General features: G+C 36.4%; 3 protein-coding genes, 2 long non-coding RNA genes and 2 pseudogenes across 7 annotated transcripts in view; 3 read left to right on the top strand and 4 right to left on the bottom strand.

Moving 5' to 3' along the window:
- Positions 1–6461, top strand: part of LOC103927390 (double-strand break repair protein MRE11) — an 8444-nt gene extending 1983 nt beyond the window's left edge. For both annotated transcript variants that reach the window (XM_048564164.1, XM_048564165.1), the window contains exons 6-23: positions 439–558; positions 673–741; positions 827–918; positions 1050–1152; positions 1311–1418; positions 1521–1583; positions 1652–1723; positions 1844–1918; positions 2127–2189; positions 2282–2342; positions 2817–2899; positions 3296–3409; positions 3504–3581; positions 4017–4088; positions 4217–4458; positions 5179–5302; positions 5578–5769; positions 5900–6461. In XM_048564164.1, coding sequence (XP_048420121.1) covers positions 439–558; positions 673–741; positions 827–918; positions 1050–1152; positions 1311–1418; positions 1521–1583; positions 1652–1723; positions 1844–1918; positions 2127–2189; positions 2282–2342; positions 2817–2899; positions 3296–3409; positions 3504–3581; positions 4017–4088; positions 4217–4458; positions 5179–5302; positions 5578–5769; positions 5900–5932 — 1764 coding nt within the window. In that variant the 3' untranslated portion in view covers positions 5933–6461. The remainder of the gene's footprint in view (positions 1–438; positions 559–672; positions 742–826; positions 919–1049; positions 1153–1310; positions 1419–1520; positions 1584–1651; positions 1724–1843; positions 1919–2126; positions 2190–2281; positions 2343–2816; positions 2900–3295; positions 3410–3503; positions 3582–4016; positions 4089–4216; positions 4459–5178; positions 5303–5577; positions 5770–5899) is intronic.
- Positions 6400–9855, bottom strand: LOC103934434. Of its 2 annotated transcripts, none has more exons than XM_009344181.3 (6): positions 9589–9854; positions 9110–9174; positions 8960–8989; positions 7973–8852; positions 7418–7687; positions 6400–6903 (listed from the first exon to the last, which is right to left on the bottom strand). In XM_009344181.3, the coding sequence occupies exons 1-5, from the start codon at positions 9703–9705 to the stop codon at positions 7430–7432; spliced, it is 1350 nt and encodes a 449-aa protein (XP_009342456.1). In that variant the 5' UTR covers positions 9706–9854; the 3' UTR covers positions 6400–6903; positions 7418–7429. The 2 variants fall into 2 exon arrangements, with proteins under 2 accessions (XP_009342456.1, XP_048420123.1); XM_048564166.1 differs by lacking the exon at positions 6400–6903 and adding an exon at positions 6924–7201 and having other exon boundaries at positions 9589–9855.
- Positions 9856–23470: 13615 nt separating this feature from the next.
- Positions 23471–26069, bottom strand: LOC103934435 ((-)-alpha-pinene synthase). Its single transcript, XM_009344185.3, is given in 8 exon segments — positions 23471–23907; positions 23993–24241; positions 24329–24467; positions 24563–24670; positions 24672–24779; positions 24874–25246; positions 25344–25620; positions 25912–26069. Coding segments are annotated over 8 exon segments (1689 nt in total). The 5' UTR covers positions 26053–26069; the 3' UTR covers positions 23471–23613.
- A 5763-nt stretch (positions 26070–31832) lies between these two features.
- On the top strand, positions 31833–37322 carry LOC103934437 (annotated as a pseudogene).
- A 1495-nt stretch (positions 37323–38817) lies between these two features.
- On the top strand, positions 38818–40902 carry LOC103934436. The gene is made up of 4 exons (XR_001951966.2): positions 38818–39100; positions 39255–39323; positions 40146–40190; positions 40337–40902. It is a non-coding gene; the product is annotated as an uncharacterized LOC103934436 (long non-coding RNA).
- Positions 40903–41043: 141 nt separating this feature from the next.
- Positions 41044–52548, bottom strand: LOC108866145. The gene is made up of 3 exons (XR_001951967.2): positions 52017–52548; positions 51786–51854; positions 41044–51013 (listed from the first exon to the last, which is right to left on the bottom strand). It is a non-coding gene; the product is annotated as an uncharacterized LOC108866145 (long non-coding RNA).
- Positions 52549–54732: 2184 nt separating this feature from the next.
- Positions 54733–71763, bottom strand: LOC103934440 (annotated as a pseudogene).
- Between the last annotated feature and the right edge of the window lie 326 nt (positions 71764–72089).

Raw genomic sequence — 72089 nt, 5'->3', positions numbered from 1 at the left:
TGTTTTCTAAGTATATAGATTTACAGTTAGTAAAGGATTTGATCATTTGAATGGTCTTGTTAAAATATCAAGAAAAACATGTTTATCTTTTGGAGTAAGCTGCATCTAATGTGACCAGTCCTTGAACCCATGAAAAGATGACCCCCAAAAATGGGCCATAAGCTTACCAGTTCTGTTATTTTATATCCAATTACTGTAAGAGAGGAAAAGAGAGGGGGTATTTAAAAATGGAGAGGGAGGGTACAATAGGCTAATGGCTATCGCTGGGAAGAAAAGGGATATGTTTTAAATAGCAATTATGTTATTGCCAAAAAGAGGAGCAAGGACCCCCTCTTTCGTATGCTCATGCATGGTATTTATCAATATTTTGAAATGTGTTTGCTACAGCTGTTTTAAGTACCATGTATCTGTACTTCTTAACATTGTGGTTATTGGCAGGATAATCTTTCTGCTGTCGATATTCTCTCAGCGTGCAACCTTGTAAACTATTTTGGGAAAATGGGTCTTGGGGGTTCTGGGGTTGGTCAGATCACTGTGTATCCTATTCTCATGAGGAAGGTTAGTTTATGGATTTAATTAATAGTAGGATTGGGAGGATCTAATGTCTTCTTTTGGTGAATAGAGGGTTTTTGTCTTTGTGCTGCATGGCGCATAACTCCTCCTGAATTGCAGGGTGCAACATCAGTGGCTCTTTATGGTCTTGGAAATATTAGAGATGAACGGCTCAATAGAATGTTTCAGGTATTTGATGTTGAGAATTTGCTTTATGCTGTTTATTTGCAGGCTTCTAAACACATATTTGTTGGGCATATTATTCATATGTTAGACACCACATGCTGTACAATGGATGAGACCTGAATCTCAAGAAGGGTTGGAAGTGTCAGACTGGTTCAACATTCTAGTGCTTCATCAGAACAGGTTTGGTGTGTGGGTGGGTGGGTGAAATTGGATTAATCATCATTAAGGAGGAATCCCGATTTATAACATGGTTTCATTTGATTTAAGTTGTCAATCTTCCTAGTTACGAAGTTATATAATTTTGTGTGCAGAGTGAAGACAAACCCAAAAAATGCCATCAATGAGCACTTTTTACCACGCTTCCTAGACTTCGTAGTGTGGGGGCATGAACACGAATGCCTCGTGGACCCTCAGGTGCCAATGAATATTGCTTTATCAATATATGCAACATGGACATGTGCATGCTTGTGCATGCAAGCTTGAGTGTGTACGTGCATCTGTCTCTAGGTGCGTAGTTTTGGTCTTGTTGGGAGGGTGCCTTACACGACTTTACATGATTTTGTTTCTGACAGGAAGTTCCGGGGATGGGATTTCACATTACACAACCTGGTTCTTCTGTTGCAACATCACTGATTGACGGAGAATCAAAGCCAAAGCATGTGCTCCTTTTAGAAATTAAGGTTGCAAAACAATGTTAGATCTTTTTTTTTTTTCCTGCAAGCAGCATCTTTTGATCCTTTCTCCTCCCAAACTGAGTTGGATGCTGTTATACTTTTATGCAGGGGAATCAATACCGTCCAACCAAGATTCCTTTGACGTCAGTGAGGCCTTTTGAGTACACAGAGGTGATTTAATGCTTACGTTTTCTTCTACATTAAAACTTTTGATTAATAATATATTTTTTCTGCTACAGATTGTATTAAAAGATGAACCTGAAATTGATCCCAATGATCCTAATTCAATTCTTGAACACTTGGACAAAGTGGTAAGTCTAATTGCAAGTAATATCGGACTGTTGTACTTTCCCATGCCTTTCTTTTTTCCCTGTATTATGCCCTCTGATGCATGTGCTGTATATTAATAGTATAGATTTGAATTTCCATAGGTCAACGCTCAGATAGAGAAATCTAGGAAAAATGTTAGCGGATCACAGCCCCAACTTCCACTAGTTCGAATAAAGGTAATATCCCCAATTTAACTTAAGATGTTGGTATTATGATGGTGATCCTCATATATGCATCCTCACATCTCTAGGCCTTTTTCCTATCCCATGCCTTGGCTTCCGATCTACAAGTATTTGTGTACATATGGATGTTCTCTTTTTTACCCAATGTAACCTCAACCTCCCCTTCCATGTGATCGTATAACTTCAATGGAACAATTGGCAGGTGGACTATTCTGGATTTATGACAATAAATCCTCAAAGATTTGGACAGAAGTATGTGGGGAAGGTACATTCACTAATCCTAGATCAGTATTCTACTGCTAATTTTTCTCGTATCACATTTTGGAAATAAATCATTGCTATTGTAATGACTTTAAGGTTGCAAACCCACAAGACATTCTTATATTTTCAAAAGCTTCAACAAAGGGCCGGAGCGAAGGTACTTATTATCACAAATTTTCAAAAGCTTCAACAGTAGTGGATTTTGCATTGGTTGAGTGTTTGTTTTTATACCATCTTATAAGTTCCAACACTTCACTTAATTTTTGAATAACAAAAAGCTTGGTGCAGTATGACCTCACCTATGAGATTTCCAATATATTAACCTCATAGGTCCATTAGATTAACAGATTGCCCACAATTTAAATCTTAGTGCTGGCATCAGTCTAAAGACTTTCACATACATTAGCTACAGTTGTGTTATATCTCAAACAAAAGTGATGGTAATAAAACTTGATGAGACTTTAAATAAATTCTCACCATGTAGGGGAAGTTCAGTTCTGACATCACTACGACAGTAGACTCTGTTACTCGGGGATTTCGTTACAGTCAGAGCTATTTCTGAAGTCCATTAAATGTTAGAATTCATATATTCACAGATTTTCAGTTAATTATTTCTTATCTTTTATTGTAGCTAAAATTGATGATTCTGAACGGCTTCGCCCGGAAGAACTAAATCAGCAAAACATAGAGGCTTTGGTTGCGGAAAATAATCTGGTATCAGCTGTCATATTCCTTCTTTCCTGTACTCAGATTATCATGCATATAGTACTTTTCATCCAGTGGAACTCTGGATTTGTTTTATACAGAATAGAGTTTTGTTAGTTTCTCGCGGATAAACAGTTCCACAATTTGCTCAGAAACATACACCTCAACTTACTTATGGAAAACATTATCAGTGGAAAACTTAACGTGATTGAAACTTGGTTCTTTTTGTCCTTCGCCATCATAGTAAGGGTTTATGATTCCAGGATATGATTTATTTTTTGGATTATTGCTAAAATGGAAGTCATGTGGAAAAATATTGTAGACGACATTACAATTACTTACAGGTTTACAGCTTGTAAATTTTATTTTAAGGTTAAACCCTCATGGGGATATCTGATCATGCAGAAAATGGAGATCCTTCCTGTCAATGATTTGGATGTTGCATTGCACAATTTTGTTAGTAAGGATGACAAAATGGCTTTCTATTCTTGCGTGAAGTACAATCTTGAAGAAACTCGAGTGAGTACTTGCTCTGTTTAAATTAAAGTTTCAACTAGCTATTGTATTTTCTTTTGAAGTATGTTACTGACAATTTTCTTTTCTACTTCTACAGAAGAAAATTGCTAAGGATCCAGATACAGTGACATTTGAAGAGGAAGATTTAATAGTTAAAGTCGGGGAGTGCTTGCAGGCAAGAATGATTAAATTTCAAATATTTTTCTTTCATCAGTGATTGTGTTACCCTATTCTAGTCAGTTTCATGGACAATTATTTTGCCCTGATGGGGCCTTCAGGGCTGTCGTTGGGATTTGAAATGAGACATCTAGGCCCAAAATGCATAGCAGTCGACTGAGACCTCTTGTACTAATTTCATAGAGTTTGGTTTTAGTTCTTAGATATGGGAAAAACGTATATACGTGATTCAAAGTTTGCAATTCATTGATCATAATTGTAGGCAGTTTTGACATAAAAGAAAAAACATAGAAGTCTTGAATTTGGGATTTTTAGGTTTTAAGGAGCTACTTTCCCTCATGCATCTCACCCTGTTGTGGCCTTAAGCATTACTATGGAAATTAATGAGGGCTTGCTTCCATACACTGACCAAATATTTATGTTATAAGTGCAGGAACGTGTCAAGGAAAGACCTACGAACTCTAAGAGTAACTCTCCATTCTCATCCACTGCCCCTCCTTGGGAGGTAATTCTGATTTTAATCTGCTTTTTTCGAGAATTTGCATCACTTTTCTGCGTTGCATCCATTTCAGAATTTTTTGGCTGATACATGTGCCTACTATTTTCATTTTTAAGCTATTGTTCTTCGTGTAGGATTTCAGAAGTACAAGTGCTGCTGGAACTGCAAGTGCAGTTTCCTTCAGTGACGATGAAGATGCAACGCAGATGACTGGCTCAACATCCACTGCCAGAGGCCGCAAGGGCAGAACGTCTACCTCAGAAGTTGGTAAGGGTAAAACTACTGCAAGAGGAAGGGGCAGAGGCAGGGGCAGGGGTACCAGTACCTTGAAGCAGACGACTCTCGATGCATCTCTTGGATTTCGGTCTTCTCAGAGGTTTTTCTTTGACCTAAGTTTGAGAAGATATTCAATCAATTAAGCGGCCACTTCATTTTAAAACTTAATTAATAACCAGCAATTTAATTAGTTGCTTTAGAGGTGTAAGAGAGAAATATGTAGGAACAAATATAGCTGCAAAACTTTATCCTCCAACTGCATGATATTTGTCATGATTCTCTCTGGTATTCAACATTAAAGTCTACCACAAAATGCAAATAGTACCCTTAACCTTTATAGGACTTTATCTTTTCCATTACAAGTTAGTTTTTCTGTTTTCTGTATTTACTAATGTTTTCAGTTAAAAATATCTACATGGTATCCTTTTTCTGTGCCCTACGGGTAGCGTTGCTAACTGGGGATTCCTTCCTTGTTTGTCCTTATTGCTGTTCTATGTGACAGTTCAATTTCATTCTGTATATGTCATTGTCGTTGACTCTGATGTGAACTAATAAACACAATTAAAGAAGCAATTAGGATGCCAAAGAACTAATGTAAAATCCCAAGAACACAACTAACGCAGCCTTCTTACTAAGAAACCAACTCCGGTTAGACAAGAAAACAAGTTCTGACATTGCAAAATCATGACTTATTAGGATGTATTCTAAGTAGCTAATTGCAAGCAGTTAGAAGTCTGCTACACGTTTGGTTCATATTGCATTAACTAGTCGAGACATTCATGTTCCCAGTTTTGTATCTTAGCTAATATAATTACTGCAGATCTGCATCAGTTGCTGCAACTGCCGCTGTACGAAGTATTGCTGATGATGGGGATGATGTGGATTCTCCTTCGAGTGAAGAAGAGGCAGGGAAACTTGGAATTGATGAGGTTGATAATAGTTCGGTATGGATTACCTTCTTTTTCAACTGAGTTTTGGCATTAAATCAGTAATAGCTAATGAAAATCCGGGCTGTTCTTAAGTTACTGTCAATTGACTGGCGAAGCTCTTTCATATGATTTTTTTTTTTTTTTTTTTTTTTTTTTTAAGTCCAACACACAACCTCCTTTTGCCTTGTGCCAACCATTAAATAATTTTGCATGTTTACACGTTCCATAAACCGAATCAATGTTGTTTATGCTACTCATTTGATAAGATAATATGGTTTCAATTATTGAAGGAAAATGATGAAATTGTTCCAAGTAGAGGACGGAAAAGGGCTGCACCAAGGGGGAGAGGTAGAGGCTCTACGCAACCATCTAAGCGTGGAAAGAAATCAGATAGCTCTGCAATTAACCGAATGTTTATGAACAAAGATGATGACGACGACGATGAAGATGTGACAAAGAGATTAAATAAGCCTCTGCCTCGGGTTGTTCTTCTTTCTTCTTTTTCCTTTTACCTGTGTTCTTTAAAAATCAGCCTGGAAATATAGAGGACTGCCTGCTTTTGTTCTTGAGAGATTTCTAATAGTACTGAGCTTTTATTCTCCTTTTTTGTAGGTTACGAGAAATTACGGCGCTCTTAGAAGGTAACAATCAGTAAGGTTCTCCCATGCTTTGACAAGGCAGTCCAACTTCATGTCACGGTTCCAACCTTACGTACCTCCATTTCGGCGCAGAAGGACGTAGGAGCTAAAGAGTTCAGAGCTGGGACAAAGACAATCCATTCGTAGAGGCTTCTGATGGAAGTCTACATTCAAGCTGTTTGAATGTTCCTTCCGAAGGGTCGCAAAATGTAATTTGATCGTTACAAGAGTGGATGCCCGCTTCAGTTGATTTTGTTCCAAATCGAGTTAATGTTCTTTTCCGGGTACTGTACATATCTGTATTGAGTGATACATGATGTGAGAGATTGTGAACATGGTGACGGTCATGGTTTCCGGCCACCAGACAAAGCAACCATGGTATCAACGGGCAGGTTGGCTGGAATTTGTGGTCGCAAAATCCATCTGATTTCTTTTAGCCTGGAAACGACGCCGTTGTCTGAGATGGCTTGTAAGTCAAGAAAACATCAACTTGTATTACACCTTCAAAGTAAACGATTTGCGCGTCTAACATTTCATTACAGAAACCTCTAATATTTTCAAAATTGATGTGAATTACAGATCCTACTCCCTCTCTCTTTCAATTTGTCAAATGAAAAGAAATCTAGAAGAGCTTTCTCCACTAGATATGTACATAATACTAAACGACTATTAGAATAGCGCCACTCGAAACTAGCATGAGGTGCGTGAAAATAGCGCCACTCGAAAGATATCACCTCAACTCATGGCAATCAGAAGAAAAACTTCCATAGAAATACAGGACCCTCTGGGCCAGCAAGAATCTCGGATCATTCGAGGGCTAAACTCTGTTTCACTCTACTTTTTCTCCAGTGTCAGAAGTGATATCAGGTTTACCCTATACATACAAATCAGCTAGACTGCACTGGTCTCTCATCTGAAATGGGGTCTCTTTGGAACATCCTTCAGGCTTACCAAATGGCTTGGACCGCCGACTTTCCCCTGCTCAAAAGAAGCTCAACATTATCAGATTATTAAGTGAAAGTGTCTGCAATTCATCACCAATCTCTATACTAAATCGGATATGGATTGGGATTAACACAAAATTTAATTAGAGATTGCGTATGTTCAGATAACAAGTACCCTAGCAATATCAACTAAGATCACTGCCCCAGACATGATGCTTTCTGTCTATATTGCAGCACATACAAAAGCCTAATGAGGTTCAACCTCCCCTAAATTTCTACTCTTTAACAAGATCATCCGTCAGACTAATGTCAGCACCTAAAGGAGCAAACACCTAAAAATTTGAAGTACGACAAGGTTAGCCCTGGTTCTGCTGTGGAAACAATGATGAATATCCAAAAAGCCTCCACTCCCAAACCACACTTAAGGGGAAAACAATTGTTTTTACGCTAAATGGTACATGAGGAGTGAAAGATGAACTTTTTTCTAATCCTGTTTGACAAATACAAACGATTACAAAGGACTAATAATCGACTATTAACTTATGTACCTTTCCAGCCAGTCACGTTTGGTCAGTCCTTTGCAAAATACTCTGTTTTGTCCCCTTCGGACTCCAAACCATGGTTGCAGGAGCAATGCCTTTGTTATTGCATTTCTGACTCCCAGCGATTCTCCCTTTCAAATTCTCTTTTCCTGGGGCTGCCAATCTGTTAGATCCACCAACAACTGGTTTCTTCTTAGATTTCACAGCAGTTACCGGTTTAGTTTCTTTAACTAGAACAGAATCCAAAGGTTTCCTTCTCAGAATCTGATACTGAACCTACACAAACAGTATGATTCATGTCAATATCAATCTTGTGGCCCATCGAGATCAAATTCAGTAGGAATAAATTGCAAGAAAACCATGAACAAATATGGGGCCCTAAAAATGCTTTTTGGGATGTGTTACGAAAAGAGGGAGAGAATAAAATATGCATACATCACAATTAAATAGAGTACAGTCCTAACTGACAAGTCCCTTACTAGTAGGCGATTATTTCAGATATGCATACATCACAATCAAGAAAATTCTTATTATCTGTGTCTCAGATTTGTGACATCTCACCTTTGGTTTTGTAGCTTCCGTGTGGATTGACTTTGAAACATTAGGTCCAATTATGTAGTTTGCAGTTCCTCTCTCACTCTTATGCGTAGACAACTTGGATACTTTAGAAGGTTTTATTCTGTTCTTGGTTGCATAACTCATTCTTGCCACATTCCTGCTATATGGAGATCTTTCTTTGTACCGTATTGATGTAGATGTCGAGGTCCTGCCATTTGAACGAGGATTTGAAGATGATCCCACACTAGACTTGCTGAATGAAGATTTATGGCCTCTTGATTTCCTTCTATCACAATTAATCTCCACTCTGGCTGCTGTCCTCATAATACCGCTTTTCCTGAAACCAGCCTTTATTACTGAAAATATCCCATTTGTTTGACTCAATGCCGGATTTGATTTCTCCATAAACTTCTGTTGTTGCTGCTGACCACTCTCAGATGTAATGGTGCTTGCTGTACTGCTTTCATTTTCCTTGTTTGTCACAGAACTAAAACTACATGTTGGATCCCCACCAGAGGACGTTGGCTTAGAGCAATTGGGTATGTGATTTCCAGTTAGACTGCTTTTACAAACTGAACTTGATTTGGAACGGGATGTTCCTTTCAACTGTATATAGCTTGATTTGCGTTTCATCTTATCACTGGACCCTGAGTTCCCACAGGAAGATGTTCCACTCAGAACTTTGTCTGGGTCCCGCTTATCTGTAAAATCTTGGTTTTCCCCTCTCCATTTCTTGCTTACAAAGTCTTTGCCTCTTGACTTAGAGACAGCAGACGGAAGTTGTGGCGAAGATGGTCCTACTAAGTCAAAGTTTAAGCCCATACTATCCTCACCCAAATTCAAAAATGCAGCCTTCAACTGGCGTGAAGAGCATTGGTGGAACCTAATAATTCCAGTACATTACTAAAACTCAGCATTCTTATTTGACAGCATGAATTACAAAGACAAAATGGAAAATGCCGCATAATCCAAGGACCAAAGGATACTTACAGATGGCTTCTGTAAAACCAGTCATCGTCACTGCAATGTATCCAATCCAAAAAAGAAGAATTAGAAATTGACATCACATATACTTTGTAAATTATAAACCATTTCTGAAAATTAAAGAAAATATTTGTCTCTGAGTATACTAGAACCCACATATATTGGTTTGTTGAGTTGGCTTCAAGAGTGAGATCCACCCACAGAGGCGCATCGATTTCTTGCTGTATCAATCAGCAAAGAGAGATGTAAACAAGTAAATTAAAGGTCCAGAGAAGTTGCATGAAATAAAAGAGATTGCAAGTTAATCCTAATCACAAGAACAAGATGCACCTTCAGATTTGATTAGGATATGTTTGGTTGTCAAGAATATGTAGGCTAAAAAAAAGAAATACAAGGGTAAACACGAACACGAATAACGATTGCAACATCGAAATACGAAAAATTGCCATACTCTTGTCAACCAAACAAGATTCCTACACCCAATAAATCCAATTTCAATTAGAACTCAAAATTGCAAAAGAAGCAAACTAAACCCAAGATTTCAAAGCAAAGAACCCCAAGTTCCCAACCCAAAAAAACCCTTAATTCGAGGGGGAGAGAGAGAGAGAGTAAGTTCAAGAAGATGAATTTTATACCAGAAATGCCCAGTGATCGTTGCCGTAATTGAGAGCCATATTCTTGTCTCCTTCAATTTCTTTACGTCGCAGAAAAGAACCTGCAAAAGCCTCAGGCGAATGGGCTTCTTCTTTCATCCATGACCATCCTCCATTTTTGCTTCTGTTTTGCTATTTTGCAAGGAATAGCCTGTTTGCAGTTTCAGCCTTCACGGCTACGAGCCCCCCTCAGCGACGTCGTTTTATCTTTGGACGGCTGAGATTAATCAGCAGGTCCAGGATGCGGTATGTTGTTTAGTACTGTGAATGAAGAAGGCGAGTTATTTGACCATTGTTGGTGGGAATCAAATTTGATCCAGGAAAAGTAATTTTAACAAACAGTAGTATCTAAAAATATTTAAATTTAAAAAATTTAAGCAAAATATTTTTAAGCCATAATTCAGAAATTGTTTTTCTCCTATATGATTTTAGCCTAATTTTTTTTTGGTAACTTTTTTGAAAATAAAATTTATGTGGATTATCCTAATCTATTTCTATGAGCATTTTAATATAAAAATATTTTAATTCCGATAAGTAATTAAAAATCATACAAATACATAAACATTATATTTAATTTGGGCCATCAATTTTTTTTAACCATTAGATTTGATCTCATTTGATCACAACCGTTAGATGATAAGTTAAAAAAAAAAAGTTAAAAATATGACAGTTTGGTGGGTCCAGAATAATTTAAAACAAGCTTAAATCTTAGGGGGAATTTAGCATTGAGATATATTTTCTTTCCATGACTTATTTTAGCCTAATAGTTGGAGATGGTTTGGGGGGTTGTAAAGCTTATATTTTAAGCTTTATCCCATGGTTGGACATGGCTTCAACCCTTAGAAATAAAGCTTAAAAATTTAAGCCATAATCTAGAAACTGTTTTTCTCCTCCAAACCTTATGGTTTAAAATTTTAGTCTGTGATTATTAAATAATCGTTTAGCCAAATTTTTTTTTTCAGTAACTTTATTGAAAATAAAATTTATGTATTTATTTTTATGAATATTCTAATCTAAAAATATTCAAATTTCAATAAGTAATTAAAAATTATAGGATTTATACTAAACCAAGTTTAAATCATGGTATTCAAATTTCAAGTTAAATTTGATTTAAATAATTTTCTTAAATTATTTAGACGTTAAATTTAATTTTGGGCCGTCAAGTCTTTTTTTTTTTTCCCATTAGATCTGATCTCATTTGATCATGTAAGAATATCAAAGCTAGTGATCTAAGTGAAGAGGAAACAATGGTTAAGATTGTGACACATGTCAATGGATAAGGAGGGTTGTTATATAAAGGTTGTCAGGATTGTAGGTTGTTAGAATGACTTTTTAGCCAAAATGGTATCTGTGATTTGCATAGCTCCTCACTTTGGTCCATGAGATTTGAAATCAATAGAATTGGTCCTTGAGTTTGTCCACTATCAATCATTTTGGTCATCTCTTGAAAAATCTCCATTAAATAAGAATAGAATTAATTTTTATTAAATCATTTTGGCCAATTGTTTATTAAATTGAGGGCACATATGTCAGAAATTTTGCACAAAAGGACCAAAATGATTGATGGTGGACAATCTCAAGGACTATTTCTATTGATTTCAAATCTCAAGGACCAAAATAATGTGGTATGCAAATCTCAGGGACCATTTTGGCTAACAAGCCTGTTAGAATTGTAGTTTGTTGAAGTAAGGAGGTTACACATTGTATTAGCTTAACTAGCAAGCTTTGTAATGGTTTAGTATATAAGCCCTTTGTAAAAACAGTTACTTGGTATTCAAGAAAGATCAATTCACAAAGCGCTCATCTCTCTCTTTCTCTCTCTCTCTCTAAACTTCTTCTGCATTTTTCTCAGTTCTCACATGGTATCCTCACCAAGAAACAATTCGACGCTTCGGCATTCTCCTTGAAATCTCTATTATCTTATCTTCTCAATCCTCTATTTTGTACAACTTCTAAGATAAAATTGAACAAATCTCATATCGAATTCACAAGAAAATTGGAGTTCTTTGTCACGAAGATCAACTATTTGATTAAAAGCATCAGTGAAGAAATTTCTCCCTTTCTACATAGATGGTTACACCAGCGCAACTACAAATTGTTCTGTCACCAATCACCAACCTTATTCCAATAGTATCAACATCCTTTACAGTGAAATTCGATGCCACCAATTACTTAACTTGGAGCTTTCAGATTAAATTGCTTCTTGAAGGCCATGGAATTCTGGAATTCATGGATGGCACCAAGAAATGTCCAACAAGATTTGTCAATGATTCAATTGTCGAAGAAGTGGAGACATATGCCTACCAAGTTTGGAAAATGCACGATCGTGCAATCATGCAACTCATTACTGCAACTTCATCATGAACATCAGTATCTTGTATCATTGCTAGTACAAGTTCTAATGAAATGTGCGTGAATCTCAAGGAAAGGTTTTCACGTATGACTAAAACAAGTATCTTTAAGTTAAAGATTAAGCTTTAGAACATCAAGAAAGGGTCTGGCTCAATTTGTAAGTACCTGCAGAAGATTAAAGATGCAAGAGACCGTCCTACAGCAGCTGGAGTTATCTTTGAAGATGATGATATCATCATTCTTGCTCTCAAGGGACTTATTGCAGAATACAACACATTTAAATGTGTTATTAAAGGAAGGGAAAATGATATCTCCATCAAAGATTTTCTATCTTAGTTGCTTCCTGAAGAAGCAACTATTAATCAGTCACTGGAATCCAATATGTCTTTTGGAACTGCAATGATGACATGCACTCATGCTTCAAAAGGGAAAACATTAGTTCTTGATTCTAGTTCTATCGATTTAAGTAACTGCGGTTCATCTTTTGAGGGTAGATCAAATCAACCTAACAACTCAAACAGTCAAGGCTATTTCTTTGGAAATCAAAATAGCTATAATAGTGGTTCATAAAACTACAATGGTGGCTACAATGGTGGATACAGAAGCAACAATTATAAGGACAAAGGCAGAGGTAAGTTCAATTACAATTCAAGGTCAAGATTCAATACACCAAATTAACATAAAAATGTTAAGACTTAAAAGAGTCTTCAAGATGTTATGAATTTGTTCTATTCTATTGTTAATTTTTTTTTTTAAGGAGTGAATGGGAGAGCTTCCCCAATATAAAGCTGCAAAACACATAAAATTGTTAAAATTAATGGAGCTTTTGACGATTTGTTGAAGAATAAATCAGGAAATTTGAAAAAATAAACAAAATTTAGATAACATATAGAATTATAGTCATTTTAAAAAAATTTATAATAATTGTAATAAAAAATTGACATGAAAGTACACCCTTAAAAAGTTTTCCCAAAAAAATCAAAAAGCAAAATTGTTGTGCTTTCATCTCAGGTAATTACACACCTCCCGAATATCAAATAAATAAATAAATAAATAAAAAACCATCAAGCTTTCTTGCGGATAGCATTCTAGAAAGCTTCATTTCCAATGAAAAGTAAAACCTTGTTGCTTCATATCATGTTTACGCAGAGCAAACTGCCATATCGGCTTAAATTTGCTGGCAATCTCTAGGAATTCAAATGAAACCCAAGGGCCAAAGTCTACAATTCTGTTCCAAATGTTTGCTCGAGGATGTTTACTTGGTAAGGGAAATTAGGTCTGGCATAACTAATTTCGACGTAGGAGCCATTTACTTTTCCATAACTTGTGCGTTAGTAAAACGCGAAATATGCCGGGATGACAATGATTCAAACATGCCAATTGCCATTAGTTTAATGAAGTCTTTCCTACTCCCCTACTTTTTTACTATAATTCAAAAAATCCACCAGCTGATAAGTAACAGTAGATAAATGAGGAAGGCTCTAGGGTTTCTCTGTGCGTTGCATCGTTCGCGCATGTGGGAATCGAAATCTGCTGATTCAAGCAAGGTTTGTGAGAAGATTTGGGTTGATTCAGTTCGAGTTATTGCTTGTTTGCTTATTGAGAGGGTTAGGTTGAATCTTGAAAGGATAATTAGGGTTTCGTTAACTAGGGCTGCGATAATTAAGGTGTTAAATCGTTTAGGGAACAATGTTAATTGGAGTTCGTATGAGTGGCTAGTGCTTCTGGGGAAAGCTCTTAAGTTTCTGCATCCTCTTCACGTAAGTTGTGTAAGATAGTTTCGTATTTTTCACACGTTTTGTGGTTTTCTGAGGAGTTGTTTCGTGGCTAGTATGTTGCTTTTGTGGTTTGCTGATTGGGCGAATTTAGACTTGATTGATTGTGTTTGTATTTGTATGGTTCTCTGTTTCTGGGACGATATGGCTACCCTAGGTTTAAGGCTCGGGTTTGTGACGGTTAGGGTTTTAACGTGCCTCTTTGATTATTACATGACGCCATTGATGATCTGGTTCTAGTGTGGTAATTGTTTTTGTTACTCTGTTTGGAGACGATTAAGCTCTCATTTGGTGTTGGTCATTTTATCTAAGTAGTTTCTGTGCACACAAGATAGTTTTTTATTAGCTTTTAATTTGGGGGATAGATCTAGGGCCATTAACTGTGTGAGTTTTACAATTATTACCTTTGAGCTTCCTCGTTTGAATAGTTTGGTAATGAGATTTTTATTCCGCTAGTGTGTTTTGATGGTTGGATTCCCCCAAACGTTGGGCTATTTATGCAGGTTTTGGTGGTGCCTTTGGCCTTCACCTGTTTCCCTGCCTTTTAATTTCTTCTCATCATCTGTCTTTAACATGTCTAACTCTCACATGGCTGCCTCTAATTCAAGCTTGGCCCTTAGGCCTAGGATTTGTTCTGATTCCTATATGCCTAGTTGGGAGAACCCCTTCCCGGTTCCTCAACCTGGGCAGGAACCTGTGGTTGTTGAAAAGGCTAGGAGTACTTTCACCATAGAGAAAGCTGTGACTAGGGTGAATACTAACTTGTGCTCATCAATCAATGTTCAGCACATGCAATCTAGAATGCTGATAGGGAAGATGTTTGGGTAGCCTTTGGAAGTAAGATTGATTAAGTGGAAGCTTGGCTTATTATGGAGAAATGAAGTAAAAAATACCTTCTACCTTGATCATTTTGGTAGAAGATGGTTCACAGTGGTGTTTACGGATGTGGATGATCTAATGTTTGTCATGAGGAATTGACCATGGTATGTCAGGGGTCAAATCCTTCATCTGGAAAGGTAAACCACAGGTTTTAAGGATTTAGACGCGATTGTCAAGCTTGTTACATAGGCCAGACTACCTAGGGTTCTTTTCCAATATAAGGAGGATAATATAATCAAGGATATCACTTAGCCATTAGGGAGTTTGCTGAGGGTGGACGAAGTGACTTTGGGTTTGAATTGCCTATTTGTCAAGGTTCTGTTAGAGGTGGATCTGAGGTTTCCACTGAAGCGGGTGCTTATTATTAACCAGGATAAGGAATGCCTCATTCTTGTGAGTTACAAAAAACTTTTTTAGGTCTGTTTTTATTGCGACAGAATGAGATATGATGGTTATGTCTGCCCCGAGGTGTAGGCTGATGATGGCTACTTCATGATCAACAAGGTCTATGAAGATGAACCTTCGGTGTTCCCAGAAGATACGGTGGTGGATGTAGATATGAAAGCTAATCTGCAAAAGTATGTGATGTTGTGCTGCTATGGTGGAAGAGGAGACCATTGAGATTGAGCAGATGGGACATTGTGTAGAGGATGATGGTTCTGATGAGGATGGTTGGACTGCTATTACTCCAAAATGGAGAATAGGGCTGAAAAAAGATTGGTTAGTGAGAGTTTAAGATATGATAAGTCTTTTAGGGAGGTGGTTTCTTGCCCTAAGACTAAGTGGGTGGCTAGGGCTAATTTGGTTCAGGATTGGAGAAGGGCAGGGAAAGGTGTGGATCGGGATTAGGGGGTAAGATCTTCACGCTCTAATTTGCCTATTATTCTTAATTATGTGTTTTTGAATGCAAACATGAATTTAGTGGATGCTATTTAGTTGAATTTGCTAGGTATGATGATATGTTTGCGGATGAGACTTACTTTGCTTTGATTTGTGATGACATATGTGTTAACTCCGAGAGTAGATTGCATATTTACTTCTTTGATGCTATACATGAATTTGCTCATAGTCAGGATGTTGGGATGTCAAGAATAAGAAGTGAAGAGGGTGATAATAGGTACAAGTTTGGGAGCCTGGTTGCGGTTTGTCGTACTATTGAGGGTGCCCTGTGAGTGCTAGACTAACTATAGGAACACTGAGTACAAGGAAACGTGTACGTGAAGAGGATACTGCAGAAGTGGGATTGAGTTCCTACCTTAACGAACTGGATTAATGAAGTGCATGGTTTGGAATGTAAGGGAATGGGTAGACCAGAGTTTAGGTGTAATTTCAGTTATTTATGTAGTTTGGAAAAACTAGATTTATTTTGTGTTGTGGAAACTAAGATCTCCATGGCTAAAACCCCTGTTAGGATTTTTGGGACGTATTTTGATCATTTTTTTTTTTTACATAACCCCGATGGAAGGGCTAGGGGCCTTTGTATATTAATGTCATTGATGCTTGCTCTCGTTTTATACATATGGAAATTAAATATATTAAAATGAACGTTGAGTACTTCGCTATGTTTGTGTATGTTTCCCCACAAAAAGCGCTTCAAGTTATTAACATGTGGCATGAGTTGTTGCGCCTTGATCCTAAAGATAAGCCTTGGACGATCTTAGGTGATTTCAATAACATCATTAATGTAGAGGAAAAATGGGATGGTAACCAAAGTACCAATGTGCATATTAACAACTTTATAAACTTTTTAAATGCGGGTAAACTAATATTGTTAGATGCTTATGGTGTTTCTTTTTACGTAGACAAATAAACATTCAGATGATACCATAATTTTTGAAAAGCTTGATAGAATAGTTGCTAACTCGGACGGGCTTCAGTTGCATGGTAACTATAACTTACGTAATTATCCTATTTTTGGGTCGGATCATATCCCTCTTTTGTTAGTAACTAATGGTCCGTAACTAAAGGTGGCAAAAAAATTGTTTAAATTTGAAACCATGGCTGTTGCATCCTGAGTTTAAGCAGTTTGTGCATGATGCTTGGAAGTGTGGTGATAATCTGACCTCTTTGGATTTCTTTAGATGTGGTCTTCGGTCTTTAGATGTGATAATCTGACCTCAAATGTAGAATTTGATAACACTCAGATATTCATAAATCACGTGAAAAATCTGTAAATTATGCAATAATTTGAATGTCAGCGAACGGCAATGCTCCCTTCCATGTTTTATGAGTGGGAGCTTTTTATTCAGGGGTCATATAATTGCTGGGACGTTTAGGAGTTTGTCCTTTTCCACTGTAGGGCATTATTTCGATTAACCCTATCAATTTCTAACCCAATCCCTTAATTCAATATAAGATGATACGAAATTAACAAGTTATCCGGTCAAATTGATAACGAATCGGATCGTTATAGGATAACCCAAGAAACATCCGTTAAGATAACGGATCAGTTCAAGTGTATACGTGGGTAACCCAATACATTATCGGCAAAATATTAATTTAATAATTTTATATCATTATAACAATTATATATATATATATATTCACACATATATATAATTATATAATTACTATATATATAATAATTATATCATGATTATATAATAATCATATATATTGATTTTTTTATAAAAGTAATAAAATAAAAAATAATAAGAATATAAAATGTTGATATAATTTAACTGTGATCACATAATATAAAGAAGGATGAGAAAAATATGAAACGGAGAGCGCAAACAATCCAAGTCCCGTACCGACATCTAATCCCAGTCCAATGCCGTGGGTTCATCTGTTGTGCCTTTGCGCCCTTCCACACCTGATCCTACGGACCCCACTTTGACATCCTTACTGCCGCAGCCACATCAGTCCCGTGGATTCCCTTCTTTCTATGATATAAAACTCATATATTTATATCTACTAAACCTCAGTTGGCCTCATATATTTATATTCATCATGTGAGAGGGGTGACTGTTCATCAGCAGTGAACTTTCCAAGTTGCCCTCTCATTCCTTCCTTGCCGGACCTTTTTTCCCTCTCTGCTGCAGGAAAATGACCTCCTTACCCTTATTATTACCCTTCTTTTCTTCGGGATTCCTTTTTTTTAATTTTTTGCGTCGCCATCCGACTCTCTCATTGATTCCAACGTTTTATCCTTATCTAATTCACGGGCAGCAATGGTACATGCTTTTCCACCAAAAAATAATTAAAAAACCTTACCTCATCAGACCGGGCAGCAATGATGCAAGCATCGCCTTGCCACCAAAAAATAATTAAAAAAACAAAAATCTGGAATATGCACAGAAACGCTGAGCATGGAGACTGAGTGAGATAGGACGCCTATCACCAGAAAAAAAATAATTAAAAAACACAACCTCATACATCTAGAACAGTTCCCCGCAACTGTGCAACTGTACATCACGTCTTTCCTTTCTTCCGGACATTGCCCTTCGCAAATGCCCTCGGTTTCTTCTTTACGTTCTGTACTGTTTACGTTTGCTACAATAAACTGTCCGTTTTGTCCTTGTTGGCCTCGCGTGTATCCACCCGTTCGTCATTTGTCTTTTTCCTTTTTTTTTTTTTTTTTTTTTTTCAACCTACGTATATCATTTGGGGGACAGAGAAATATAAAATAATAATTAAAAAACAGATGGTAGCATAAGTTTTTGAGTGAATTTTTGCTCATTATCATTTATGTGTGATGTATTTATCATCCTATTTATCACTATTATATACGTTTGAATTTTAAGATTTGTGCTTATTTACTACGTGAATCTCGAAATTCAAACTCATCTAATAATAATAAATAGGCTAGCGAAATACACTACACTAAATGATAATGAATAAAAATGTTTCCTAAATTTTTTATTTAAAATGGGAGTTAAACCAGGCCATGCACAGTAAACAAACCATTATAAAAAAAAATTGGATACATGGGTGCCAGTACCAAAAAAATTTTTGAAAAATGGGAATTAAGCAGGCCACATGGTTTGTGGCAGCAAACAGTAACACAATTATAAAGCTTTATAAAGCGAATTGAATGTATGGAAAAACAGTTGTTAAAAATTATGAGAAGCCGGTTTAGTGCTCTTCTACCCCACATGTTTGCCCCTGTTTGAGCTTGCCCGTTGCCTTTCTTCTTAGAGGCAGATTGTCTGCTCATTATCTGTTTAAGTGCATTTTTGCTCATTATAAAAATGAGATTGTCTTATTGTCTCTTTGAATGCATTTTTGCTCACCATCATTTATTGTGGTGTATGCTCATCATTCTTGCATAACCTTTTCATGCATTCTCCACTGTTTTGCCACGCGTCGATTATCGTGGATAAGCTCTCGTCAATTGCATCTCTCCCAAATGAAGGTGAATTGTCTGCCTTCCCATTTCCATACTCTCCATATGCCCTTCTGTGATATGGATGTGGATTCTCATCTTTCTCATTTTTCTCAACCAAATCATTTGTGCAAATTTCTTGCGTTTAAAACCCTTGGAAAAATTAATAGTTGTTGCATCTTGCGTTTAAAATCCCTGGGTCAGTACTGAACTACTGATTATGTTGGTTTTTCGATTTTATTAGGGTGTATTTGTTACCTCCAAGGTCCACCTCTGTTTCGTGGTGAGTTTTTTTAACCTTTATAGTTTTGTTTTAATTTATTTTTTTTTGTAGTTTTTCATGTTCAAATGGGATTTTTGTATGAATTTTTCTTCTTCTAATTCTAGGTGTTTTCTTTATATCGTTAGATCCAATGTTTAGGTGACACACCCTGATCCAAATATCGGGGTGTGTTGGCCGTCACGCGAGGATTACGTAGCCAAGTGTGCATTGCGGAAGTACTAGAGTGGAAATACGAGGAAAATAAAGCCGAACAAGATAATTACAATAAAAGATCAATGAGTGGTAGTGACAAAAATGGAAGGAAAATGCAAAATAGAAGTTCAAATATCCTAGGTGCAATCCAAAATAAACAAGTACTACATAAGCGGTAACTAGAAAATCCTACATGGAGGGTGCTTTGTCAGAACTACCCCGATGCCTCGTTCGCCACCAATGTCACCTCTACCTAAAACCTGGAGGGGCGCAAAACAGAAAATGTGAGTGGGCAAAAACAAAGTTTTTCCAAAACCATTTCAATATCGAGTAATAACCCCTCTTTGTAAAACCCGTATACTTTCCTAGAAATACTATACGTACTCGTATAATAATTCATGCGACAAACAATAAAGCTCAAATATGTCATGCCAAAAAATGCCATGTTAGAATATCTAATCAAACAGTATAAGCATCAAGCAGGTGAGATAAAACAAATCGTAATATGCTGGTAATATCAGTACTTCAGCCGGAGTCACCTAAAGTGACCTGTACGGCTGAATCTATAGCTCCTCAACCATTATCCTGCACACGAGTTGGAATAATTTATAGTGGTTTGTACGACAGGCTACTGTAAATAAATACGCTCAGTGCTACGATCACGTGAAGGTTGTGCTATGTATCGCAAGTCACCTACGAGTCGGAACCACTTATAATGGTCTATACGACAGGCTGGCACCTGCCCTGGATCCAAGGTGAGCGTACAGTGCGGGAGGTGAACGATCACGTGAAGGCTAAGCCCTACTCTAGCGGAGCACAAACACCGAGGTGCAGGAATATAAGCTATAACTCAATCTCGTCGTCACCACAACTATCACTAACAAACATATTCATCTGACTTACCTAAGCATCTGAGGTACTAAAGCATAACCAACGCAATCACAAAAATAATAGTATCAATGATATTCGACATGGCATTTCAATTATAAACCATTTCAATATAAAACCATTAAAACATAAATTCTGGAAAAATACCAATCATAATATATATATATATATACTAAAAACAAAAACCCACTCACTGACACGTAAAAGGGTCGTAGGCCTCGAGCCTCGTGTGGCTGCGCTCGTCCTCATGATAGTCCTTACTAAAAACAAAAACCCACTCACTGACACGTAAAAGGGTCGTAGGCCTCGAGCCTCGTGTGGCTGCGCTCGTCCTCATGATAGTCCTCACCTATACCAACATGCTTTACTCAATCCACGAACACCTCCATATTTTTAGAAAAAATTTCTGAAGCCTCATGCGCCCTCACGCGCTAGCCAAGGCACAGCCACACGCGCATCCCATGCGCAAGCACGTGCCTGGCACACGGACGGAATCCTTGTCATTAACTCAGTTGCAGCTGGAGGTTTTGTGGTTAGGAATGTGCTTAGGAACCCTCTAATTATGGGTGCTTTAAATTTGGGCCATAATACCATTAATGTGGATGAGGCCTTAGCTCTCCAGGAAGCTATCTATTAGGCATAGAGGAAGAATTTCTCCCATTTCATCGTCGAGGGCGACTCAAAGCTGATCATTGATGTTGTTCAAGGGAAGTGCGAGATGCCTTGGAACTTGAGATCCATCCTTGAGGATGTTTAGTGGTGTGCCAGCACTTTTCAGGAAGTTAGGTGGTGTCATATCTTTAGGGAAGCTAACTTTGTCGCCGATGTTTTAGCTTCTATTGGTATCAAGTCCATTTATCCTTATATTTAGGATGCCTGTATTCTGGTCAAAACTTCAAATGCTTTGTTGTTTGATGCTTTCGGAATTGGTTATACTAGAGGTTCTTCTCTTTAATGAATTTCATTTTCTAGCCAAAAAAAAAAAAAAAAAAAGTAACAATACATCATTTTACCAAAAATCTAAAACCATTTATTAAAACTATAAAACCTTTCATTAAAACATCAAACATGATCATAGTAATGCTTACCTAGAAATATAGACATATAAAATCAAGGAAAACAAAGAGAGAATGATGGAAGTACCGGTCGCTTTGGATCACGGAGACGATAGGATAATTTGAAGGCAAAAGAAGCTTGGATGTCAAGGTGTCCCGGGCTTCAAAACTCTCCCTCCCCTGGTTTATTATAATAATTTTGAACCACTCCCACCCCTTATAGACATGTAAATTTTGGTGAAAATAAATGTTCACCAACACATTAAATTTTGACAAGCTGGGCTTATATGGCATGCACCATGTGACTCACAAATCGTACACATGGCATGTGACTCATCAAAACTAGACGAGTCCTCAAGACGGACACGTGTCAACATTTGGTGGAAATCAAATATTAATTGATGAAATTAAATCTCGAACCAAGGCACAAATCAAATCTTAGTTCTTTTGTAGACAAATTTAGAGAGTCTATAAATACAAGGCTCCAGGAAACTCCTTACATTCTTCATCAAACTCGTGAAAAATCATCAAGCACCACTACACATGCCAATTCTTCCATTGCCACAAGGCAAACCCTTACAACAGTCGTTCATCTGAGATCAAGTCATTGTGACCCTTGGACCAACAATTCCCTACACACATTTTATATTCCAGAGACCAAATCAGGGGATTCAAATTTGTAGCAGAGATTGTAAACCCTAAACATTTACATTAATACAAATATAATTTTGTACACGTGTTCTTGTCTCATTTGTCATAGGAAATTCGTGTTTACAAATTTGTCACACTCAGTGGGACAATCTCTACCTCTCATAGCTTTCTCCATTCAAAAAATCCAAACACACTTCGAAATCAATGGCTACCAAGAAGGGTCAAGCTACTCTCGTAACCAAGAGAATGAGCATCAACACTTCTGCTACAAGCAGAGAATCCATTGGTGTCATAACTCAGGGAAAGTCAAAGGCGGTGCCCATGCTTCAACACGCCACTTCCAAGTTGGTGACACTAAAGAAGCAAAGGGAATGCCAGAGGCGCAAACCCGTCATCAACCTAGCCTTGTTAGAGGCACTAAAGCATACTATAGCAACACAAAAGAAGACGTCCTAAAGCAATGAGTGGCATTCTTTGACTTCAAATGATTCAAATGAGCATTCCTTGTCACCAATTTTGGATAAAGCCTCAGGCGCAAGATTGTACCGTAGATCGTCAAGTAGCGACAGTTGCATAAAAACTTTGTTGACACCCTCGATGTATGTAAAGAGTTTCATCATTTGGTTGCACAAGTTATGACCACCAGTGCCACCTCAATCAAAGAACAACTCACACAGATGAACGAGGCGATACCAAAGCTGACCAGGACTGTCAATGAGAATGACATGCAAATCACTATGCTCATGAGCAGGTTGGAGTTGCAGACCCTAACCCAAAGAAGAATAAGCATGACGAGGAATTTGGCGAGGAGGAGGTGCGTTGTGTCGACAACGCTGGGGGAAACAAAACCCAGAGTCAGAAGCCATGTTAATGGGCTCTCTTTTTATCCAACAACTTCAGAACATGATCGCAAACACCATCAGAGCATAGAATGAAGGTGCTTCGCAAGGTACACTGATGTATTCCAAGCCATACACCAAACGAATTGATAGCTTGCGGATTTTGACTAGCTTCTAACGTACTATGTTCATGCAATTTGAAAGGGAAGGCAATCCAAAGTAACACACAACTCATTTCGTCCAAAACTTGCAACAACGCTTTAGACGGAGGGAGACTACCTCATGAAGCAATTTGTTCAAAGCATAGTGAATAATGCTCCTTTAATGAAATTTTCAAATGCCAACTATACTCCTACATGTTTTACAACATTACAATCTTTACCCCTACATTATTCTCTTTAGCGAATCGCATTAAATACCTTATCATTTTTAGTCATTTAACATATTCACAACAGTTTTGTATAAAAAATTACCAAACACTCGAACATTGTTTTTTTTTTTTTTTTTTTTTTGTTAAAAGAACTTTTACAATAAAGGTTTACCAAATACTCAACAACTTTATTTTACAACACTGTTTATTTTCATAGCACAACAGAAGTAGTTTTTTTTTTAAAACACAGCAATACCAAACTAGCCATAAGGCTATACTCTTAGAATCACCTTATTTAAGTCATATCTCTAAAAGGCTCCCAAAGATAAGTACCAAAGTCATCCTATTCAACAAGACATCATAAAACATCGATATTCTAACAACAACGAAACCACATCATAGTGGCACTGGATCGATACAAATTGAAGCAACACTATCTTTCGTCACCTTCCCCACATGTGTGAATCCATCTTCCTGTTTGTAAAGAAGATCAGTTACTCTTGTTAAATTGAGAACGCGCATAAGAATAGGCATTGGCACAGAAGTTGGTCTAAAGAACTCCACGTTTATATCCTTCCACAAATCCGTAATTTGCTTCTGAAAAACATCGACTGTCTCTTGCTCTGACAGCCCATATTGCTTCATGTAGCAATCAACACTAGAAGCAGCATGCCCTCTCTCTTTCTCAAACTGCAAAAGTTAAATCCAAAATTAATGTCTTAGGATCTTGTTGTGTTGAAATAATCACACAAGAAGTTGATAAAATTATACATACGTTTGTCGAAACAATGTCATCCATGAGCCTAAAAATGGTATTTGCAGCTCTAACAATTTTGGGGTCAGTGAACAACCACTCAAATGCTTCCTTTGTCACAACATCTCCCATGCCAAGTAAAGATATGGTTGTAAGAAAGGTGTAACTAATCGAAACTGTTGCAACGCGCATATACTCCTCCATACTTGGAACTCGTCCCTCGTGCAACCATCGGGCCTCATTAAAATAAGATCGAGCTTGATCTTTCATCTGACGAAGCAAGGCTATATACGTTAATTTACCAGTTAGAAAAAAAGTTCAAAAGGAAAGTTCTGCATATGTTTATGTACTACGTACAGCTTGTATTGCATATGGAACTCGGTATGATCTTCCTTCCTTCGCCATCTCTGCCTCAATATCATTGTAGAGATTTAAAAGTGCATGATAAAATGTTTGCATATATTCCGGGAGTTCATCAATGCAATTGACATCCCACCTGAAGCGCTAGCATAATCATCATCGTAATCATTGGAATAAAGTAGCAGTTTTTAATTATTTTTAACAAATAGTTATTATTCAAATATCTCAAACCTGTCAATCGCTTCAGTAAAGACTACGAGCTCTTCAAATGTACCAAATGCGTCGTAGATATCATCCAATATTGTCAGCAAGACACTTACTTTTGTCATAATATTTCTCCCCAGAGTACTGGGGTTCAAAATACACTCCGACGATCCAAAAGTACAACTCTACCATCTTATCTCTTGCAAATGGAAGCTTCCTTTCAAAGTCTAGTGCTCTCCACCACCTAAATATATTACTTACCTATTAAGTACTTCGAATTCGAAAGTTATATATATATTTGGTGCCATCTTGCAAACTAATAAGATCATCTTAATTACCTAGTAATCTCTTGGAGCTCCTTTTTGTGCAAAAGCTGAACAAGATTGAAGTCTAACTTTGCAAGTTTCAGAAGAGAGACATTATGTGAAGCTTCTTCTTGGTAGATTGAAATGTAACGTCGCGCAGATAATCTCTCTAGACTTTTTCGCAGGGGTCTTTCTAGGGCTTGAGTTATTTGTGTAGAGAGTGGATTGCTTACGCAGGTTGCTGCTGACTCAAGGTGAGTGGTGGTGAATACAAGAGCCTCTTCTAATATGTCTTCTCCATGCACCCTCAGATGTGTTGCTTCGTAAAAGCTTAGCATACCAGACACGTCATCAATCAAGTTTTCCTTGAAGCTACTACTTTGATCCTTGAAATTGGTGAATATGGCTGCATGATTTTCAGAAAATAGGGACACAAGAATTAAGAAAGTTTTAATAGTAACTCAAAATCAAATAATTAATTAAGTTAATTTGTTTACACCTACCACATGAAACATTATACCCGTGTTGTCTTAGCAGCCGGAAACCAAGAGCAACAGTGTACAGATCAACATCATCGTTGCCATGGTCACCATTAAATGTAGCATGCGTACGTTCAAGTGCTTTCTCGATTTCTCTTTCAAAATGGTATGCCACGCCAAGGCGCTGGATTGCATCAATCAACTTTAGCTGAAGTGAAAAATCAGTTGCACTGGTTATCAATAGATCCCTCACAATTTTTTCGAGTTCATCAACTTGTTGTTGACTGTGAGCTTGTGTAATCTGCAACAACAAATTATTTACGTGAGTAAAAAATGTCAGAAAACGTTTTGAGAAAATTAAAGTCACGTGCAGGATTAGCTATAAGGCAAATTTGAACCACATTATTGTTAAGCCATTGTAAGACTAAGTCATCTCCTCTCCCTTAATGTAGATACTATCGTTTATTAGAAAAAATAACTAAAGTTTCCACCAAATTTGAAAACTCACAAACGAAGATTTTCAAAAAAGGAAAAGAAAAACCGCTGTGGTGTTGTAGAAAGAAAATGTTCATGCTTGCATAATATGTATTACAATGTCTTGGGAATCATCATAATTTATGAACTGATCTCCCCAAATGCTTGGGTGAAAATTTGCCGTCCGACGAGCAACTTCAGGCTTGGGATTTTGTGATTGAGCTTCTGCTGAGTCTTGGATTAATGCCATGTCTTCCATGCTTTCCTGTTGGAAAATTTTAGTCAATTTGAAGAACAATGCGTGGACGATCACGTCTATATATAGGCAAGCAAATGTAGAATTTGATAACACTCAGATTCGTAAATCATGTGAAAAATCTGTAAAGTGTGCAATGATTTGAATGTCAGCGAACGGCAATGCTCCCTTCCACGTTTTATGAGTGGGAGCCCTTTATTCAGGGGTCACATAATTGCTGGGACGTTTGGTAGTTTGTCCTTTTCCACTTTATGGCATTATTTCAATTTAGCTTTACAATTTCTAGCACGATCCGTTAATTCGATACAAAGCAACACGAAATTAACAAGTTATCCAGTGACCAAATAACGAATCAAGTCGTTATCAGATAACTGGATAAACACTTGTTAAGATAACGGATTGGTCCGACTATACACGTGCGTAATCCTATACACTATAAGCAAAATACTAATTTAATAATAATTTTATATCCTTAAAAATACTATAACAATTATATATATATATATATATATATAATCACACATATATATAATTATATATATTAAATTAAATTTAGAAAATTTGGAAAAAGAGGTAATGCATTTTTATATGCTATAGTTCTATTGTTTTGTTTCTTTTCATAATTATTTTGATAAACTTCACATAATTTGAATGATTTATAATGTTTAGTTTTTCCATACTTAATTTATGCGGAAGAGAGTTCTCATGTGGACAACCTTACTGAAAACATCATCAACATAACTTTTGAAGGTTGATCAAGCCAAAGTTCCAATACAATTTCCCCATAATGATCGATGAAAATTGAAGGATTTTGGAATATGAATAACATGCAAGCTTTGAGTTTCATCGGCAAGATTTTAATTTCTAAGAAAGTCTTCACAACCTTGAAAAGAAAAACTCATTCATTTTGCATATCCTTGCACATTTGATATTTTGTAGTAAACTAGTAGTGTATTGGTGCTTTTTTATTAGTCTTTTATTTTGGAGTGTAGATGTAGTACTTAACGGCAAATATGTTTTTATGTTTTAAAGTAATATTTATGTGACAATGTGGTATGTGCAAATTTAAGAAAAAAAATATTTTTTTAATGGGTTGGGTCATTTTACTTGTTGGGTAAAGTGACCCAACCTGTTAAAGACTCGTTAAGATAATAGGTGTTACACAAAACACAGCAAACATGACCTGTTTGCCAGGCCTAATTTCAATGTCGATGTTTCTGGCATGTGAGGAAGATGTATGAAATATGAGAACACTTTGTATGGAACGAGGTTAATTGTTAAGTGACATTCTTGACAAAAGTTGCGGTTTTATCATCAAATAATGAAATATATGTAGAGTAACACAATTACTTATTAGTACATGTAAAATTTCTTCTTTTATAGATGTGTGATTCATAATCTCAATAGTTTCTGTTCATAATACCATGTAGCAGAAAATTCTATTCCAATCCTTGAAAAATATTATTATTTTTTTTTAATAAAACCTTGTATAATATTAAAAGCTTACTCTAGTCCTTGGCATTTAATTGTAATTTTCAAATATTAATTTAGTTGTAATAATTATTGAATTTTTGTGTGTAGGTTGTACGTTAATTATGTAACGCTCCCTAACCTTTTAGTATCATTCCAAGGTGATCCTAACCTTTTCAAACATTGCAAATATGTATCCAATTTTTTGAAAACTCATTTCCATTAAGTGCTAGTTAAATTGAACGGGAAAAAAAATTAATTGGAACTTAAACAAATATGACACTTTCAATAGGTTGGTGTGTGATAATGGGGGGCGTCAATACTTCAGTGCAGTGCATTATTGCACAATTGATCTTCCAACTACATATTCTCATATGGTAAAGTTGGATAAATACATGCCTACTATCATTGAAGAATGACATATTTCACCTGTTGCGAATATTCATCGTATGAATTCAATTATTGGAAATATTCAATTTCTTAATTTAAAGATCATTTTTACAAAAAATTATTCAATTTAGAGATCGTCTATACATCCAAATATATAGAACAAACTAATAGTTTGAGTATTGAGTACCAACTAATATATTCACGATGAACCATCTGTTAAACCAATGGTAGGAGCAAAATACCTAAAATTTAGCATCGTATTTTCAACTATTCATTTATACATATTTTCAACTATTTTGTTCATTTCATTTATTTAATTTTATTTTGAATCTGAAGATAATATTTAAGGAATGAAGTACCAACTACATATGAGAATGTATTTTAAATTTATCACGTAATACATGTGAGTAAGTTAAAACTCATTACAACACAAAATAGGCTTGAAACACTTGATAACACGTAATAATTTTGTTCCCGCTTGTGATTGATGTTTATCCTAAATAAGCTTAGATGTTCTTCTAATGCATATGCATGCTAATTATTAAGAGACTGAAAAAATCAGTCAAGCTCAAGGCACAAGAAAGGTGGTGGACGGATGGGAGATGGCATAAGGTTTTAGTCAAGGACATTAGTGGCTAAAGAGCACATCCAATGTCTTCTTGTTTTTTAATTATTCAATCAATATATTGTTCGTTTGAGCCTTTACAGTTGGGTCTTTAAAAACAATATTGAGATTTAAAAACTTACTTTTCGCATAACCTAATATTAAATATTTGCGTTTTTATTTTTTGCGTATATGTGTACTAACAAAAAAAAATTGGGGGCCCTCTTTGATATGGGGCTCAGGCAGTTGATCTTCTCGCCGTTAGTCAGAGCATCTTCAGTGGAGTCCCTAAATAGGGACAACCAAAGTTTAAAATGGGTATAAAAAAATATAGGAACAAAATGAGTCTCCAATGGATCGTAATGTGCGTCCTAAAGTATAGGGTATAAAAGCCCAGATCTGAGACAAGCTCAAGAAAACTAGAAATTAAGAACACCAGAAACAAAGAAGAGAAATAAAACATGAAACTGAGGAGAGGGGACTTGAACCATAAAATATGGGAGGGAAGAGAGAGAAAAGGGAAGGGTGGCTAGGCTTTGCTAGAAACGTTTTAAATGTGGAAAAAGAAAAGAAAAAAAAAGCTAGAGCTCCTATTTCCTTTTTCTTTTTCTTTTCCACCGATTTAACGGGTGATGGCATTTTATTATTAGGATACCGGGAGACTTTTGTTTTTTTATCCCCCTCTATCCAGCATATTCTATGGCCATGATGATGACCTTTTATTTTATTTTATTTTTTTTGTCCTTTTCAACATATTCAAGGAAGATGGCGATTGCCTTTGAATTTTTTTTCTTTCCAACAGATTCAAAAAAGATGGGTGGGTTTTTGTTTTTTTCAAGTGATGTCTTTTTAGTCATGACTCATAATCCAATCATGGAGCTCAATAATGAGCCATGATGTTCAATAATGTAATCATTCTAATTACGGTTTTTTTTTTAACACAAAATTTGGTATCAAATTTGATTTTTTTTTTTGTCAAAATATTTTACGACAACGTAATACGAAATTAATTAAAAAAAAGTTAACACAAACAAAAAAAATTCATCTAATCAAATTATTACTTAAAATTATAAAAACCTCAAATTTAGGAATTCTAACTCTTCTATTGGAGATAATATTCTTTTAGAGATAGGAAGATTCCCTTAAAGTCCCTAAATGAGTCCTCAAAGGTGACTGTGGAAATCCATAAATAGAGACTCTCATTGAAAAGGCTCTTAAAATAATCGTGCTTATTCTTTGAGAATTAGTAGAGTACAAAGTTTTAAAATGAGGACTCTTGCCAAAAAAAAATTGTGCATCTTTTTACCCTTCAATTTGTCCTACTTTTGTTAGGTTGGAGTTAATTAATCCGAACGTATCTACATGATTCTCGCATGCATTATAATCTTTTATTATAATTAGTGTATACATCATACCTAAATAGAAATTGTTACAACCTTATACATATTTTACCTAAATAAAAATTGTTATAACCTTATACATATTTTAATATTTATCACATACTAATACAAAGAGTCATTTCTATACGGTATCACCATTGTCTACCTAGCCTACCACAGACCTGCACTTTGCTTCCCTGTGTTTCGTGTAGGCTTGCTGCACCAGTCTTTTGCAGCCCCATATCCCAGTCCAAGGCCGTGCGCTCATCTGTTGTGCCTTTGCGCCCTGCCACACCTGATCCTGCCGACCGCACTTTGACATCCGTACTGCCCCAGCCACATTAGTTCCGTGCATTCCCTTCTTACTATGATATAAAACTCATACATACTTTGTACGTGTCGTGATAAGGACTAATGATCGATACTTTATCTGTTACTATTAGATATTTAAATTGACGAAGGCAGATTGTTTGCCCTTCTATTGGCGTCGTCTTCTCATCCTTTCTTATTTATGCGATTATGGTTAAGTCACGTCAACATTTTATATTAATTTTTTAATAGAAATAATAAGACAAAAAAATCAATAGCAATATAAAATGTTGACGTGACTTAACCGTGACCCTACAAATAAAAGGGGATGGAAAAGGCACTGGTAACAGGAGGGCAGACAATCTGCCTCCTAAATTGACTTAGAGATTTTAATTTAGTAAAACATTTGAAGTTAGTTTGTCATATAAAACGTTTTTAGCTACATTTTATGGAGCAGATGTAAGTCACTTTGAGATGCGGTCCTTTTCAATTATACCATGGATCACAAAAGGAGGGAGTAGAGGGGGGGGATTCAACAATATTTTGTGGAGTAGATGTAACACGTGTTGAGATGCTGTCTCTTTCAACTATAGCACATATCACATAGAGAGAGGGAGACATATATATGATGTAATTCAGTATCACATTTGAAGCTAGTTTTTCATTAAAAACGGTTTTAGCTATGCTTTGTAGAGCAAATGTAACACATGTTGAGATGTTGTCCCTTTCTACTATAGCATGGATCACACAGGGAGGGAGAGGGGAGAGTCAGAGAGATATATAGATTAATTCAGCAAAACGTTTGAAGCTAGTTTTTCATTAAAAACCTTTTCAGCTATGTTTTGTGGAGCAGATGTAACATGCGTTGAGATGCTGTTTCTTTCAACTATAGTATGGATCACATAAAGAGAGGGAGAGAGACATAGACATTTTAATCCTGTAACACGTTTGAAGCTAGTTTTTCATTAAAAACGTTTTTAGCTATGTTTTGTGGAGCAAATGTAACACACGTTGAGATGATGTCCATTTCAACTATAACATGGATCACACAATGATGGAGAAGAGGGGGAGAGAGAGAGAAACATAGAGATCTTAATTCAGTAAAACTTTTGAAGCTAGTTTTTCATCAAAAGCCTTTTCAGCTATGTTTTGTGGAGCAGATGTAACATGCGTTCAGATGCTATCTCTTTTAACCATGGATCACACAACGAGACGAAGAAAGGTATAAAGATTTTAATTCAGTAACATGTTTTAAGCTAGTTTTTCATTAAAAAACTTTTTTAGATATGTTTTGTGGAACAAATTTAACACGCATTATAGATGTTGTCCCTTTCAACTATAGCATGGATCATACAAAGAGGGAGGGAGAAGGGGAGAGAGAGATATGGAGATTTTAATTCAGTGAAATGTTTGAAGCTAGTTATTCATTAAAAACGTTTTTAGCTTTTTTTTTTGTGAAGTAGATGTAACAATCGTTGAGAGGTTATCCCTTTCAAATATGGCATGAATCACACAGAGAGGGGGAAGGGAGGGAGAGAGGGAGATTTCACTATAAATAGCCGAGTATAGCCCTTTTCAATAATAATTAAAAGAACATTGATCTCCATGGTCGATCCGAATAAGGGACAAAAATGTCACATCATCAAGTTTCAGCTACATCTCATGGTCAAACACTAAATGTGGTTTCGGAAGATGTTAAACGACGTTTAGCTAATTTCTCTTCCAGCGCTTGGGGCGATTATTTTACAAAGCTATTAGATCCATTCTATTGTCCTATTTTCTCACTCACCTTAAAAAGTTAAAAAATTAAAATGCTAATTCTCCACCCACTATTATTCCCAAAATAATCTTTAATGTATACATACATATTAAATTATAAAATTGTCCCTTAAAAAACCACTAAGGTCTGCAAATTCATATAGAAACGACATATGTATCCAAATTTAAAAGAATTCAACAACGACAAATTCAAAAACACGATGGACAAATTCAAATGACCTGCACACAAATTATTCTTCTACATTTTCAATGGAAACATAATCTTCTACCTCTTCCGTAGAAGCGTCATTTTCCACTTGTTCAATGAAAAAGTCATCTTCCAAGTCTATTGATATTTTTTTACTTTCTCTGAATGAAAGGAGATAAAAATATGAGTTAAGGTTTTAAGATAGACAAATCGTCTCTCACGCCCAACCTTTTTTTTTTAATTAAGCAAAATAAGATAATTAATGTCCTTATCATTCTTTTTGTAAATGAACAAATTTGTAATTAAAAAATTTATTAAAAAGTGGGTGGGAAGATAAGACATTGGGATGAGAATAACATTACTCTTATTTTATTTCATACGCTTCTCTAGTAGAAAATTATGCCTAATAATGCTAATTAATAATGGGCTATTAATACTAATCAAGTGCTAGCTGCGACTTACATTTAGAGTATATACTTTGTTATTGTAGATTAATTTTTAGTGAAAATATGACTTTAGCCTTTCAAACTCAATTTTCTTCGTATAAAACCCTACATAACTTTTTTACTCAAAGAAAACCCAATGACTAGGATCCACATAAGCAAATTCATTAACTTCATATTAATTCACACATTTTACATTTTTCACATGCCTAAAATACCCCTATTACATACTTGATGTAGACAATTAATTGTAAGGAAATAGTAAATGATTTTGCAACAAGAAAAAAAAAAGACATTAATGTTAAAAATTTATTGCATATTAATTTTTTAGAAAGGTTTTGAATTTTCATAAAACTATTCGATTTAGTTTTTTCACCCTACTCTTGAATACTTTTGAATTTATCCCTTTTTATTAATATATTAGAACATTGTATTTCATTATCTACATGCACATTAATTTACCTACAACAATTATACCATGGGTGTAATATAATATCGCTTTTTTACAATGATGCAAAATAATATACCAACAACAAAACGTGCCTAACATATGTACTAATTACATGGAAAATAATTTAGCTATATTAAGAAGGAATGTAGTTCGATGCATAGTATTAAAAATATTATGTTACACCCATGTTTATAAAACAATAAAACGTGCCTAACATATCTAACAATACATGGAAAATAATTTACCTACAAGTTAGAGAAATGTTATTTGGTTGGGTGTAGCATAAATTTTTTTAATAATTGGAGAAATTAAATATAACTAGGTGTCGTGTAATTTTTTTTATATAATTAGAACAAATTAATTTACCTACCTACTCTTTGAAATGTTCATTTCCAATGATGCAAAATGTTCATTACCTAACTACAAATTAATTTCCAATAATTTACCTACACCAATTATACCATGGGTGTAGGTACCAACAACTAAACTTGCCTAACATAAGTACTTGTACATGGAAAATAATTTACCTATAACAAAAGAAATGCAGTTTGATGTATAAAATCAACAATATTATGTTCCACTCGTGTTTATACAACAACAAAACGTGTCTAACATATATAACAATACATAGAAAATAATTTACCTACAAGTTAGAGGAATGTTATTTGATTCAAAATATATAATATAGGTGTAGTATTTTTTTTTTAAATAATTGGAACAAACTAATTTACCTACCAATTAACATGGATAAAATTGCTACAAAATATATCACGAAAAAAAAAAACTAATTTTCTAGTTTAACATAGATACGGTTAATGCAAACACTTTTTTCATTTTATTTCACTTTTTCTACTACTTTTAATTTGGCATAAATTTAGGAATTTGAAAAATGGACCATAAAGTATGAGTGGCATGAGTGTAAATAAATTGCATTAATAGGTCAATAGTGTTACTATATGTTTGCAAATTTTAAATTAGGGCTTAAACTGGATCTTTAAAGATAGATGGGTTTTTATCTAGAAATAATGAATTGTAAGGGCTAAAATCTAAAGCACCCTAATTTTTATAAGTACCTTTTAATTTGCATACACCATTCATGAACATCATACTTTTCTTAACATCCTTTAAATTTGTTTATGTAGGAAACAGATACAACACTTGAGAAAGATGTCCAAGAACTGAAAGAGAAAGTGAAGAGGATGGTAATGGCTCCATCAATGCCTTCCGAAAAATTGAACTTAATCAACAACGTTCAGCAATTAGGTGTCTCCCGCCATTTCGAAAATGAGATTGAGGAAGTTTTGCAGCAAATTCACAAGACTATCATGAAGGTGATGGCGTAGAAAATGATGATGACCTTTACTCCACCGCTCTCCGTTTTCGGTTGGTTAGACAACAAGGTTTTAAGGTTTCATGTGGTCAGTTTTCTCTCTGCGGTCATGGTTTGTTAATTAATAATGTTTATAACCTTGGATTTTCCCTAATTTTGTTTACGTTAACACGTTTATTTGGTGGAGCTAGCAGACATGTTCAATAAGTTCAAGGACGTCCATGGAAAATTCAAGGAATCACTTGCAACTGATGCAGTAGGGCTATTAAGCTTGTTCGAAGCCGCACATGTAGAGTTCACGGAGAGGACTTGCTAGATGAAGCACTGACTTTCACCACTACTCATCTTTAATCGTCGATTGAAGCGCACGGTTTAAGCCCGTTACTTTCGAAACAAGTAACTCTTGCCTTGTATCAACCATTCTGGAAGGGCTTCCCTAGGCTAGAAGCAAGGAGTTACTTGTCTATTTATGAAGAACGTGGTCATTTAGTAAATCAAACTCTCCTAACTTTTGCAAAGTTGGGCTTCAATCTGTTGCAGCAAGTCCATCAAAAAGAACTAAGTGAAATTACAAGGCTAACTCTATCGCGTCCACGAGCCATATACATGCTACAAGAAAAAGGACAAAAATCACACTTGTTTTATGGTTATTTTCTTGTAGTGAAATGTCAGTTCTTACAATAGTGAATGTAAAAGTGTGTGAATAATGTTATTTAGACACATAAAACTATAATACATTTGTTGACACTAATCGAACTATGCCCTACTATTCTCTATGGCTACATATATTAGCAAGTGTGTTCGTGTGTCTAAATATAGTATCACTCTTTATGCACGTGCATACGCAAAAGTTACAATAAATAGTAATTGGATTGACTAATTCCATTATTATTATGTATTAATTGGCAGGTGGTGGAAGGATTTGGACTTGGTAAGCAAACTACCTTTTATAAGAGAGAGTGTTTTTTTTTATTTTATTTTTTTTTGTGGACAAAATAAGAGATAGAGTGGTTAAATGCTACTTTTGGGCTTTGGGAGTCTTCTTCGAGCCCAAGCATTGCTTTGCTAGGAGAATATTCTGCAAAGCTAATGCTATGATTATGACTATTGATGTCATTTATGATGTTTATGGAACATATGCAAACAAGAGCTGTTTATTAAAGCTATTGAAAGGTTCATAGATTTTATATTAATACAGTCAATTATCCTTTTAATTTCATACCTTATACTACAAGTTTAGTTAAACACTGATTAAATATATAATCACCACTCGAGAAGGTCTTGCTAATTTTTTTTAATCACCTGGAGGTGAGATATCTCAGTCATCAACCAACTGCCGAAGTATATGAAAGTCTGTTATCAAGCTATGTTGGATGAATACGTTGAAATCGAAGAAAAGCTTACAAAAGAGGGGAAGTTAGATGGCATTCACTATGCGAGAGAAGCAGCAAGACTAATTAATATTTTCAACTGAGCACATTCACTTCATATTATATCAATGTTATAATAAGGGGTTAAAAGTGAATTTATGCGTATATTATAGTAGCAAGAACATATCAAAGTATTATCATGATATAAATGAATTGATTATACCATGTTTTAGTGCCTCATAATAATTGCTCAAAAGGCCTATTGTGGTTTTTTAACTTTTTATGTTCAAATCTCGTATTGCTTCTGGAAGTCTCAATGACTCACCACACTTCATTGACTTTCAATGTCACACTTGTAGCACTACCGTGAAAATTACCAAAACTCATGATATAGAGTCAGAGGTGTGAGATTTGAGCTTAAACCACATAATAAGTTAATTATATGAATACCACTACACCATTAAATTAATCTTGTTTATTAACAAATTTAATTGATCATGGAAAATAATGTTGTAGTTGTATTATCATCAGATTACATATGGAAAGTAATTAACTAGAGACTGCGTGTTGATTTCGTAGATGAAAGTTCTAGTTCGAGCTTACTTCGAGGAAGCCAAATGGTTGCACCAAAATTACACACCAAAAATGGATGAATATGTCAGGAGCACTTACCACGTCCTACTTTCTGCTATCAGTCGTGTCATTTGTTGGAATGGCAGATATTGTGACAAAGGACTCCTTGGACTGGATTTTCAATGACTCAAGAGTTTTCAAGCTTTATTACTACTTGGCAGACTCATGGATGACATGAAATCCCACAAGGTTCGTACCTATACTAATATCTATAAACGTATATATCTAGTGATATATGAGTAATATACTTAGAGTAATGCTAGATAGTTTTAGAATATTTACAGAATACGTTACTTAATAATAGAGAAGCGACTCATCCATTTATATGAGATTCATCTTTAGTTGAGATGCTCATCAGTAAATGTAGTACGAATAACATCACTCATAGACAAAAGTATTTTTATTGTCAACCTTTTCTTTTTTCTTTTCGTAAAACAATATTTTGTTCTTAGACAAACAATCAAATGGGATTTTCTATAGCAACCGAGCACTGGATACTCTGGAGATTTAAGTTTTAAACTTTAGATCCTTGATATAAAAAATAAATAAAACAAACACGCACACACACAAATCAAGATCTAACAGTTAAAAAGCTCTTTTAACCTTAAAATTCATGCATGTATGTATGTATATGTAGTTTGAGTAAAAGAGAGGACGTATTGCATCGGCTGTGGAATGCTACATGACGGAACATGGTGCCACAGAAGAAGAAACAACAATCGAATTCACCAAACAAGTGAATGATGCATGGAAGGACATAAACGAAGAATGGCTGATTCTCACCATTCCTAGGCACCTTCTGTTGCGAATTCTCAATCTTGCACGTACAAATGAAGTTATATACAAGTATAAAGACGGCTTTACTCATGCCGACCTAGTGCTTAAGGATTCCATTGTTTCTTTGTTTGTCGATCCCGTGCCCATATAATTAAGCCTACTAAAAATTATGGTCTTTGCTATAAGCCGATAAATAATGTGGTCTCCGAAGGCCCTGTAGTGAAACGCGGAGCAGCAAGTCCTCTGAAGTTAGTTTCGAAAGACAGTGTTTCTTCTTGTTGATATATATGTGTGTGTGTATAAATGCTTGAATAAAATGATTTGGATTGTCAGTTTGTTCTCTACATATACTATCTACAAAAAGGGAAGATGTTTAGTAGTCTGAGTTTTTCTTCTAGAGTGAATTGTGCATTCCAACATCTTCTGTTATGTTTGTTTTGTAGCCGGCGCTGTTGCCCTTACTTCACTTTGAAATTTCCTCGTAGCCCTTGGATGTCGTAAAAGCTAAGACATTCTCCACTCTAGCGCTGTAAGGGGTAGATTTTTATAATCTAGGAACTCGGTTGCAAGTCTCCAAACAACTTTGACGGAACAAATCTGTACAATTTGTTGGGAATCTCGCTCCACCGTTGAAGGAGCGGGATAGATAGTGCCATAATAATTGATTATGTTTTTGGAGTTATATCTAATCATCTCTTTATATAAAAGAGTTAGAATTGGGGGGACACTATTTTAGACACACATTTTGCGACACATTTTCATGACCTGCATATTTACTCTCGGTGGACAATGAGAATGGGAGATCCGGTAAGCGTTCCTTTTTTTTTTTTTCCCCATAAATGAGATTTTCTAATTTTTAACATTTTAAGGTTTTTTTTTATCCACGTGGCACAAATATGTGGGGTCCAAGACTTCCCAATAGGCAAATAATGGAGGAAATAACAGACATTGGGATGGATGTATGAAATTGCAAATAAAATAGTAAGTTTGTGTATGACATTGCAATGTTTTAAAGGTGATGTATGAGTTTGCAGTTGTACCCAAAATTGAGGTTGAAGAATGCAATTACCCCATAAATTATTACAAATAGTTCGAGTCCTAAAGACTCCGATCAAATCATCAAATAAATGAGTTCCAATTCATTCACGTGGATTCTCAAAATAATGATACCCAAGATTCATGTTATAACTTCAATTGGCAAGGCCGTCCGTCACAACGTTCTTTTCCCAGTAGACATGAATGAACTCGCAACAGGTATGGGTACCATAAAATGTCAAGGTTGTTCAATGATGTTGGCAAGATAAACGAGATATTTTTTTTTTTTTTTTGCGTACCTCTAAAGTATCATAATATAAATGATTGAAATTTTTTATTTTTTTTCTTCAGGTATCAACTATTTGTATTATGACAGTTGGTGTATTCGACTGTGTTCCCTGTACACTGAAAAAACCTCTTCAAGTAAACAGGTCTATATTTTTAGTTTTATCCGGTCTCTTACACGGGCTATCAAATATTGATATAATTTTGAAACCTCTACAAATACAATGTGCCAAAACTAAACCCAACAACCCATTTTGAAACGGACCTCAATTTGAACCCGGCCCATTACCAATGTGAGAACCTTTTGTTTTCCCGGAAATTTGAATTCCACTAACGGTTAAATAGTTGAAGCTCGCTCTATCCATTCACAATCACGGTCCTGCGCCGTCCGTTTACGTCCGGGGAGGTCTCGCAGCTTTGAAAGCTAAAATAGCATACATACTGTGCCATCCAAAATAGCAAAACAGAAGCAAAAATATAGGATGGTCATGGATGAAAGAAGAAGCCCATTCTCCTAAGGCTTTTGGAGGTTCTTTTCAGCGGCGCAAAGAAGTTGAAGGAGACAAGAAAATGGCTCTCAGTAACAGCAACGATCGCTGGGCATTGCTAGTATAAAATTCATCTCCTTGAACTTACTCTCTCTCCCCCCCTCGAATTAAGGGTTTTTTTTTGGGTTGGGAAATTGGGGTTCTTGGCTTTGAAATCTTGGGTTTATTCTGCCCTTTTTGTAATTTTGAGTTCTAATTGAAATTCGATTTATTAGGTGTAGGAATCTGGTTTGATCGACAAGAATATGGCTCTCAAGAACAGCAACTATCACTGGGCATTTCTGGTACAAAATTTCATCTTTTGAACTTGTACTCTTTCTCTCTCCTCGAATTAAGGGTTTTTTTGGGGCTGGGAATTTGGGGTTCTAGGCTTTGAAATCTTGGGTTTAATTTGCCTTTTTTGTAATTTTGAGTTCTAATTGAACTTGGATTTATTGGGTTTAGGAATCTGGTTTGATTGACAAGAATACGGCAATTTTTTGTATTGCGATGTTGCAATCTTTATTTGTGTTCGTGTTTACCCTTGTACTTCTTTTTCTTAGCCTACATATTCTTAGCAACCAAACATATCCTAATCAAACCTGAAGGTGCATTTTCTCCATTTTGTCTTTGTAATTCATGCTGTTATATGAGAATGATGAGTTTTAGTAATATAATGGAATTATTAGGTTCCACCAATGCTCTTCAAGCTAGTTGAAGGCTGCATATTTGAATTTCGCTAAGGATAGTAAGTAGGATCATCTTCGCCACAACTTCCGTCTTCTGTCTCTAAGTCAAGAGCCAAAGACTTTGTAAGCAAGAAACAGACTGGGGAAAACCAAGATTTTACATTCTGCATCCCATTAGAAGTCAATACAGTAATCAAACCTGATGGTGCATTTTGTTCTTGTGAATCGATTGCTGAAACTATGTTCGATTATCATTTTAGAATTGATTACGTTCAGTTCTCTATTTACAACATTGGGAATAGGGAAAGGATTTAGAACTTTACATCTTTACAGAACCCCATTACTACATTAGGATTAACTTGCAATCTCTTTTATTTCATGCAATTTCTTTGGACCTTTAATTTGCTTGTTTACATCTTTCTTTGCTGATTGATGTAGGAAGAACGCAATCGATGTGGATCTCACATTAGAAGCCAGCTCAACGTATGTGGGTTCTAGCATACTCAGAAACAAATATCGTCACATTCCCACACCTTTTTTTTCTTTAATTTTCAGAAATGGTTTATAATTCAGAAAGTATATGTGATCACCAATTTCTAATTCTTCTTTTTTGGATACATTGCTTGTAGTGATGATGATTGTTTTTACCGAAGCCATCTGTAAGTACCTTTGACCCTTTGATTATGAGGCATTCTCCATTTTTATTTAGAATCATTTTTTTGCATTTTTTTGAGAAATAAACAGGGCTCTAGAATTGCTTCTTGAGCAAGTTTAATAGTTAATGTACTAGTATATTACGTAGCTAGCTATAATTTAATAGTTATAGTTATTGTAGATAGCAATGTGTATATACCTCTCTTTCAATAGTTTTTAGCACTAAGTTTGATACATTTCACTTATTTTCAAGAGAAATCATTCCTAAACTTTGCTTGACTGCATAGTCAACAACAACTTTCATGCTCTCATCCGAGATGGGGGAAACTAATCTTTTGCACCTTTTTAGGGGCTATTTTCATTCGAGAGAAAGTAAACTGACCCTTATTTGTGTCTGCTTTCCTTCGAGAGAGGGTAGACTCACCTTTTACACCCTTCTCATGACTTAGTCTCCTCCAAGAGAAGGTAAACTAATATTTTACACCCTTCTCAGCGTCTACTCTCCCCTGGGAAAAGGTAAACTACCCGTATATCCAAACATGGATGAGTTTGGCTGCTCTGGTGTAAATGGGTGCATGACGACTTGAGCTAGCTTTCCCGAAATTAGTCACGATAGTCTTCATCAAGGCTTAGCTAATTGAAGGATTTTGGCCCATGGCCTAATGGGGAGCCAAACTTTTTGACCGAAAAAAGCACGAAAGTGTGGCGCTTCTTGAAGACCTGAAGGTTATGAGCTTGATCCATGAAGACGTTTGTTGCAACCACTCTAGAGTGGGATTCCCTCAGAAAGCTCTTAACTTAAGCTACTACTGGCGAACCATGCATCAAGTTGCTAAGAAACTTGTACAAAGGTGCAACAATTGCCATCGTACTTCATCAGCAAACGAGCCCTTGCTCATTCATGTAGTGAGCAACCAACATGGTGGGACCAATGCCGCCTACTACTGGGGCAGAGACATGATGATTGTAGCAACTGACTACTTCACCAAATGTGTTGAGGCTCAACCCCGAGACGGATATAGAGAAATTTATCTAGAAGAACATCTTTTGCTGATTTGGAATCCTGCATTACACCGTCACTAACAACGGCCCACATCACATGTTCACTCCAAGATACCCCTAGGGAAATGAGCAAGATGAGACATCCAACAAGACTATCTTAGATTGCCTCAAGAAGCCTCTTATACATAAGAAAGGGAAGTGGCCAGACAACCTCCTATGAACGTGTCATACAAGCAAATGATAAGTTATTGGTGAACTATCTTCTCCTTGGCATTTGGCATTGAGGCAATCATCCATCCCAACATCGTTATGCCAACCATCAGCACTATACTGCCAAATTTAGAGCAGAACAATGAGGTGGCCACTAACTTGTACCTGGCAAAGGAAGAATGTGAGAAGGTTGTCACCAAATAGTAGCTTATCGGGCAGCAGCTCTTGTCCTACTACAATAAAATGACCAAGATCTAATAGTTCCAGATTAAAGACATATTCGTAAGAAAGACCTTCATCACTGCCTATGGAGAAGGCTCTATAAAGATGGATCATAAACATTGCTTGACTACATACTCAACGACTTCTATGCTCTACACCAAGAGAGGGTAGATTGACTTTTTACACCCTTCTCAATGTCTGCTCTCCTTATGGAGAGGGTTAACTAACCTTTTACACCCTTCTTAAGGTCTGCTCTCCTTATAAAGAGGGTTAACTAACCTTTTACACCCTTCTTAAGGTCTGCTCTCATCCAAAAAGGGTAAATGAATACCGCAGCGCGATGACTCTTCCTCTATAACTACAAAAATACTTTCTCGTGTATGAGTGACTTTCGTAGAAGTGTCGCTTATCGTGCAATCCCGCAGCATGAAGAGCTAGACAAAGGCACCTCCAAATAACCCAGACGGCATAAATTTGATTTTGGCGGCTCCAGCCGGACTCACTCCCAAAAAGGACTGCAGTCGGCAGTCGAAGATGACCCCTCTTCGCAAATCTGATATGGGATAAGTTTACTCAACTCCGAGTAAAATATTTAAAGGGAAAGTCTAACCCCTCCAACCATATTCTATCATATAGAAATGCTATGGCTCTATATGGCAATAATGACTCATTGATCTACAAAGTGTTCCCTTAATCTAGAATGGAATGTTGGTTTCATCTGGGTTCATTTCGGATTTCAGGACCCTCTACATGGAGTTCGTGAAAGCTTTCTTCGCCTACAGGGGAGCGAAGAGAGCGAGACATACATTTTCTTCCTAATAAGGCAAAAGAAAGGAGAAAGTCTCTGCGAGTACATAAAATAATTCCAAACGGAGTTCGTAGAAATGGATAGACCATATGATAGTTTGGCTGCCACAAATTTCAAGAAGGGCCTTCTTATTATGCTTGAGAGTAACAAGAAACTCCACAAGCCAAAATGTGAGTTTTTTACTTTGTCGGAGTGCTTAAATAAGGCGGAAGAAATTGTAGCTTAGGACATAATACAAAAAGATGGGAAAGCCTATCAAGCTCAAGCTTGTACCAGAGTCTCCTAGACCAAAAGAGAAGTGAGAGGAGTCGTCACCCAACGCGAGCGAATTGGTAATAAGGGTCCCCGGTGTGGCTTTGGAAGAAGAATCTTGAATTGGCAAGGAACATCTTCAATAAGGACAATGCTCTAAATGCTGCAAAGCCCATCCCGGTTAATGGTGAGAACACGGTAAGCAATTTAAGTGAGGTTGGAAGAACAAGGCCGTAGTGAATCAACGGTTAATTCACAATTCTAGACATCAAGAATATTAATTCCAAGCTTAAGTAATAGGGATAGATTCAGATGTAAAGGTGGTGAGCCACCCCAAACTCAAGCAATCTTAAATACTTGCTCCCCGTGATTCTAACCCCATATGGCATTGGCCAAGAACTGCCTAATGCTCCTCCACAAACTTTTCCAGCCTCACCTCATTGTACATTGTTGGCAACATTGGAAGACAACACCTTGAATTGCCGGAAAAAATCCTTCATGAAGGGTTTTTGAGTTAGGAAGATTGAGGAAGAACTGAGAAAAATCATAAAAAAAAATTTTGAAAATTGCTAGATAAATTTAAGAAGGAAAAAACAAGGGCATGATCAGAAGTGAAAAAAGAAATAAGGAAAAAGTCATGAAGTGGGTTTAAATACTTAAAGCCTAATAAGCGGCGTTAGACGAACAGAGGCAATGGGCTACGTGGCGGTTTGTCGACCGTGATCGACGGACCAAATCTCGCACATGCTCCACCATTTATAAAGGGCGTGCTACCCCCAACTAATGGTGACGGTTGGCGGAAACAAAGCATCTCTGACACAAACTAGAGTTCTGTGCGCGCCTTAACTTCGACGTCAAGCATTAACTCTTGCCTCCATTTGTATGGATCACTCAACAGGCTCCTTAAGAGACTATCCAAAAAGTGCTAAGTGTTTGCTAGTCTTTCCCATATCCAAGTTCTAGCTCAGAGGGACAACTTCCACTTTGCACCAAATAATTAATGTTGGAATAAAATCTCTACAGTTACTAACAGGTAATCTAGGACAAGATTGCATCCCTTTGATGGCAACTCCAATCTTACTTTGGGTAAGGTGGTGTGGTCTTATTTAACTACACCTTGAGGTACTCTGGGGCAAAGCTGTAACAATGAATATACAAGTCCATCATGTAGACCTAGCCGGAGTGAGTGAGGTACCCCATTCCTCCTATCGCGATATACTAAAACTTGGTGGTTTCTAACTAAGTCCAACACGACCATTCTGAAACTTTCTTAAAGCAGGGGGACCCCAAGATATTTCAACAGATTATAGGTTAAAGGGCAACCACACTTCTGTTGATAGCTCTAGCAAGATCACACTTGGTTTTAAAAGAAAAAAATCTCACTGCCCTAGGTCAGAGCCTTAACAGGATTATGCAATTTGTCTTCTAGCCACTCAGAGAAGAATGGGCATTATAGGCACCCACATCATGTTTAATCGCCTCCACGTCATCTCCACTCTGCTACATAGAAAGTCTGGTCAGAATGATAGGCATAGGCAATGTGATAGAGCATACTATGCAAATGAATAACTAGACTGACCCATGATGTGCAGGGAGCTAAACCTATGCAATAGAACGTTTAAGTGAACAGAGCCTTACCTTTAATTCCGACAACTCTGATGTTTCAGAGAGTTGACAAAGCATCTAGTATGACTCCCCAATAGCCTATAAATAGGCATCCTAAATCTTTACAGAATGGTTAGACACTATAAGTTTTATCCATACTCATAGCATCTCAATCCTCCATTTCATTCACTTCCTAACTTGATCATCAAAATACCTACACCGGGAACCACTATCCCTGACGCTTGGTTTCATATTCTTCCCAATAGGTGCATCAGGGACGCTTTGTTTCTACTAAACATCATTATTAGTTTAGGTGTCATGCCTGTTGAAGGTGGAAAGCGTGCACGAGCCCGTCGATCACGGTGGACAAATAGCCACATGGTCTATTGCTTTTAACGTCGCCAATTGCATTCAGTCTTTTCCTTTTCTTTTTTCCCTCTTTCTGTCTTCATTTTTTATCTTGCAAACCTTGGTTCTTGAGTTATCAAGTTTACCCAGCAACTGTTGAAAATCCTTCTATGATATTCTCAATTCTTCCTCAACCTTGTGATGGTGTCACCCAATTCAAAAGCCTTAATCATTGTTGCCCATTCATCTAGGGTTATTCCTGTTTTCAACAATTCAAGGTGCAGCCCTCTGATGCCGCCAACGATGTATAATAAGGCGGCACTGCAAAAGTTTGTAGGGCAGTTCTGGGTGGATGCCATCTGGAATTAGGCCTACGCGGAACAAGCATTTTCGATGAATCTATCCCTGGTACCTGAATGGGCTTCGTGAAGTTCAAAGCATTGTATTTTTTGAAGATGATCCCTGCCAGTTCAAGATTTTTCTTCTAAAGCCGCATTGCCTGGAAATGGAACTACTTGTGAATTAAGAACCTTCCCACGCAAGACTACAACACGATGTGTTAATTGTTTTCAATGAGTGACACCAACAAGTTGTAGTCATTCAGACCAAATCTGTTACGTTGGATGACCTTTTGGATAAAGTTAGAGCTATCATGGCATATCTGATCAACAAGACCTATGCAGTGATCCTTGTAGACATAGGGAATGCCAGTAGATTGCCCATCCGGATTGAGACATGCATGGATGATTGGTGGAAGTGATGAAGAACGCTTAGAGCTAAAGGTCACTAAGGTGGTTGAAGATTACAACCGAGTAAAGAGAGGTGATTCTTTTATGTGCGGAGTCCTAGTATTCTAGAAGTACGGTGGCTAAGAAAAATGCTAGGGAAGAGATTGCAAAGATTTATAGGTTTCGTGTTATTCTTGTGCCAAAGCTGATTAAGGTTGCTAGAGAAGTTGGGATCACAGTTCCTAATAAGGGTAAGGGTAAGAGTGCAAGAATTGTCAATGATTATTGGGAACAACAAAGTAGCGAAATGGTCCGTAGCTATTGAGAAAAGCAAGGTATGGATAAGCTCGTGGAATGAGGAAATGAATCGGGGATAATGATTCACCGAGAAGCTGAGCCCAAAGTTGTTGAAGCTGGCGTAGATTTTTCTAGGGATGTTTCTGTTATTAAATGTACTGGTGAAGTGATTAATCTAAAAGTAGATACAGGGAATGTCATCGTTGAGCCTACTGAGAAAAGATCTAGCGGAGTAACTAAGGGATGAGTCATTTTGCCGACAAAAAGGGAAGCGCGATTTGTGAAAGAGGGTAGAGTGAGTTCAGAGCCCATCAGAGGTCTTAGATTTAGAAGCTACTGGAGGTTAGGTTATCCAGCGAAGGGAAAATCATTTCGCGGACGGCCGACATTCTTGTGGGTGGAAAGAATCCTGCCCTGCCACTTTGGGGAAAGCTCCGTATCTGGTTCTGGAGCCAATATTCCATGGAGACGTGTTAATGGTAGATTCAAGGGAACTGGACAATGTTTTCGTTTTGTCTGCGTTACTTGGCTATATGGTGTTGGCTAAGGAAATGGAGGATTTGCCCTACCTAGGCTATATGGTAAGACAAGCATCGTCAGGTACGACCCGGAATGAAGTGAAGGCTAAGTCTACCCCTGAAGGGGATCGATCTAACACAACCACTCCTCTTACCTATGATGAAGAAGAGACAAATTGTCCTTCTCCGATATGGCGTCTGTATGTGAAAATGGTATCCTCTCGGACCCTTTATTCCCTTCCATGAAGGGGAATGTCGGGTGACATTTACCGACTCTGCAAATGGCCTATAAATGAGCCTTGTGACCTCTCACCAATGGTAAGCCCAGAACAGCTCAGAAACACACTTTACACCCTTCTCTCTACAACCATTAGCTTAGGCATCGAAGCCTCTACACCGAGAACCACCCTTCTCGGCGCTTGGACTCACAACGTTTGCCTATTCTTGATCTATGTAGGTCTTACTCATTATTATCCTATCATGGCTGATTTTTCCGGCTTCAGTCTCCTTAAGGCAGAAATGGTGAGATACCCTACACCCACTCTTGCCATTATTGCAGACTCTTTTACGCAGCACGCGTCTTCTACACATGATGTCAAAAAACGCTTGTTGCGACTGAAATCTACCCTAGATTGCGACAATGCCAGAATCTGTGTTACCTGGATGGGATATCTAGGCTCTTTAGAGGACGACATTCCCCCGAATGCCCCAACTTTGGTACATGCCCCAACAGCTGCAGAAACCTCTCTAAGGGCAAGAGATGCACCATTAAAGCCTCCCCCAGTCATGCAGTCCCAACGTGCACAGAGCTAGACTAGAGTTTCTCCAATCAACCAGAGACGTTTGAATTTTTATCTGAATGGTGCAAGCCAGGCACCATTGGATGGAGGCACACAGTCATGCTACGGCGGTGACTCCCTCTCCAATGCTCTGGCGTATGAAGCACCACCAGACAAGTTCACGCAGTTAATGGTGAAATATTTCAAGGTGGACTCCGACCCTTTAAGCCATAAAATTTCGTATCGGAATGTTGTGGCCTTGTACAACTACAATGTTTCCCTAATATGTAAAATGTTCCCTACCACATTTAAGGGAAATGCCATGACACAGAATTCTTTTCCAAATCCATCACTGACTTCAAGATCCTCAACGATGAATTCATGAAGGCTTTCTCTGCGTATAAGGAGGTGAAGCATGAAACGGATACCTTGTTATTGATCCATTAGAAAGACAATGAAAGCCTCAGAAACTACATATAAAGATTCCGTACAGATTACGCCAAGGTTGACAGACCTGATGACCGCATGGCAACCACCACATTCAAAAATGGACTTCTCATTAAATTTGAACTTAGTCACATAAACCCATGTATGAGTATATCACACTTACAGAATGCTTCGACAAGGTAGAAGAGATAGTCATCTGAGATGAGGAATACTGGCGGAATGGGAAACCATTGAAGTCTGGCCCTTCGTTGATGTCGTGCTCGTCGGAAAAAAAAAGGAAAAACGAATGAGCCTTGATATAAACATAGCGAAGGCAAAGGAAAACGAGCAAGGCAAACGGACCACGCATAGAGCATCGTAGAGATTCATCTTTCTTCACTCTGCTGAACACATCCCTCAACAACATACTGAATGAAATCAGAAACAAGCCTTACTTTAAGAAGCCTTGTTCCATACGAATTCGAATCCCAAATTCTAAGGAGTATTGTAACTACCAGAAAACCTTCGATCACACAACAAGAAATTGCATAAACCTCAAGGAGTTCATCGAGGATCTACGTGACCATGGCCATTGTTGGAAGTTCGTAGCTGAAAATGCGAAGGAAGGTAAGCGAGATGACACCAGAATAAAAGTGATTGAGACGAAAGACCTATGAAAAGGTCGATATTTCATATCAACTGCATTTACCCCCAAAAGTATCTAGGGACCTCACAAAAAGAGCAGAGAATTACCAGTAAGAAACTAAAGATAGTGGCCTCTGTCAATAAAGATCTCCCCATTGATAGCAACATAATCATGTTCTCGGATTGAGACATGGAGCGAGTTTGCACTTCGCACAACGACGCACTCAATGTCACTCTACAGATAGCCCACACGAAGGTGAGTCGTATCTTAGTCGATATCAGAGCCGAAGTCAATCTACTCTTCAAAGACACCATGGAGTGGATGGGGTTACTCAGTGACATCAAGAAAACTTGGTTGATTCTATTAGCATTTTGAAATGACACCTGTCACTTTAAGGACTCAAATTGTAGATCATTGCCGACCCTTATAGTTCTATGATCAACTTTCATGTTCTAGACACATATTCGCCTCAAAACGCGATCTTAGGGTGGAACTGGATACATATTATGAGGGTAGTCCCTTCCACTTACTATCAAGTGATCTGGTATCCTACTCTAACATGGGTAAATGAGATTGAGGATGACCAGGCAATCGCTTATTCCTATGTTGTTTCGAGCTTTAACCTTGTCCTTAAGCCCAACCGGGCAGAGTTTTCCACTCCGGCCATCAACATTGCATAGCAATCAAAATATGGGGGGTCTGTTGAGGACATTAAGCAATTCAACATTGATCTTGAACCTCAGGACGATTGTACGCCTGAATCCAAGGCGGATGAAGATATTGAATACATAATTCTCAATCTAGAAACTCGGGGCAACATTACATCAATGGCGACTATCCTCTAAAGCGAGCGAATGGCGAGGAACTACCTTCTAAGAAAAAGATAACCCAGCTTCTAGTGGCTTCCATATCATAAACTCTCTAGTGCCCACTTTGTCAAGACCGTCGGCTTTTACGGCCTAAGGTGTCACTCTGGCGATATGAGTGATCGAAACCTAAAAGTCCATTCTGGCGGATGAAACTCCCACGTCCTTCAGCTCCATTCTACCAGTAAACTTCAACATCGACTCCACGGGATTCGTCCCCCCATCAGCAGGCACGACAACATTACCAACATTGACGACCTCCACAACATTCTCAACATTAATAGCCTCAACCAACTCTGTCTTTCTTTTCATGAACTTGGCAACAGCCACTTCATTTGCCTTGCGAAGTCGCTCCTTTCTTAGAGGTACTTAATCTTCCGGGTCCACTTCTCCTCCTTTAATCACCAATGTAGGTCTAGATTTAATTGCCAGCAGCTCTGCCATTGACTCCGCTTCACCTTCTATAATGCCACCAAATTTGCATAAATCGACAACTTCCTCTTGAACCTTTCCCCACGATGACCTGCATTCTTTCTGAGAAAAGGTGGCAGTTTTCCTCTTCGTTGCCCTTGAATCCGTCTGGTCATCTTTGGGAACTTTGACAACTATGTTTAGCATTTTCACGTCCAAATAATCACTAACTTTTTCAATCACCACCTCTTCAAGACACCGCGTGGTAACATCCTTCATTCTGTTGTGAAAATCCCGGTTTGGATGAACGATCCAAAATAGTAGATAAGGTCGCAGGTATCATGAGAATGTGACGGCCTGTAATGTCACCCTCCTAATTCCCTATGACTCGAAGTACGTCACGATTGTAAGGTTAGGCAAACCTAATCCAAGTTCGATTCCATCGTCCGGCATGGCAACTCTGGAAAAAGTAGCTCGAACTCGTGGAGATGCTCTTTAATAGATATAAGGCTCAAAACTCAGGAAGGCCCAACCCAGCTTCATAAATCATGTTTAAGCGCTCTAAAGCATACATGACCCTATAGGTAGTAGCGGTAAGATTAATAGGGGCAAGCTGATAATGGGCTAGTACCTTTTTGATGAAGCTAAACATGGGGAGTTTGAGACCCATGCTTAAATACCACGGGTGGATACGGACATCTGGCCAAGTCACCTTCTTGCCTTCATACAGGTTAATGAACACATTTACCCCACGCGCCTCCAACATGAGGCCAGAGCTCCCAACACATCGCGATGCAACTCTGCGAATGCCTCAAAATCACCCTCTTTGTTTATAGGTTAAGGCATTGGAAAGGTTGTACAATGACTTGTTGAAAACAGGCGCATCAGATTTAAGACCTCCCCTGAAAAGCATTAAGGACCTAAAGTCTACAGCATCCATGGCAAATGAATGGGTAGGAAGTAACAGAGAGAAAGATCTGAGAGGAATAGAAGAAACTTTGGGAAGAAAATGATGCAAGGGTAATAAAGAGAAGCATATAAGGGTTTTTGTCTCTTGAAATGTATCAAACTTAGTGCTAAGAACTATTGAAAGAGAGGTATATACACATAGCTATCTACAATAACCTATAACTAATAAATTACAGCTAGCTATGTAATATAATAATACATTAACTATTAAACTTGCTCAAGAAGCAATTCTAGACCCCTATTTATTTCTCAGAAAAATGCAAAAAAAATGATTCTAAATAAAACATGTTATGTATCATAATCAAAATGGAGAATGCCTCATAATCAAAGGATCAAAGGTACTTACAAATGACTTAGGTGAAAACAATCATCATCACTACAAGCAATGTATCAAAAAAAGAAGAATTAGAAATTGGTGATCACATATACTTTCTGAATTATAAACCATTTCTGAAAATTAAAGAAAAAAAGGTGTGGGAATAAGACAATATTTGTTTCTGAGTATACTAGAACCCACATAGTTGAGTTGGATTCTAATGTGAGATCCACATCGATTGCGTTCTTCCTGTATCAATCAGCAAAGAAAGATGTAAACAAGCAAATTAAAGGTACAGAGAAATTGCATGAAATAAAAGAGATTGCAAGTTAATCCTAATGTAGTAATGGGGTTCTGTAAAGATGTGAAGCTCCAAATCCTTTCCCTATTCCCAATGTTGTAAACAGAGAACTGAACGCAATCAATTCTGAAATGATAACCTAACATAGTTTGAGCAATCGATTCATAAGAACAAAATGCACCATCAGGTTTGATTACTGTGTTGACTTCTAATGGGATGCGGAATGTAAAATCTTGGTTTTCCACACTCCGTTTCTTGCTTACAAAGTTTTGGCTCTTGACTTAGAGACGGAAGTCTTGGCTCTTGAACTAGCTTGAAGAGCATTGGTGGAACCTAATAATTCCATTATGTTACTAACACTCAGCATTCTCATATAACAGCATGAATTACAAAGACAAAATGGAGAAAATGCACCTCCAGGTTTGATTAGGATATGTTTGGTTTCTAAGAATATGTGGGCTAAGAAACAGATGTACAAGGGTAAACACGAACACAATTAAAGATTGCAACATCGAAATACGAAAAATTGCCATATTCTTGTCAATCAAACCAGATTCCTACACCCAATAAATCCAATTTCAATTAGAACTTGAAATTACAAAAAAGGAAAATTAAACCCAAGATTTCAAAGCCAAGAACCCCAAATTCCCATCCCCAAAAAAAACCCTTAATTCGAGGAGAGAGAGAGAGAGTACAAGTTCGAAAGATGAAATTTTGTACCAGAAATGCCCAGTGATCGTTGCTGTTCTTGAGAGCCATATTCTTGTCAATCAAACTAGATTCCTACACCTAATAAATCCAATTTCAATTAGAACTCAAAATTACAAAAAGGGCAAAATAAACCCAAGATTTCAAAACCAAGAACCCCAATTTCCCAACCCAAAAAAGACCCTTAATTCGAGCGGAGAGAGAGAGAGAGAGAGATAAAGTTCAAGGAGATGAATTTTATACCAGCAATGCCCAGCGATCGTTGCTGTTACTGAGAGCCATATTCTTGTCTCCTTCAACTTCTTTGCGCCGCTGAAAAGAACCTCCAAAAGCCTCAGACGAATGGGCTTCTTTCATCCATGACCATCCTCCATTTTTGCTTCTGTTTTGCTATTTTGGAAGGCACAGTATGTATGCCATTTCAGCTTTCAAAGCTGAGAGACCTCCCCCGACGTAAACGGACGGCTCAGGACCGTGATTGTGAATGGAGAGAGCGAGCTTCAACTATTTGACCGTTGTTAGTGGAATTCAAATTTCCAGGAAAACAAAAGGTTCTCACATTGGTAATGGGCCGGGTTCAATTTGAAGTCCGTTTCAAAATGGGCTGTTGGGTTTTACTTTTGGCACACTGTATTTTTAGAGGTTTCAAAATTATATCAATATTTGACAGCTTGTGTAAGAGACCGGATAAGACTAACAATATAGATTTTTTGCTTGAAGAGGTTTTTCAGTGTACAAAGAACATAGTTGAATACACCAATTGTCATAATACAAGTGGTTGGATACCTAAAGAAGAAAAAAAAATCCAATCATTTATATTATGATACTTTGGAGGTACACAAAAATATTTCTCGTTTATCTTGCCAACATCATTGAACAACCTTGACATTTTATGGTACCCATACCTATTGCAAGTTCATTCATGTCTACTGGGAAAAGAACGTTGTGACGGACGGTCTTGCCAATTGAAGTTATAACATGAATCTTGGGTATCATTATTTTGAGAATCCACCTGAATGGATTGCAACTCATTTATTTGATGATTTGATCGGAGTCTTCAAGACTCGAACTATTTGTAATAATTTATGGGATAATTGCGTTCTGCAACCTTAAGTTTGGGTACAACTGCAAACTCATATGTCACCTTTAAAACATTGCAATGTCATACACAAACTTACTATTTCATTGCAATTTCATACATCCATCCCAATTTCTGTTATTTCCTCCATTATTTGCCTATTTGGAAGTCGTGGACCCCACATATTTGTGCCACATGGATAAAAAAACCTTAAAATGTTAAAAATTAGAAAATCTCATTTATGGAAAAAAAAAAAAAAAAAAAAAAAAAAAAGGAACGCTTACCGGATCTCCCATTCTCATTGTCCACGGAGAGTAAATATGCAGGTCATGAAAATGTGTCTAAAATGGTGTCCCCCCAACTCTAACTCTTTATATAGAGAGATAATTAGATATAACTGCAAAAACATAATCAATTATTATGGCACTATCTATCCCCGCTTCTTCAACGGTGGAGCGAGATTCCCAACAAATCTACCCTTACAGCACCTGAGTGGAGAAAGTCTTAGCTTTCACGACATCCAAGGGCTATGAAGAAATTTCAATGTGAAGTAAGGGCAACTGCGCCGACTACAAAACAAACATAACAGAAGATGTTGGAATGCACTTAGGGGTAGGCATAAAAACCGTCAAACCACAAAACCGTATCGAAGCGTATGACAGAGAATAAAAAATAACCGTATTGACCGAAAAAGTCAACTTTGAGTAAAAAACCAAACCGAACCATTTAAACTGGTTCTAGTTCCGATTTTGAATGATCAAGAACTAGCCGGAACCGAATCGAACCGAACCGTTTTATTAATAATAAATAAATAAATTATATATACACACATGTCATGGTATAATAGATTGAAAAATTAGTTTTACCAAGTTGCAAAAGGTTGCAATTTAATAGAAGCTAGAATATTTTTTTTGTGTGCAACTGCTTGTTGTATCTTATTATCTTATGAAAGTGTTCTAATTTTTCTGCAGTATACTGAACAAATTGACCCTCAGAGAAGTTTGACATTCTCAAGGGCCGACAGATTAATTCTGGAATTACCACTCCAGATATTTTAAGGGTTTGTATTAACTAAATGTCTTTGAAAACTTCTTACTCCATACTGAGCTATTACTTTCCTGCTGATGAGCTTGAGGGTTCAATTTGAACTGCAGGATGTTATCTTTCTGATATTTGATAAGGCTGTGCTGGAGCCAACCTTTTGTCCTATGTATGCGCTTTTATGCTCAGATCTTAATGCAAAACTTCCTCCTTTCCCACCTGAGAAGGCTGGTGGGAAAGAAATCACATTTAATTTATGTTCAGGATACTTTAAAGATCACATAATGTAATGTTACCGGTCCTCACTTTGAATATTTCTTTTTGCTTGTTGCTGTTGTGTTGTATGCAACTTTATATAATCAGTTTTAGAAGATTTTTTTTTTTTTGTTGTTGAAGAGTTTGAGAAGATGTATTTGAATGAATGATGATTTGGTGTTCAAAGAATTTAGTATTTGGAACCATAAACTGGCAAGAACCGAATCGGAACCGATGTAAACCGAACCGTAAAGTTCTAGTAATAAATTTAAGCAGAACTGCACCAAACCGAACCGTTGATATTTTCTGATTATGGTTCCGATTTAAGGGTGAAACCGCACCGTGCCCACCCCTAAATGCACTACTTCAAATCACTCTAGAAGAAAAACTCAGACTATTAAACATCTTCCCTTTTTATAGATAGTATATCCAAATCATTTTATTCAAGCATTTATACACACATACATATATATATATAGAATTTCAACAAGAAGAAACACTGTCTTTCGAAACTAACTTCAGAGGACTTGTTGCTCCTTGTTTCACTACAGGGCCTTCGGAGACCATATTTTTTAGTAGGCTTAATTATATGGGCACGGGATCGACAAACAAAGAAACAATGGAATCCTTAAGCACTAGTTCGGCATGAGTAAAGCCATCTTCATACTTGTATATAACTTCATTTGTGCGTGCAAGATTGAGAATTCGCAACAGAAGGGGCCTAGGAATGGTGGGAATCAGCCATTCTTCGTTTATGTCCTTCCATGCATCATTCACTTGTTTGGTGAATTCGATTGTTGTTTCTTCTTCTGTGGCACCTGTTCCGTCATGTAGCATTCCACAGCCGATGCAATATGTCCTCTCTTTTGCTCAAACTACATATACATACATGCATGCATGAATTTTAAGGTTAAAAGAGCTTTTGAACTGTTAGATCTTGATTTGTGTGTGTGTTTTTTATATCAAGGATCTAAAGTTTAAAACTAAAATCCCCCAGAGTATCCAATGCTCCGGATGCTATAGAAAATCCCATGTGATTGTTTGTCTAAGTACAAAATATTGTTTTACGAAAAGAAAAAAGAAAAAGTTGAGAATAAAAATACTTTAGTCTACGAGCGATTTTATTCGTACTATATTTACTGATGAACATCTCAACTAAAGATGGATATCACATAAATGGGTGAGTCGCTTCTCTATTATTGAGTAATGTATTTAGTAAATATTCTACAAATATCTAGCATTACTCTTAAGTATATTACTCATGTATCACTAGTATATATACGTTTATAGATATTAGTATAGGTACGAACCTTGTGGGATTTCATCCATGAGTCTGCCAAGTAGTAATAAAGCGTGAAAACTCTTAGAGTCATTGAAAATCCAGTCCAAGGAGTCTTTTGTCACAAAAATCTGCCATTCCAACAAATGACACGACTGATAGCGGAAAGTAGGACGTGGTAAGTGCTACTGACATATATTCATCCATTTTTGGTGTGTAATTTTGGTGCAACCATTTGGCTTCCTCGAAGTAAGCTCGAACTAGAACTTTCATCCGTGAAATCAACACGCAGTCTCTAGTTAATTACTTTCCATAGGTAATCTGATGATAATACAATTACAACATTATTTTTCATGATCATTTAAATTTGTTATTAAACAAGATTAATTTAAGGGTGTAGTGGTATTCATATAATTAACTTATTATGTGGTTTAAGCTCAAATCTCACACCCCTAACTCTATATCATGATTTTTGGTACTTTTCACGGTAGTGGTGCTAGTGTGACATTAAAAGTCAATGAAGTGTGGTGAGTCATTGAGACTTCCAAAAGCAATATGAGATTTGAACATAAAAAGGAAAAAAAACCACAATAGACCTTTTGAGCAATTATTATGAGGCACTAAAACGTGGTATCATGATAATACTTTGATATGTTCTTACTACTATATCATATACGCATAAATTCACTTTTAACCCCTTATTTTAACATTGATATAATATGAAGTGAATGTGCTCTGTTGAAAATATTAAAAAGTCTTACTGCTTCTCTGGCATAATGAATGCCATATAACTTCCCCTCTTTTGTAAGCTTTTCTTCGATTTCAACGTATTCATCCAACATAGCTTGATAACAGACTTTCAAATACTTTGGCAGTTGGTTCATGACTGAGATATCGCATTTGCAGGTGATTAAAAAAAATTAGTAAGACCTTCTTGAGTGATGATTATATATTTAATCTGTGGTTAACTAAACTTGTAGTATAAGGTATGAAATTAAAGGGATAATTGACTGTATTAATATATAATCTATGAACCTTTCAACAGCTTTAGTAAACAGCTCTAGTTCTGCATATGTTCCATACGCATCATATATAAATGTCATCAACAGTGGCATTCATCGCAATAGCTTTGCATAATATTCTCCTAGCAAAGTAATGCTGGGGCTCAAAGAAGACTCCCAATGCCCAAAAGTAGTATTCAACCACTCTATCTCTTATAAAAGGTAGTTTGTTTACAAAGTCCAAATCCTTACACCACCTGCCAATTAATACATAATAATAATGAAATTAGTCAATCCAATTACTATTTATTGTAACTTTTGTGTATGCACATGCATAAAGAGTGATGTTATACTTAGACACACGAACACACTTACTAATATATGTAGCCATAGAGAATAATAGGGCATAGTTCAATTAGTGTCAACAAATGGATTATAGTTTTGTGTCTAAATAACATTATTCACACATATTTACATTCACTATTGTAAGAACTGACATGTCACTACAAGAAAACAGCCACAAAACAAAGTGTGATTTTTGTCCTTTTTCTTGTAGCGTGTATATGGCTTGTGGACTCGATCAAAGTTAACCTTGTAATTTCACTTAATTCTTTCTAATAGACTTGCTGCAACAGATTGAAGTCCAACTTTGCAAAAGTTAGGAGAGTTTGATTTACTGAATGACCACGTTCTTCATAAATAGACAAGTAACTCCTTGCTTCTAGCCTAGGGAAGCCCTTCCAGAATGGTTGATACAAGGCATGAGTTACTTGTTTCGAAAGTAACGGGCTTAAACGGTGCGCTTCAATCCATGATTCAAGATGAGTGGTGGTGAAAGTCAGTGTTTCATCTAGCAAATCCTCTCCGTGAACTCTAACATGTGTGGTTTCGAACAAGGTTAATAGCCCTACTGCATCAGTTGCAAGTGATTCCTTGAATTTTCCATCGACTTCCTTGAACTTATTGAACATGTTTGCTAGCTCCACCAAATACACTTGTTAGCGTAAACAAAATTAGGGAAAATCCAAAGTTATAAACATTATTAATTAACAAACCATGACCTCAGAGAGAAAACTGACCACATGAAACCTTAAAACCTTGTTGTCTAAGCAACAGAAAACGGAGAGCGGTGGTGTAAAGGTCATCATCATTTTCTCGGCCATCACCTGTAAGAGTAAACTAGACTTAAAAGATTAATACACTAGCCAAGAACACAAGGATTAATCAACTAAATCACAATCCTTAAATTATGTATGTAATATAAGTGTAAGAACTGCAGCAATTATAAAAATACATACCTGTAGACATGTTCATGGATGAAGAAACCATGAAAACCTGCACACAACCTTCTCCTCTCTGCAAAACTCAATGCTCTCCAAGTTATAGGTAATTGGAACAATAAGAGCATGCTTTGTGAGAGCAGGGGCTTGTGGCTTTATACTACAAGACCTGGATTGCCCTATAACAATCATACAAGGAATATAAGACTGCATTCCTTATACAAGTATGAGTTCTGTTCTTAAGCTTATCAACACAGAGTTTCAATCCAAACCAAAGTCGAATTAACTCTCATAAACATATTAAGACTTCTTTATAGCAATCTGAGACAATGATTATTACCAAACCGTATGAATCACACTCATACTCTAATATTCTCCCACTTGAGCATGATTCACAACAGTAAATAATCATCTCAAATTCAATATAAAGGTGATCACACAAGCCTTAACACATATGTCTCCAATATTAAAATGATACTACTCACACATATCAGACAATGAATTCATAATCTCCTCTGCAATACAATGTTCAAATTCATCTTATAAATCACAAAGTCCAATTCATGGTTGCAGTAACATTTCACAGCTCACGAGCAAACCAAAAGTTTACTCCCACTCATAAAGCCCTAAATATTATAATTAACCAACAGCTTTATCAAAATTCGAAAATATTGACTCAAGAGCCTTTATTGAATTATCAAACTGTTTTCATCGAACAACTGATCACAGATTTATCCGGAAGTGTTGAACTATATGAAAACATCAACTAACTAGATAACATATACAAAAGCTAGCTACAAAGCATAAAGCTAACTATAAAGCATAAAGTTCTAAACTAGAACACTTAGCTTCTAGAAAACCAGCTTCTAGAAAACCTTGTGCAGCATACTTCCACTTTTAAAGCACTCAACAACAGGCTTCCATAAGCTCTTGATAACAGATATAATTACTCCCACTTATCAAGAGCATCCACCATTCCCATTTGAGCAATATGAGCTTTGAAAACTCCATTTGGCAAGGCTTTGGTTAAAGGATCAGCAATCATAAAATCAGTGGCCAAATGTTCCACAATGATGGCACCTTCTTTCACTTTTTCCCTCACCTTAAGAGCAACCATACAAGCTCTATAAGTGATCACCAAATCTTTTGGATGACAAAAGCTTAACCTCACATACAACTTAGTTATGCATTTTATAGTATTAAACTTAAGAATCTTTTCTGTTACATCGCAGAATTAACTCAAAAGTCACAATATACTTAATTTGCACTTTGTAACTAAGTGAACCAATGTAGCAAAACCAAACCAATTTGCTCCCACTTAACTAGGCCATACTTAACACAACCAAGTTAAGTACAAGTTAATAGCAACTATATTAACTAAAAATCATTCCAATATAATGAATGACTAATCAGAATCTATATGGAAACCAAATTCGTTTCCTTCTGAATGCTAACATAATAGGATCCTTCTCATTACTTAAACAAATTAAGTAACAGAAATAATTCAACCAATTGCTTCAATAAAACCATAAACTGGTTTTTAAGCATCCATATGAATTATAATGGCCGGCCTAAATACTTTTAGCCTTATGCTTACATTCGAACATATGATTCTCCCACTTAAGCATAAGCAGAATGTACTGCACAACCAATAAAGAAACCAGAGATATGAACCAATCGGGAATCGATTGGTTCCCGATTCCTCACCAATTGCATAATCTTAGTTTAGTCATATACACCTAAACCATTATGCAAATAGTCTATGTATCAAAAGATAGTCACAATCCATTTGGAAAAAAATTATCTCACATAAACCCAAAATCACCAGTTTCAACAACGATCAAAATTAGAATAGCAAGCACAATATTTTTGCATTCAATTTGATCCTAACTAGTTCAATATCCATTCAGCAAGATCAACCAAATCTTGATAATGTCCGGATATATGTCACAACAATATGTCTTGATTAAAACGAGATAATCAAGACCACTATTTCTTCTGATTAAAACGAGATAATCAAGACCATTATTTCTTCTGGAGAACACAAAGTTCATCTTCCTCCCTATTTGTGATTTCGGCCAAAATATAATAGCGGAAGCATGCATCATGAAATCACAAATATACATATACAATAAGCATGCATTTTAAACTCCATGATTTTCTTAATACAATAAGCATAGGCTTTCTTATGAATTCATAAATTAAATCAATATGCATTCAGAAATGTCAATTTGTGTTGTACAAAAATATAGACAACAGCTCACAGAAGCTAATTTGTTTATCATCTCTATATAATGGATGACACAAGCTAATTCTCAAAAATTTATAGCTTGACCTATATAATCATACAAGTAAATTTTTAAGGCTAAGATCAATATATATCGCCACAAAATCTAATTAGGGTCAACTAATGAAAATAAGATCATTACATAAATAAAACCCAAATTACACCACAGTATATAGATCCGTCATATATGCACAATAACAATTCTACCCAAAACATATTTCACATATATATGTTCATTCATCTGTTCATATATTTTCTTGTATGCATGCATCAATATGCAAAGAAACTTATGCAAGTTCTATTTGATATAGATAAAACCGCATGCCCATAATTACAACATCTATGCACGAATGCTATCTCCATATGTATATAGATTTCATTCATATATGCTATTATATATAAATCACAAAGCAATTGGCATCCATTTTATATATGCATTTGTATTTGTTTCTATATAATACATGCCGACTTGCATATGATATGCAGTCAAATCCATTCCAACCCAAACTTGATATAAATCAAACCAATTGAAAATCAGGAATTGACAATACGATGTGCAAGTGCTGCTCCCCGCAATTAAATACATCGTGATTCATGACATCTCATGTAAATCACAAGTTGGCATCTATAGGGATTTCGAGTATAATCATGACGTCACAATATATATATAAACAAGCATACTTGAAATAGCAAAAACCTTAATTCATTATGCTCCAACTCATCGCACTATAATCATGCATATAGGAAATTAATCATGCATGAAATAGTGAACTGAGTTACTCGAATGCATCACTGGACCCATATTCGTTAACCCGACTGAAATTCCTCGACTCATTGCAGATTTTCGAAGTAAATCGCCATTGTTACAAATGCGCCGAACCAAAATCATCGCCAAAGCTATCGGCCAGAATCTCGTCAGCACCAATTCCTAGAAAAAGACAATTCTCATTCAGATTTCAATAATACAAGAGAAAACAATAGAACAAGGAATGAGTCAACATCGATATGAAGAATCATAAGGATAACACGATCTTCATTCAATGGTTTTTAACAACATAATTAGTTGATCAGAATACATCTTTATTCATATAAAGGATTAAGAAACTACAATTACCTCAATCTGCAGACATAATAATAAAAACAGCGGAAGCAATAATTCTCAAAATTAGAACTATGATGTTTAAGATAAATGTGTTTTGCTAAATGACTTTATTGATCTCCAGAAAAGCAAGCAAGAATAAGTTCACCCTTTCCCAGATTGAAGAACACGAGTTTCTCCCCTTTTGGATCAATAATGGTCAAAGAAAATTAAAGTAGAATAAATCCCTAGTTTTCCCTTTCATGTTGCCAGGGTCAGAAATAAAAAAACAAAAGGGTATTCATAAAACGACGTTGTATTATCATGGTTCTATAAAACCAATAAACATGCTTGTTCTTTAACTTAATTCGCAATTAGTTTTGCAGATTGAAGGACCAGTGATTGAACTTAATTGAAAAATCCATCTGGCTCTGATACCACATGTAAGAGTAAACTAGACTTACACTAGCCAAGAACACAAGGATTAATCAACTAAATCACAATCCTTAAATTATGTATGTAATATAAGTGTAAGAACTGCAGCAATTATACCAATACATACCTGCAGACATGTGCATGGATGAAGAAACCATGAAAACCTGCACACAACCTTCCTCTCTGCAAAACTCAATGCTCTCCAAGTTATAGGTAATTGGAATAATAAGAGTATGCTTTGTGAGAACAGGGGCTTATGGCTTTATACTACAAGACCTGAATTGCCCTATAACAATCCTACAAGGAATATAAGACTGCATTCCTTATACAAGTATGAGTTCTATTCTTAAGCTTATCAACACAGAGTTTCAATCCAAACCAAAGTCGAATTAACTCTCATATTAAGACTTCTTTATAGCAATCTGAGACAAGGATTATTACCAAACCGTATGAATCACTGTCATACTCTAATATAACATCACCTTCATAATAGCTCTATTGAATTTGCTGCAAAACTTCCTCAATCTCATTTTCGAAATGGCGGGAGACACCTAATTGCTGAACGTTGTTGATTAAGTTCAATTTTTCGGAAGGCGTTGATCGAGCCATTACCATCCTCTTCACTTTCTCTTTCAGTTTCTTTTCATGGTTGTGAGTTCTACATAATTTGATTGTTTTGGTTCTTATTTTTTCTAAAAATAGTTTTACTCTAACTTGCTATACCTTCTGTGGTGTATCTACAGGATGGATCATGGAAGACACATGCTTTTAACTTTTCATCATTTCGGTGTTTGAGATGCAGAAGATTGATTAGACATATAAATTTAGACTACCATTTGTATCTAATAGGCATAAACTTCTTCATGATACTTGTACCATTTGTATATAATCAATGAAGTATTAATCATTCTAATATTAAATTTTTTATTGATAGTTTTTTTTTTTTTTTTTCTTCTAGGGTGGTGGGGGAAAATAAAAACAATCGTAAACATATTTGACCCTAAAAAACATTTTTAATTAATATAATTCCCAAAATGCAATAATAATAAATATAAATGCATTAAATATATAATAAAGTAGGGGCCTTAATAATCACCCCTAATACTTCAAACATTCCTACCTAATATTGTTTGCACATCAGATTGGCCTACGTGGCAACAAAACTATTACGGGCGGAAATAAGTGCTTATTTGCCCCTATTTATTAATAGCAACGCTCTTTTTAGATGCAATTTCAATATCCGCCACTCCTAACTATTAGGTGCGGAAATCCTCAACTTTTACCCCTACTTCTAATTAATAGGTGCAAATGTATTGGCATCTACTTGTTCATAGTTTTGTACAAGTTCGATTGGGAACTTGCTAATGGTGCAAGAAGAGAAGATTTAGACATAATTGAATGCACTGGTGCAGTCGTACATATAAAATAGCCTCTTAAAGCTGTTGCTATTCCATATCCTTATTGATGCATATATGAGCCTGTAACTTTGGATTTCTCCCTTTCTGTTAGTTAAAACTTGAATACCCATCCCAAGAAATGTAGTAAAATAAGAAGCTAGTCCTTTGAAATTGTTTCCAAGCCAGTACCTGCTTCAATAAAGTAATTTGGATTGTATGCATTCCATTCGTACTGTCAACAAATGAACAAAATAAAGTAGTTTGGATTTTATGTATTACGATAGGGCTGCAAATGCCGCCAGGCTGCCCATGCTTCTCATTCCTCGCGTGGCGTCTTTGCTTGATTGCCCGTGATTTCTTTTAATTTGTCACTTTGTTATAAAATCTAAACACATGGTTGTAGAGTACGTTATAAAATCTAAACACATGGTTGTAGAGTACGAACGTCCAGCAACAAAACTCCTTTGATGTCGTATAATTTGATTGAAAATTATTGTGTGCCAAATTAGCTTATCAAATCTAGAGATTTGATTTTTCTCTGCAATAAGAGGGTTAATGGAAATGTTACTAACGATGACTGAAACCCTATTCTATTCAACCAAGAGTGCCCTTGGCATCCGGTCATTTTCTCAATGCAATGGGATATTCTGCTCATCAAATGCGCTAGAAGAAAAACTCAGACTATTAAACATCTTCCCTTTTTATAGATAGTATATGTAGAGAACAAACTGACAATCCAAATCACTTTATTCAAGCATTTATATACATACACACACACACACACACACACACATATATATATATATATATATATAATTTCAACAATAAGAAACACCGTCTTTCGAAACTAACTTCAGAGGACTTGCTGCTCCTTGTTTCACTACAGGGCCTTCGGAGACGACATTATTTATCGGCTTATAGCAAAGACCATAATTTTTAGTAGGCTTAATTATATGGGCACGGGATCGACAAACAAGGTTTAGGGTGATCCATGCTATAGTTGAAAGAGATAGCATCTCAATGCGTGTTATATCGGCTCCACAAAACACAGCTGAAAAGTTTTTTAATGAAAAACTAGCTTCAAACGTTTTACTAAATTAAAATCTCTCTATCTCTCTCTCTCTCTCCCCCCCCCCTTTTTTCTCCCACCCTATGTGATCCATGTTATAGTTGATAGGGACAGCATTTCAAAGCGTGTTACATTTGCTCCACAAAACATAGCTAAAAACGTTTTTAATGAAAAACTAGCTTCAAACATGTTATAGAATTAAAATTTCTATGTCCCTCTCCCATTCTCTTTGTGTGATCCATGCTATAGTTGAAAGGGATAGCATCTCAATGCGTGTGTTACATCTGCTCCACCAAAACATAGCTGAAAAGGTTTTTAATGAAAATCTAACTTCAAACGTTTTATTGAATTAATCTCTATATCTCTCTAACTCTCCCCTCTCCCTCCCTGTGTGATCCATGCTATAGTGGAAAAGACAACATCTCAATGCATGTTACATTTGCTCCACAAAACATAGCTAAAATTGTTTTTAATGAAAAACTAGCTTCAAAAGTGCTACTGAATTAACATCTATATATATATATATATATATATATATATATATATATTTCTCACTCTCTCTCTATGTGATCTATCCTATAGTTGAAAGGGACATCATCTCAACGCATGTTACATGTGCTCCACAAAACATAGCTGAAAAGGTTTTTAATGAAAAACTAACTTCAAACGTTTTATTGAATTAATCTCTATATCTCTCTAACTCTCCCCTCTCCCTCCCTGTGTGATCCATGCTATAGTGGAAAAGACAACATCTCAATGCATGTTACATTTGCTCTACAAAACATAGCTAAAATTGTTTTTAATGAAAAACTAGCTTCAAAAGTGCTACTGAATTAACATCTATATATATTTCTCCCTCTCTCTCTATGTGATTTATGCTATAGTTGAAAGGGACAGCATTTCAGCGCATGTTACATATGCTCTACAAAACATTGCTGAAAACGTTTTTAATGAAAACTAGCTTCAAATGTTTTACTAAATTAAAATCCCTATATCAATTTAAAACTAATAGTAACAGATAAAGTATCGATCATAAGTGTTTATCATGACACGTACAAAATATATATGAATTTTATATCATAGAAAGAAGGGGAATGCACGGGACTGATGTGGCTGGGGCAGCACGGGTGTCAAAGTGGGGTCGGCAGGATCAGGTGTGGCAGGGCGGAAAGGCACAACAGATGAACGCACGGCCTGGGGCTGGGATAAGATGTCGGCACGCTCACAAGCTGACAGTGGGGCTGCAGGAGACTGGTGCAGCGAGCCTAGACGAAACAGAGGGAAGCAAGGGGAAGGTCTGTGGTAGGCTAGGTTGTCGACGGTGATAGCATGTAGAAATATGACTCTTTGTATTATTACGTGATAAATATTAAAATATGTATAAGACTATAACAATTTCTATTTAGGTATGATGTATACACTAATCATAATAAAACATTGTCATAATACATGCGAGAATCACGTAGATGCATTCGGGTTAATTAACTCTAAACTAACAAAAGTAGGACAAGTTGGAGAGTATAGTTGCACACAGATTTTTTGGCAACAGTCCTCATTTTAAAATTTTGTACTCTACCAACTCTCAAAAAATAAGCAGGGTCATTCCTAAGGGCATCTAATGGGAATCTCTATTTATGGACTTCTACCACCATTTTTGAGGTCTCATTTTAGGGATTTTAAGGAAATATTTCTATCTCTAAAAGAATATTGCCTCCAATAGAAGAATTCTTATAGTAGAATCCCTAAATTTGAGGTTTTTACAATTTTAAGTAATTATTTGATTAGGTGAAATTTTTTTGTTTGTGTTAACTTCTTTTGAATTAATCTCCTATAACATTGTTGTAAAAAAATTGTGAATATTTAGACAAAAAAAATTCAAATTTGATATCAATTTTTTTCTTAAAAAAAAAAGAAAAAAGAAAAAAACATAACTAGAATGACTACATCGTTGAACATCATGGCTCCATTATTGGGCTCCATGATTGGATTATGAGTCATGACTAAAAATGCATCACTTAAAAAACAAAAACCCACCCATCTTTCTTTGAAGGCTTTTTAGCCAAAATGGTTCATGAGATTTGCATAATACATCATTTTGGTCCCTGAAATTGTCCATCATTCATTATTTTGGTCCTTCCGTAAAAAAAAAAAAAACATTAAGTGTTCCAAAACTCTTGGTCGGAAGTTTGGGCAATTTTCAAAAGCTTCGTAACTCAATCGTTTCTTAACCAAATTCGACCTATAATATATCAAAATGAAGATAGAAAAGTGTAGAATAAGATTATATCTATTTGGAAGCTCAATGGTTGCCAGAGATAGACGAAAAATAGCTTGAAAAGTGACTGGTTGGAAAAATCGCCGGAAACTAGGTAAGCTTTAAACGTTCATAACTTCTTCAATACTCAACGAAATCGAGTGATTCAAAAATTAAAATCATACTTCTCGACGAGAAAAAGAGCATGGTACCTTTCTTGATGGCTAACTCAACATTTTTTGGCCAAAAAACGGCTCGAAAGTGACTGTCTTAGTCTCGAGTTATCCATTTTTGAGTCATTTTCCGGCCAAATCGCAGCGAATTAGCTATCATGAAAGGTATCATTCTCTTCGTCTCGTTGAGAAGTATGATTTTTGTTTTTGAATCACTCGATTTCATTGAGTATTGAAGAAGTTATGAACATTTAAAGTTTACTCAGTTTCCAGCGAGTTTTCTAGTTTTCCTGCGGACCAGTTATTTTCAGGCTATTTTCCGGCCATCTCCGGCAACTATTGGGCTTCCAAATAGGTATAATCTTGTTTTACACTTTCCTATCTTCATTTTGATATATTATGGGTTGAATTTGAATTTGGTTAAGAAATGATTGAGTTACAAAGTTTTGAAAATTGTCCAAACTTCCGACTAAGAGCTACAGGACACTTAACGGAGTTTTTAATGGAATAACCAAAATAATGGATGGTAGACAATCTCAGAGACTATTTCTACTGATTTTCAATCTCATGAACTAAAATGATGTGTTATGCAAATCTCATGAACCAATTTAGCTAAAAAAACCTTCTTTGTATCTGTTGAAAAGAAAAAAAAAATTCAAGGGCAATCACCATCTTCCTTGAATATGTTGAAAAGGATAAAAATAAATAAAAGGTCATCATCATGTCCCTAGAATATGTGGAAAAGAAGGAAAAAAAAAAAAACAAAAGTCTCCCATTATCCTAATAATAAAATGCCATCACCCGTTAAATCAGTGGAAAAGAAAAAGAAAAAAAAAAAATAGGAGCTCTTGGTTTTTTTTTTTTTTTTTCCACATTTAAAACGTTTCGTGCAAACCCTAGCCGCTCTCCCCTCTTTTCTCGAACAGAAAGCCCCCACAAAATCCCTGCTTCGTAGCCGACTCCTTCCTCTTTGGTTGGAGAAATTTTTTATTGTAATCGAAGTACGGATGGTACATTACGTGTTTTTATATAAGTGGTGGAAAAATTTTATTTTTAAGTTATTAACTTTTTAACACACATATCTCACCATTTGTATAGTAACACATGGTGAACTACTCTGTATTTCGGTCACACTAAAAAATCACGCATCTGGTTAGGGTCGGTAGACAACTTACTTGATGTTCCTCATTTTCCTTCTCCTCTCCGGCACTCTACCCCTCCTTCAAATCATCTTTCATCCCTCCCACCTCGTCTCCCCCTACCCCTCCCCCCCCCCCCTAAAAAAAAAAACTTACTTCTTCCCAACCGCTCTCTTTTCCCTCCCATATTTTCTGGTTCCAGTCCCCTCTCCTCAGTTTCATGGTTTATTTCTCTTCCTTGTTAACATTCTTAATTTCTAGTTTTCTTGAGCTTTTCTTATATCTAGGCTTTTATGCCCTTTTCTTCCTTCGTAGCTTATCTCTGTCATCAGTCTTCCACCACCGACCTTTGCTACTCGGCCTATTGCGTGTCTCTTAACGGCAGCGCACTTTGGTGTCGTGTGATTGTCAAACTAGAAACTTTCCCTTCATCCAACTTGTTCGTGGGTTCTTCCTCTTAGTGGCAGTGGTGGATCTGCGATGGTGGTGTGGCTGCTGTGGTGGAGGCAACATTCTTCTAGAACTACGGTTTTTGTTTGTTGTGGACTTGCTATTGTTGGGCATCTATGATGTATTTCCTTTTGAACTATGCTTGTATTTGGACTACCTTAGGGCTTTCTATTTCATGTAATAGTTTTTTAATTAAGAAAGTTTCTAGTTTGACCAAAAAAGAAAATAGGAAAAGGCCATTCAGCTGGGACCCACGCTTACAGCTGGGTCAGCAGCTGTCTAGCGAGTCTAGCAACAATCGTGAGTGTTAGGCAAGTAGCCTTTTAGTAGCATTCAAGGTGATGGGCCACGTTTTTTACTCCTTGTTGTTCTTAGATATGAGTACATACACTACGTATCCAATAAGTCCCTATACTTTAGGGATGCACTTTACGATCCATTGGAGATTCATTTTGTCCCTATATTTTTTTATACCCATTTTAAACCTTGGTTAGGAAATCCACTGAAGATGCTCTGACCAACGGTGAGAAGATCAACTGTCTGAGCCCCGTATCAAAGACGGCCCCCAATTTTTTTTTTTTTATTAGTACACATATACACAAAAAAAAAATAAAAAACGTGAATATTCAATATTAGGTTATGCAAAAGTAAGTTTTTAAATCTCAATATTTTTTTTAAAGACTCAACTGTAAAGGCCCAAAAGAACAATAAATTGATAGAATAATTAATAAACAAGAAGACTTTGAATGTGGTCTTTAGCCACTAATGTTCTTGACTACAACCTTATGTCATCTCTCATCCGTCCACCACCTTTCTTGTGCCTTGAGCTTGACTGATTTGTTCAGTCTCTTAATAATTAGCATGCATATGCATTAGAAGAACATCTAAACTTATTTAGGATAAACATCGATCACAAGCAGGGAAAAAAATATTATGTGTTATCAAGTGTTTCAAGCCTATTTTGTGTTGTAACGAGTTTTAACTTACTTACATGGCATTACGTGATAAATTTAAAATACATTCACGTATGTATTTGGTACTTCCCTCCTTAAATATTATCTTCATATTCAATATAAAATTAAATAAATGAAACTAACAAAATAGTTGAAAATATGTATAAATGAATAGTTCAAAATACGATACCAAATTTTAGGTATTTTGCTCCTACCATTGGTTTAATAGACGGTTCATCGTGAATATATTACTTGGTACTCAAACTGTCAGTTTTTTCTATACATTTGGATGTATAGACAATCTCTGAATTGAATAATGTTTTGTAAGAATGATCTTTAAATTAAGAAATTGAATGTTTTTAATAATTGAATTCATACGATGAATATTCGCAACAGGTGAAATATGTCATTCTTCAATGATAGTAGGCATGTATTTATCCAAATTTACCATATGAGAGTATGTAGTTGGAAGATCAATTGTGCAAGAATGCACTGCACTGAAGTATTGACGCCCCACATTACTCACCCACCAACCTAATGCCCTAATTAATTACAAACAGGGAGATAAACATCCCACTCCAAAACACAAGGGGGAGCGACCTCAGGTCCGTTTCTACAAACCTATTGGATCGCATGCTCGAAATCAGTAAAACCTACAAACTTCTCTCTTCTCTAACATTATATAAGAACACTACCACCCTCCTAATTCTAACCATCCAATCCTTTGAAGCTTTCCATCTTCCCACACCATTTCTCATCACCCTCCATTACTTCTCATTGTGTTCTTGTACTGCTTCTACGCGTTTTCCTTTTAGATAACAATATATTATTCTTCTGTCGCCATCCCATCATTGCAGCCCATCTCCCGTTCCTCATCATCACACCATTACTTCTCTCCATCTTCGCTATGATGACGACCTACACTGACTCATCAGAAGACGAAAACGGGAACGCAACGACCTGAACTGACTCATCAGAAGACGAAAACGGGAATGCACAATATGGGGCTAGATTCCCCCTAGGATTTAAGGATTTAAGCTTGACTTAAATTATTTTGGACCCACCAAACTGTCATATTTCGAACTTTTGTTTTTTTGTTTTATACTTATAATTTAACGGCTATGATCTGTAAGAACTGAGAAAAATGTAGAAGAAATAGAAATGCATAAGAAGTTTAGAGAGAGAGAGATTGAAAGCTTTGTGAATTGATCTTTCTTGACTACCAAGTAGCTGTTTTCACAAGGGGCTTATATACTAAGCCATTACAAAGCTTGCTAGTTAAGCTAACACAATGTGTAACCTTCTTACTTCAACAAACTACAATTCTAACAACCTACAATCCTAACAACCTTTATACAACAACCCTCCTTATCTATTGATATGTGGCACAATCTTAACCATTGTTTCCTCTTCACTTAGATCACTAGCTTTGATATTTTTACATCCCCCTCAAGCTCATGCTTCATGAAACTGAGCATGAGATTGCTCCAATGTTGATGAAACAAAGATGATGACAACCCTTTAGTTAAAATGTATGCAAACTGTTCAGTAGAAGACACCTGTTGGACACGAAGGTCACCCCTTGTTACTCTTTCTAGGACAAAATGGTAATCAATTTCGATATGTTTTGCCTTAGAATGAAAAATTGGATTTGTGGATAGTGCTATATCTGAGATGTTATCACAATAAAACATTGGAGACATGAGAAGAATATGATGTAGATCACTGAAAAGCTATCTTATCTAGGCAAGTTCAGCTAATGTGATTGCCAATGCCCGATATATTCAGTTTCAATGGATAAGTGTGACACTGTATGTTGTTTCTTTGAAGCCCAAGATATGGGATTGGAACCTATAAATACAACAAAACTAGAATTAGATCGCCTGTCATCGTGATCACTGCCCAATTAGCATCATTGTATGCCTGAAGATGAATTGGTCCTGGTTTAAAGTGTATTCCATAATCTAAGGTACCTTTGAGATACCTGATAATCCTTTTCACAGTGACAACATGGGATTCCATCGGGTTGTGCACGAATTGGCATGCTGGATTGATAGAAAACGTTATGTCAGGTCTTATGAAAATAAGATATTGTCAGGCACCCACAATGCTTCTCTATTGTTCAGGGCTATGATAGGGTTTTCCATCATCTTGTGAAAATAAGATATTGCCAGGCACCCACAATTTTCATAGGCATGCAATTTTCAAAGCGTGCGTTTTGGATACAATTAATATCTCTATAAAAGGAGAGGCAACGCAGCCACTTGTTCAAAAATCAAAGAGATACCACTCTCCGAATTTCAAAAGCCAAATTTTCCTAAATAAAGTTTGTCAACATTTGTCAGACGCAATCTCAGCTTTCTAGATATCAAGGACAACTTTGTCAAAATGTCTCTGGCAAAGTTAAAACGCATAAAGTTCACTATTCCAACTACACCACTGTTGTCGTCAAGCGTAGGTGACAAGGTCACAACCTCACCACTACCAGCTATCGAGAAATCCCTATATATATCGATCTTTGTCCTCTATGGCAATGCACACCTCCAAAATGCCTAACTATTCTTCCTTGCCGAGAATGCATCTTCAACCAAGCCTCACAAAATACTGAGTATTCCTCCTCTCAGAGAATACCTCTTCAACCAAGTCCCTCAAAAATGTCAAACTCATTTCCTCAGCAAGAAACCCATTTTGATCGAAAAGGTTTACACCAGCATCAAAATCTTATATTTTTTTCCTTCAAGAGCAAAAGTATCCCATATCATTAGGGTCGAGAGCAAGAGTACCTCATATCATGCTTTTTCCCTCTCTTTTCCTTTGCCATTGCTCTTACCTACAAGATAAGGAGAAAAAGAGCAACCAGTTAGAACCTAAAATCAAACTTCCAGTCAAGAACTGACTACCTGGAACCTTTCCTTGATTGCTTACCTTGCATTGCTCTCGAGTAGTGATCTTCAACTGTTGTTAGAGCCGGGTCTCAAGTCACCAATAATTGGTACACTGTTGGCTCTTTACACTGAAGTTACCAAGCATGGATGAGTCACCAAGAAGTGATGGACCATCTAAGGGCAAAGGTTGCGCACCACTTATACTGTGCAAGAGACTGAAGCAGAAAAATTAACCATGAACCCATAAAGTCTAAAGGGAGAA

Source organism: the organism of the source record quoted next, unplaced genomic scaffold (genome assembly GCF_019419815.1).
Source record: "Pyrus x bretschneideri cultivar Hongxiangsu unplaced genomic scaffold, Pyrus_bretschneideri_v1 Contig38, whole genome shotgun sequence".
In the NCBI taxonomy this organism is placed as follows: Eukaryota; Viridiplantae; Streptophyta; class Magnoliopsida; order Rosales; family Rosaceae; genus Pyrus; species Pyrus x bretschneideri.
This window is presented reverse-complemented; position numbering and strand designations above follow the sequence as displayed.

Coding starts and splice junctions, on each gene's coding strand:
- LOC103934434 (XM_048564166.1), bottom strand. CDS start 9,705: ATGAAAGAAGAAGCCCATTCGCCTGAGGCTTTTGCAGGTTCTTTTCTG. Junction 9,175..9,588: donor ACGATCACTGGGCATTTCTG/GTATAAAATTCA, acceptor TGATTGATACAG/CAAGAAATCGATGCGCCTCT. Junction 7,688..7,972: donor CGGAAGCTACAAAACCAAAG/GTGAGATGTCAC, acceptor CTGTTTGTGTAG/GTTCAGTATCAGATTCTGAG.